The sequence below is a fragment of the Lutra lutra genome, chromosome 5 (assembly GCF_902655055.1).
Source record: "Lutra lutra chromosome 5, mLutLut1.2, whole genome shotgun sequence".
Classification (NCBI taxonomy): domain Eukaryota; kingdom Metazoa; phylum Chordata; class Mammalia; order Carnivora; family Mustelidae; genus Lutra; species Lutra lutra.
In genome coordinates, this window is record NC_062282.1 from 13,932,606 (window position 1) to 14,004,694 (window position 72,089).

The window sequence follows — 72,089 nt, forward strand, 5'->3', positions numbered from 1 at the left end:
CTGTTTCACTCATGTTGGTTCCTATCTTTTATTTGGGGTCTTAATCCTTTTTACTATTTAGGAGAAGAGGAAGGGGAAGTGAGGAAGATGCCAGGCCTGGGTGGCTGATGTGAGAGGTCCAGCGACAGGAGCCATGGGCGAGGTCTGGAGGTGAGATGAGGTCTACCTCCTACTCTCTTGCACATTGGATAACAATTTGGAAAGCTGAAGACACACTGAAATTCTTGGAAACTGACTAGTAATTTAGGTGACAATGTATCCATTATATTGCAAGCAATTCTTAGGCAAATCTTTCAGGAAAAATCAGTAGTCACTGGATACCTCCTCTTTCGGATGAGTAGTTTCATGATGCACCTTATCTTTCACCGAAGCAAATCATTCAGGCAATTGAAAATGACAACAGAATTCATTTTACAACCCAGAAAGTACAGATTTGTTTATTAAAAATATATTCATTCCATTGGGAGAGTAAAGCCGTTTTTATTTTCATGAGTGTCATGTCAAACAGGTAATTAAATTTGTCATAAATTGCACCTTGAACGTATCCATCCAAGTCGTTAGTTTAGGATCTAAGCAGCTAGTGATGTCCACAATGGTTAATGTTAACTTCTTTTAAACTCCAGAGCTTCAAATGCTTATTTATGAATTCTCTAAGTGTGTGTTTATAAAATTTTTCAAGGGCATGCACCTTAATAATGTAAGACGTTAGAAAAATGACCAAAAATCAGACTAAAAACATCACCATATTGGATTTTATGTAGTAATGGATTGAGATGGAACATTTCGGTCACCATGTGATACATGTGTACAAATTCTGGGATTAATAGCACTATCAACCAATTACATCATTGTTTCATTAAAGAAGAATTCCTTAAAAAAATCCTTTAAAAGGACAACTAGATCTGATGGGAGATAAAATTGACAAGACACAGTCTCACTGGTATAAGCTTCTGCCTCCCATTTCTATAGTAACCTGTGATCTGTTTTCCGATCACACCTTTGAAAGGCTTGTTTTCTCCATCAGGAATATCTGACCAGAAGCACTGAAGGTAACAAACATTTCTTTCTGTATTGTCTTTTTTTTTTTTTTAAATTGGACTAAGGGAAAATAGAAGGTAACATTCAGAGGCCACTCACACAAACACAACAGGAACTTACATTTATTAATTTGTGGATGACTGTCATTACCTGAAAGATCACAGAACTAAAGACTGAATATTAATCAAATGACCATTCAGATATCCTAACAAATACATTCAGTATATGTCTTGAGCTTTAATAAAATCGCAACTGCTCATTTGATTTGGTAAAGTAAGAACTTAGAGGCCTGCTTGGGATGACCTAAAATTTTACAGCCCAGCTGTTTTCAACCTGCAGTGATTTTTTGCCTCCCAGGGGACATGTGGCAATATCTGGAGACATTTTTAGCTGTCCCAGCTTGTGTCATGTTAGTGGTGGTGGTGGTGATGGTAGTGTGTCTCTGTGTGTGTGTGTGTGTGTGTGCGTGCATGTGCGCCCATGCACGCATGTATACTCACTACTGGTAACTAGTGGTTAGAGGCCAGCAGTGAGGCAAGCATCCAATAGAGCCATGACAGTCTCCCCTCCTCCCCTCTCCCATCCAAAATAAAAAATTACTGGCCCCAAACAGGAGGTTGAGAAAACTGACACATAGCCTCACAGATGCTGTTCTAGAATGAGAGACATATATTAAACATATGAAATTATTGAGCGTAAATGTTCAAATATATAAAATGCTTTGGAGGCAACCCTAGTTGAAATTTTCTTCCCTGCTCTTGTACTATATTTACTTCTTTGCTATTTCATTTAAGTGGCAAAAAAAAAAAAAAAAAAAAAAAGAAAGAAAGGAAAGGAAAAAATTTGGGGTTAGAAACCTATATAGAAACAAAATCACCATTTTTTAAAATCCACTTTTGGTTAAGAAGTGAACATTTCCAGCTTGCACGTGTTTAATTTGCTGTGGTCATATATGAACTGTAAATATCCATTCAGTCCCGTAATCTAGTGTTCCCCTGCATAACTTCTAGCAAAGTTGAAGTATTGGGTTCACACTGGCACTCTGCTTAATTTAAAATTTAGTAAAGTTCTGTTAAGTTTTTTTCCCGTTAATTGAAAATGGACTTACCTTTCCTAAGTGGAATGCGGACGCACTTGCCTTTGCAAGTGCCAAATTCGCCTTTTAAATATGGTGGCATTTTGTCTTCTTGATTCTGGAGGACAACCTTACCCCCAAATCCACGCGCGACCCATCTTGAAGGAGGACTTGCAACTCCACCGCTTTCTTTGCTGGGGTGCTGGCAAACAGGAAAGCAATCCAAGCACAGCCAGAGGGCGCCAAAATGCCGCAAATAAAAGTTCCAAAGGTTCAGATGGTTGCGGGAAGGTAAATTTGGCTTTTGTCTAATGAAACAACTGCGGTTGTAAGCGTTGTCATGTTATTTTTCGCATTTGCTTCTTGCCAACAATAAGCTAGGTGGGCATACGACGCCACCCTGACGGTTATTTTATGTCCCGGTGTTAAAGTGGCAGTGCCTGAAGCCACCCGGCACGTCGTAGTTGGTTGGCCACGGCTTTAACCTGAGCGCTTCTAGGCGGCCCTGGAAGGGTTGCCTCCACTAACCCAGTCTTCCCGGGGATTGGTTGCCCCTTTTAAAAGCACAGACAGAGAACACCGACGGTTCCTTTCCTTGGGCTCTTGTCCTTTCTCCTTCCTCGCCAAGTCCCGAGAGCATTCTTGCAGGGGGACGCCGCCCGCCCCACTAGGGTGGACCTCGGCGGTCGCGCTAGTCCCCAGCCGCAGACCTCCAGCCTCAGCCCAGCGTGCGAAGGAGCCGCCTGCCCCGCTCGTCTGGTCCGCCGGGGCGCCGCCCGGACTTGCCCGCCATTAACCGCCACCCTCAACCCCGAGGACGTCTGCCTTGATGGGCTGAGGGGAGCCACCAGGTCACCCTCACCCTCACCGCCCGTCCAGGTATCGCAATCTCAGGTGGACGTCGCGCGCGAGCGGGATTGGGGTGCTGCGAAGGGTAGCAGGTGGCAGGGGGCGTCATTCATCACCTCGAGGCAGCCCCTTAAGACTGAGCGAGACGGAGCACTTCCTATCAAACCATTCCAAAGGGGGGGTTGAGAGGGAGAGAAAGAGAAGAGACAAGTGCCCACAGACAGCCCTGGCGCGGCGGGGGAGGGTAAACGGCGCAGGGCTGGTGGGGGGGGCGCGGGAAAGGACGGGACAGGACGGGAGGGAGGGGAGGGAGGTGGGGAGGGAGTGGGAAGCCCTTCTGGAGGGCAGAAGAACCGGCAGGAGAGACGGGGGACGGAGGGGAGGGGAAGGGGAAAGGGGGACCACCAGGACGCAAGGAGGGGAGCGGGATGGAGGGGAGTTGGAGGGAGGCGGGCGGGGCCCGGGATGGAGGGGAGAGGAGGGGAGGGGAGGGAGGCGGGCGGGGTACGCGGGAGGAGGGAGGCTGGGCGGGCGGACGCGCCGGGGGAGGGCGCTGGGCAGGAAGGGGAGGGGGAGCGCGAGCGCGAGAAATGCAGAGGCTGCAGCAGCGGCGGCGGCGGCAGTAGCGGCAGCGGCGACGGCGGCGGCGGCAGCGCTCCAACTCGCTCCTCGCTCCGGGCTCCGCCGTCGAGCCGGGGAGAGAGCCTCCGCCTGCGGCCAGGCACCGGCCGGACGACGCCTGCGACCCGGGCCCCTCGGCGGCACCGCGCTCACCCAGGGGCGGCACAGGCACCCAGAGCCGGTAAGGAGGCGCGCCCCGGCGGCCCCGCCACCTCCGCGGACCCGGGGCGCCGGGAGCCCGGGGGATCCGTGCGCCCCCGCCCCACCTCGAGGCCCTTTGTTCTCTCCGCGCCGCGGCCGGGGGCGTGGGGCGCTGCGGGCCGGATTAGACGGCGCCCAATGAGGGGACCCTCCGCGAGGTTCCTGCCGCACCTCGGGGATTCGGGGGGATGGGGGCCCCCCGAGGTGGGTGGTTTCAGCCTCTCGCAGGGTGGGAAGGGTGTGGGGGTGGCGAGTCTGCTAACGGAGTTGGGGGGTGGGTAGCGGGAGGGAAGCTGCTTGTTAAGGAGGAAATGGTCGAATGCGAAACCCTTTAAACGCACTGAGTCCCGAAGAGACGGTTTTGTGCGGCCGAAGGGAGCGTATCTGTCATCGGAACCATTCACAGCCCGGAAGAAAGCGCTTCGGTCCGCGGGGCGCAGCTGCCGAAGATGGAGGGTGGGGGTGGGGTGGGGCGGGAGTAAGGGGGAGAGAGAATACGGGGATCTGGTGTGATCCGGAGGAGGGAGGTGCCTCTTTGGTTTCACAAATGGGGTTCCTTGAGCCGGGGGACTCCTGCATCTCGGCCTGCGGTAGCCACGGAACGCGAGGTTCCCACGACGACCTGCCTCCCGAAGCCCATCAGAGCGGAGCAGAGCCGCAGCCTCGGACGTGGCCGCCTTGCTTTCCCACTAACCTGTGGGCTGTGTCTGAGGTTTATGGAGGTTTGGGTTCAGAGATGCGCTGGGCGTCTCCCCCCTCGCGGCCCCGGCGGGGAGGGTGTGAGCTTGAACCTGACAGCGCGCCGGCCCCCACGGCCCAGCCCCGCTGCGAGCGAAGGTTTGGGGTTTAGCAGGTTTTGCCGAAAGCGCTAACACTGAAACCCGACGCCCGGTGCCTGCCTCCCGCCCCACGCCCGCCCTCCGGCCTCCCGCCCCCGAAAAAGAAAAATTGCGAATCCCTGGATCCGTTCGCACACGCCGCGCGCGGCTACTAACCGCATTCTTTTCATGAATATTCATCGAACGCTCGGCCGGGTCCTTATCTGCTTCCCCAGAGACATTTCCGCCTTGAAACGAGCTCCGTGGACAGCCTGTGCCTGTGTAATTTTCACCCTCCCGAAATCAGCCCCGCGCTCGCGGGTGCATTTTTCTAGGACCTTGAACGGGGTTGACACACCTCGGTCTCCCGCGAGGCCGCGAGCACATGTCGGGGGCGGGGGGGGGGTTAAAACCGAACAGGTAGCGTCGAGGGGGTCGTTTTGCTGTAGGGGTGTGGATCCACCTCCCCGGGATTACAGCCAGGGATAACAGATCTCAGTACTGCGGGCAAAATGAATGAATCGGGACTGTAATTACCTATTCCTTTGTCTTGGCCTCGCGCATGCGCCGGAGAGCAGGGTGTGGAGGGCCCCTGGCAGCCCCGTCTGATCTCTCCATCACCCACCCACCCACTCCCTTCTGAAGCCGAGGAACAAAGGCGTTTGCCCTAAATGTTGCGTGAAATCCTTGGACACAAATGACAGTTTTTTCCCCCTCTGTGTGTGTGTCTTCTTTTCCAGGTCACCTTTCGTCTTTTGCTTTCTTAGTGATTTCAGTTGACGAAAAATAAGATGATCCTTGCTGATGAGAGCACACTGTGGCTTAAATACTTTTGTGACCGAACACTGTTAATTTCCCTTTCTGGTACTGTTCATTGTCCTTTTTTTTTTTTTTTTTTTTTCTGTAGCTTACTGCACTGCAGTGATGGTGGCCCTCGATTTGCATCAATTAACCATTTGACAGATTTTTGCTGCTGGTCTTTTGATCAAGGGACATTGGTTTCAAAACTGACAGTGGCTGTCTGCCCCTAGTGTCACTGCTTGGGAGAAATTAAGACATTTTGGCGTTTATAGGAACAAGATGGCCTACAAAACCCAGAACGGAGAAAATGGTTACCTTGTTAGAATCCTAACCCTGTTTTACCTCTTGATTCCTGCCTCATTGTTTCACTAGGGATCCCAAAAGGCCAGCCCCATGGAGGTGAAAATCATTGGTAGGGGAGGAAGAAGGCAACCAGGGCTGATGGGGTGAAGATGGTTGATGGAATTCATAAGCTTCCCTTTTCTTTTTTCCTTTCTTACCTTTTTTTTTTTTTTGTACCATCTAACAGAAGCCATGATACATATACCTTTGATGGTCAATTTTCTTAAAAAATGGTGTGTTATCCAGATTATGGCCATTTAGATTTTTTTTTGGTTTTGGGGGCTACTTTAGTCTACTATCCAGAAGGTGACTTATGGATATAAAATGGCTAAATACCGTATTTTTGCAATGGCCCGTTAAGAATTTTATGTTTAAGTATTCTCCATACATCCTGGTGGGACGACATGGAGCAGGCAGATGGAAGTCATCTCTTTTGTTCTTTTTAATAAGGGGATATTGATATTGATCACATTTAATATATCAGAGTATCAGAGCCTATATTTGGTAAGATAGCTGGCTGGTACCCTCTCTGTTCCTTAGTATTGGGCGGCTTATTACAGTTCAGGGGGCTATCTGCAGTTTTTTTCTTTTTTTTTCCCTTTAGATTATGTTTTTGAGGGAAAAGTGAGTTGGAATATAGATGGACTTGGATAGCAAATATATGCTAATATGTTCCAAATTCAGTGAGTCTTAGGTTTTTAAGCACGTTGATTTTTAAGCTGAATTTGAAACAAACATCAGTTACCTTATTCTTTTATCTTGTTAGTTTTTTGGCAGTCCTTAGCAGGTGGAGAAAGGGAGCTAGTGGGCCTTTTGACAAAACGTGCCAACAAGAAGCATATGGACAGTGGCATTTTTGTCTTTAACTGGTGCTCATGCTTTCATTATGGCGAACGGAAGAGAACCTTCTCTCCTGCTGGACCACCCTAATTTGAATGTCCGATGGAAGAGCTCTAAAAACTGTGGCTCTCTGTCATTGGAGGCATCTTTACAATTTCACTGGATTTACCAGAACACATCATATTCTACTCTAAGATGTGATGTCGTCTGCCTCTTTAGTATTGTGTGTGGTGGTTTTTTTTTTTTTTTAAACAAATTTCACATTAAGAACAATTTAAAAACCATTTTTATTCCAGGGTCAAATAAGCAAAGTGTTGGAAACTTGGGTTTGGATGAGATTTGATCACTGTGAAGTGCTGTACCAATGGATGTCTGCGTGTCATACACAGTAGTTTTGTAAAAACTTACAAAATCCAAACATTTTTTAAGGTGCCACATAAATGCACATGGGTGTATGAGTTATATACATGCTCATATATACACATGATGTATGCATACATATGTGGTAAAACAAAGTCTTATTAATGATAAGCTAAACCAGTTGGTGTAGAATTTTATGATTTTTGGTATTTTATAGTGCTTCATACTGGTCTTTGGAAAATAATAAATTTTTGGTCTCTCTAAACACGTATGTGAATGGGGGAGCCTAGGTAGCGAGTGTCCTAAGAAGCTCATTTCCAGTTTCTAGCAGTGTAAAACATATGGGTTGCCTCGAACATCTTAAATTAAGGTGTTCATTTACAGGCTTAAAAACTCAGGTGAAACGCCACTGAACTTGAAAAGCTGTAATAAACAATGCTTACAAAATAAAGGACTTATGAAATCGTTCTGTCTTATTTTTCTGACCTCTTTTAAAATTTTGTTTTGGAAAAAAAAAAAATCTGGAAAAGGCCTGCCAACTATCATGTCAGAAGCCATTGCTTTTGGTGTCTGATTCTGTTGAAAGAAATACTCTGATTTGCTTAGGCCTGTAGTCTACATGGAATTATACCTACTCATTTTACACCTTCTTTATCAAAGGTTGACATCTCAGTGACCATTTTAGCTGGTGGACTGGAAGCCAGGTGGTGGCTGAGGGAAAATGGAGGATGTAGGCAAGCTGTTCTCTGGGAAGTGGGTGCCACAGCATCCTTCCATCAAGTTTTCTCAGCCCACCCAGTCCTTTCCATTTATTCTAGAGTCTTAAGACTTCAGATAACCCAGCGCAACATGAACCTTACTCTTTGGCTTAATTATGGTAGATAAATAATCAGGAAACAGCTTTGAGTTGTGACGATCCCAGAATTTTTTTTATTTTTTTCCAAAGAGAAAGTACTCTGTGTTTTGAGAAGGTGCATCAGGGATTGGTTCCCTAAGGCACAGTGGAAAAGAGCTGGGTTTGAAAGCTCTTAAAGACAGTGACTAAACCACTGTGGGCAAATGACTTCAAGCCTCTCTGAATTTCACTTACTTTGGTTGTACGGTTGGGGTAATAATTCTTATTTTCTTACAGTAATAAGGACCACACACAGGGCTAAAATGTGCCTAAGCACAATGGCTAGCTCTCAGAGGCTTCTTGACTTCTTACTCTGCATTTTCAACGGTTGTGTGATTGCCATCACTACTAACTCTTTTCTGTATCTTGAGCTGTATGGAGTTTTGTCCCATGCTGATTAGTCAGGACCTGTGGGTTTCAGTGTGTTCAGTTGGAAATCAGATATTTCAGTTTCAGAGATGCTCAAATATCATAATTACTAGCTACTGTTCTCATACATGTACATATTTGAAATTTAATGAGACACTGTATGGGAATTCGCCCAAAAGTGGATTGAATGAAACCAGGGTAGCCATCCTCCTTGAATTTCTCATGGCTGCTTACGTAACTGGAGAGATGGCATTTACATTCTTTTGGGAAAATACGGGGGTAGTCCTAGAGCCACAGATGCTCCCAGCCTGCCAAAGGAAGATTTCTGTTGAATGCCATTCCCTCCATCACTATTAAGACAGACATCTAGGTAAGTGTCCAGTGAACCACATGGAAGGTAGAAGATGACCATATGGAATCCAGTTCTTACCAGGATATAGTTAAATTGCAGTTTTGCAAAGGCACAAGCCTTAGCAACACTGATTAAACCGCTTTCTCTTGTCCCCGCTGGAAGTCAAAAATCGGCTGACACGGATGCAGAAAGAGTCCTGTGGTGGATTTTCCTTCTTCCGCAACCTGAGGATTTACATAACCTAAAGAATTGGGCTTTCCAAAGGCAGTCGATTTTTTTGAACAAAAACAGGAAAGCAGAGAGTTTTTTGACTAGCTAAGGCTGTTGGTGAGAGGGGGTTGCCACGGAGCAGGTTTCAGAGTCTGGGAATAAATTCCTGAAAGCTTTGGAGATTTAGAAATAGAAACCATCTGCCGGCACACCAGGGGCCCAGGGCATAAGAAAACATTTCAAGATAATATAGAAAAGCGGCATTTAGTGGGAAGGCAAAGCATTTGCACTGTATTTCCTCCTTATCACTTAGACATTTTATGAACTTTTTTCGAATTACTTTTTCTTCATATTTTCGAAGGGACTGGGTTTCACTGGTTTGTTGCTTAAACTTCTCTTCGAAATCTATTTCAGCCATTGCTTGTACCTGGTGTGGGGAGTATGATATTCGGAAAAGCATGATTTGGAGGGTTGGGTGTGGTAGAGTTGGACTTCACTGGGTTGTTTACTAGCTGTGAGGCCTTGGGTAAATTGCTTAACTTCTCTGTGCCTCAACCCTCAAAAATCTGTAAAATGGGAGTTACTCTATTGGGTTGTTGTAGGGATCAAGCGAAATCATCAAACACCTAGGACACTGTCTCACATATTCCGCGTGTCTTTGTAAGGCACAGTCACCATAAAGTGGTGAGCAAACCAGCTTTTCTCTGTGTCTCTGGCTATTCACATACTTGTCAAAGAGGTCATCATCTGAAAACAGGTCTGTGGTGGTGCCTTGGACAGAAGTTGGTAGAATGTTGAAGTATGTGGTTTAGGAAAACCCGCCAGGTGTAGCCATGATACCTCAAATATGTTGCCTAGTTTCGAAAGTTCAGACTGGGTCGATTAAGACAACCCCACCCTCCATATTGAACTGCTATTAAAATGGGGCAGAAAATGAAAGAGCATCAGAGAAAGGTTTACTGTTTTGATAAGGTTGAGATCTGGGCAACACTGGATGACCTGGGCAGTAGACATAATGCATTCAGATTCCTTGAAGTAGGAAGTTTGTTGGGTCCTGAACAAGATGTACTTGTTTGCATTTGAAAGGAGTGTTTTAGTCATTAGTACAAAGATTGGCATAAACCAATCTTGATATTTAAAATTCGGAGGACACGTGGTTTACCCTTGGCCATATCCCTAACACCCCATGCCAAGAGTAAAATGTGTGTTATTCAGGAAGGTATAGGTATTGTCACCTACCTGGTCACAAAATTTTTGGAATTACCGTCATGGAGACCTGTCATCCTGGCTTCTTAAAAAAGCAAAAAGGAAGTTGGGTTTGGTGGATCCTGGAATCACTTTGACCCTTTCAGCCATTTAATTCAGGGATCTCTGCCCAAGTTGTTTGTATTTGTGCTCCTGGACACTGAGTTTTGCTGTTAGGTGAAGGTAAAGTCATTTTCATTTTGGTTAAATCATTTTCTTTCTTTCTTTCTTTCTTTTTTTCTTTCTTTCTTTCTTTCCTTTTTTTTAAGATTTTGAGAGGGAGAATGAGTAGTGGGGGGCAGAGGGAGAGGGAGAAGCAGGCTCCCTTCTGGGCAGACAATCCAATGTGGGGCTCAATCCCAGGACCCTGGATCATGATCTGAGCCAAAGGCAGGAACTTTAACCTACTGAGCCACCCAGGTGTCCTAGTTAAATCATTTTCTAAATAGTTTTTTTAAAAACAGCTTTTTGAATCTTAGGGATTTAGGAGGGAAATTATATTTTCTCATCTGTCAGGTGTTCACTGTTGGAAAGGTTTTAGATACGGATGTTGTATCTTTTAAAGTTTTCCTCAGTGAAAGCTTGTTTTGTTTTGCTGTTGTTAATCTGGAGAAGTTGAAGGATGAGGTAGGACATTTGTTCGTATTTCCTGTATATCATATTCTCTAATTGAATTTGATCCCCTGAAACAAACCGTAAAATGAATTTTACCCAGGAGTAAATAAAAAATGGAGGGCTCCATAATGTAGGTAAGACTGTAAAGCGAATAGAAAGTGCTAGAATTCAAATCCATGTCTGAGGGCCCTCCTCTTCTCTCCAGTGCTACACTGTACTTTCCATAAGTCTTGGACATTTTATCTTACATCAGATGGACATGGGATAAAGTGGGTGACTTTCTAACATCTTAGCATTTTCAGTATGGATTTAGAGAGAGTTGTCCTAAGTTCTTCAGTGAAAAATTACTTACCTAGGAGAGATACAATGCAGGATAAATAGTCACTAAATACATGAAGTGACCTGTAGATTAGAAATGCTTCTTGTCGGGACGCCTGGGTGGCTCAGTTGGTTAAGCAGGTGCCTTCGGCTCAGGTCGTGATCCCAGCGTCCTGGGATCGAGTCCCACATCGGGCTCCTTGCTCATCAGGGAGCCTGCTTCTCCCTCTGCCTCTGCCTGCCATTCTGTCTGCCTGTGCTTGCTCTCTCTCCCTCTCTCTCTCTGACAAATAAATAAATAAAATCTTAAAAAAAAAAAAAAAGAAATGCTTCTTGTCATAGTGAACATGAGCTAATATCCTTAAGTCATCCTTTTCTTGGATGGTGATGATGATGATGGTCATGGTGGTGGTGGTGAGGATGACGATGGTGGCGGCGGCTGCTCCTAATAAGGACTCGTAGATGGATGTGGCTTTGGTTGGCCCCTTCACTTTCCTTATTACCCTTCACTGAGTGAAATAAGTGCTCGAATGCCTTCCCTGTAATTCTGCCCTTGAGATACTAATCAAGATACTACTTGACCCCCTTCCTGCTAGATACCTAGCGTTGCCTGATGAGAGAAACAAACTGAATCCCAACTTTGTGAACCCATTTCATTCTGCCTCTGCAGGATTCAGTTAGGGGAATTTGGTGGCTGCTTTTAAATACTACTACCCTAGCTACAGCCTCAGCCTTTTGTAAATACTTGTGTCATCCTAACAGAATGTTTGAAAGCTCACGACCCAGACACTTATTTTGGAGCTCAAAAGGATCTTAGAAAAGTCGGTGGCTTACTCAAAGTCTCATGAGCTGGTTAGTGGCCGTGGAAAACCAGGTTATTTCCCAACAAAGCCTTCCTCCAGCTGCCCCTCCCTTCTGTGGAATTGAGTCAAACTCTTACTCAATTTCTGCAACTTAAATTCCTGCCATGCTTGTACCCTGGTACCATTTTTTGAAAATCCAGTCCTGATCCTGGGTGTCTGTCCCTGCCGTCCTCTTCTCCCCGCCTCTGCAGAAACCATCTCTTCTGCCTTTGATGGACCCACTGATGGGACTTGTCTGCAGATAGTCCCTGCTGTTCTGCTAGCTGCATGCCCTCTTTCCTCTTCAGCTTATCTCTTTTTTCTTCTTGCATCATAGGCACGTGACTTCCTTCATAGGCCAAAGCATTTATGGCATGCATTAAAATAACTTGGCTAATAAAACTAAATTTTGGTGTCAGTATCTTTGTTTCCCTCCTTAAATGAACCGTGGTGCTGGCTTGGGGGGCTGCAGAGGGAGGGTACACAGTTGAAAAGAAAGCCAGTTGGCTTTAGACTCATGGTTGGTTGGTTGGGCGGGGGGGCGCTGTAAAGTGAGTGGAACAATCCAGAATTGTACGCTGGGGATGCTGAGAGAGGCTCTTGGCAGATCCAGTGTACAGTGTTGTGGAGAAAGGATGGACACCAGCTTTTATTACTAGTGTTATCTGGCCTACTGGTTTGAGAGGTGCGTAAAACACGAGGTTTAATTGTTTTTCTTTAGAATTACCATTTATAGTATTTGGACCGACTAGAGGATTTGAAAGCGCTGCAGAGTTCTGAAGTAGCCATGAAAATATGGCACTTAAGTACTTAAGTTGTTACAAACATTTTGTAAAGCTTAATAACCAGGCATTTGAAACTTCTGTCAGCCTTGTGAATTGCGTGCATTGGCACTCGGAGAAATCATGGTAAGTTTACCTCTGATGAGAGACAGTTTTAATCTCCTGTTTTAAGTGATCTGTTTAGACGTTTCAATAAGTGGAGAATAAGCTTTGATGAATTTCTGTTCTTCCCAGGGAAACCTGCAATATGGAAGTGACTTCACAGTTTTAATAATGCTTTTAATTACTACAGTTTCCATAGGTCAGAAATACAGTCCTATCATAAATCTAAGTGAAAACCTCTTTTTTAAGTTCTCGAAGAAACAGATGTTAGAGACCAGCCTTTGCTGGTTGAGCTTCTGAATTACAAGTTTCCTGGATTGCTTGGCAAATCGATTTTGAACAGACCCACCTCGCTTACCTGTTGACCTCTGTTCAAAACACCATTACCACACAGACTAATGGAATAGCCAAGTTAAATAGTAATACCAGTTAATTGGGGAAACACTGTATCAAAAGAGAAAACAACAGCAACCATCTAGTAACTGTAAGAACATCAGCGTTACTTCCTTCATAGAAGGAAGGTGTTGGGTCTTCTAGAGTATTGTCTCAGCTTCTCTGGGCTTGTCGAAATCAGTAGGGGCTGGAGGAGTGTTTGCTGTCTTTGACCTTTACAGATGTTCTCAGCTGTTGAGTACAGAATAGCAGCATCTGTATTCACCTTGGGCATATTTGAGATGGTTGTGGAAAAGGCAGATGTAGAGAAATCAGTGATCTGTAGGCAGGAAGATGGGAGATACCTTTCTGCCTTTCGTTATCCTGCATTTCATCAAGGAGGTAGGGTAAGGAGACGTGACCACGTGGGCGTTTACTAAAGACATTCAGATGATTAAATAAGGTGGTCCGGAATCTTCTCTGGATGACTCATTTTCTTAAGGAAAAAAGAATCTCAACAGTTGGTGGTGACAATAGCTCCCGGGGCTTCTCATGGTCACCCAACCTCAGGGAGTAATGAGTAACGCCCTGTCGACAGGGAGGTTTGTTAGACTGCGCTCAGATTTCCTTGGTAGCCCTGGTAATCCTTTGTCCAGACCTTAAGCCTTGAATTCCCAGGGCTCACCCAACTGGACTTTGGAAACCCACCCGGTTCTAGAATTTCCAGTGCTTGGCTTTCAGACAAATAGTAATAGGTGTTTGTTCTTCACAAGGTGGTTAATACAAGATTAATAATGTTTTCTCAGATTAAGTGTTTCTTCATGTGACTACCATCTGAATGATTCTCTTCTCCCTCCTCCAGTGCAGGGGTTGACTAATGATCGAAAAGCCACCCTGAAGGTTTCTTTGGCGCAAGAGACAAAAAATTAATAGCTCACTCCATTCCCCTCTGCCTTTTCTGTTCTAACTGGTTTTGTTTCTGCCATCCAGAGAGTTTAGCTTTATTTCACCTGTACTACAGTCTCTTGGGTGGGAGGTCATCCTGGGAGACCCCAGCTGGCCCCAAGGCAGAGAGAAGTAACTGCACAATGGAATTATAACATAATTTCACTAAGGTAAGAGCGGTCGTTTTCAGTGGAATAAACACGGTGGGAAAGAAGATCTCCTGTTTAACTTTCTACCAACTCTGAGTGCAGGGAATGTTACAAAAAGTGAATTTTTGTAAAAGTGAATCTGAGTGTTCATAGTCTTCACTTTCCTCCCCCGCATCCAAACAAACCTGTCTGTTAGCCCTTCTGCTTTATAAAGTACCACTTTGTTAGACATTGAACTTGAGTGCTGTCCATACTAGCACAGTCGCTGACTGTATCCTTGCTTATGGCAACAAATCCTCGAACGCTCAGGAGAGCAGGTAGTGGTTACAGGGAGCAGTTGGTAAATTAGGACTGATGAACTCCTGTTCCCCTTTAACTTGCCTTCTCTAAGCCAAGGCCTCCTGTTTGCAGTTCTCCTTCCTGTATTGATCACCGTCGGCTAGGCATTCTATCAAAGGAGAATCTTTTGTTACTCCTTTCTATAGTGAGGTAGCCAGGAACCTCAGATAAAGGGCAGAGAAGTCCAGAATGGTGTAATACTGCAAAAAATGTGACTCTTGTCGCTAAGGGGAGTGGAAAAAAAAAAACCAAACCCAAAACTGAAGGCAGTTTGGAGTTGGACATGATTAGTATTGGAAGAGGGTGTAGCCTGGGGGAGATAGAGGTGGAAAATGCCACCAAACCCAACCCAACCTCTTTAGGGCATGTAGACAGTTGGTAGTCTTAGCAGCATGTGGCGAGGCTAACCCAGCAGACCCTGGCACGGAAGCACTTGTTTGCATAGTGTACCTGGTAGAGAAATCATCTAACTGCTTACAGGAAGGTGTTAGAATGTTGCAGTGCACTGTGGTTACAATACACTGTGCAAGGCTTCATTGTTCCATTTAAATCTGATTCTGAGAACATGTTGAAGGATCTCCCGACCCAAGGAAGCAGTCCGGTCTTGGGGGGAACACGGTGGGGGCACTTGTGCAGTGGCATTCCTTGTTAAATACTGAGGTTCATAAAATGTTCTGAAAAGGAGGAAGGGGCTGTACTTGGAAGTTTTTTTGTTAGGTCATTTTGCAGCCATGTTTATGGCCGGAGAGAGGGGAACACCCATTCTTTTTCTGCTTCTAGAAGTGTCTGGATTCCCCGTGTGTGGGCAGGATTTCTGGTAAGTACAAAAAGTAAGCAAAACTACATTGTTGCAGGTCAAGAGTCAGTGACACCTTGTCAGTGGAACCCTACTGCTCCCTCCGTCTGGGGTTCGTGTGACAGAGGAAGGGAAGGGACAGGAGAGGTGATAAGGGGAACTGTAGGAGACACCAGTGCTGTGTTCCTGTCTTGGTCTCCTCTGGCTGCCACTATGCAATACCACATGCTGCGTGGCTTAAACAACAGAAATTGCTTTTCTCACAGTTTATGGAGGCTGGGGGTACACGATCAAGGTGTCGGTGTATTTCGTTTCTTCCAGAGTCTCTCTCCTTGGCTTGCAGATGGCCACCCTCTTGCTGGGTCCTCCTGCATTCGGGTGCACACACCCATCCCTGTGTCTCTGCCAAGCCCAGCAGTCCCACTGGGTGAAGACCCACCCCAATGGACTCATTTTAGCTGCATCACCCGTTTAGAGACCCTGGCTCCAAATACATTCACATCTTAAGGTCCTGGAGGTTACGGCTTCAGTGGATGGATTGTGTGGAAACACAGCTCAACCTGTAACAACTCGTGCTTGGTATTAAGAAATAGTGAGGAACATTTGAAAGTCCTATGCAGAAAGCTGCTTCACCGGTTCCTACCCTCAAGGAGGAGAGTGGAGAGAACCATTAGTGCTTGAGCCCCTGGCTTGGTCCTCACCAACCCATGGGGGGCAAACATAAGAGCCTCCATTTGACATGAGATGCAGAGAAGTTAATCTCCCCAAGAGTCACATCACTAGAAAATGGCAAACCTGGTATAAGATTCGAAAGTCATGTTTCTGTGGCATCATTGTCCTGGGGACGGCAAAGGGTGTAGGCAGATCCTGTCCCCTCTGTTGTATGCATGATGGACTTGGGTCCATGCCAGAGGCCTTGGAATGAATCCTCAACACAGTGCCCTAAGCAGTTGCCACCAACCGGTCACCATTCACGTGTGGTGAGACCTGGTTTTCACTCTAGCCTTGTATCATGATTCTTTGCCTTTGCCCGAAGGCTTTCCCATTTGGATATCCACATACCCAAATGTGACAAGAGAGTGAACAAAGGGAGTGAGAAAAAGATTTCCTTAGAACAGTGTAAAGAACTAGCTAGTCTTGAGTAAATGAAGATGGAGTTATTTGGGGAAGGCTCTCTTTAGAAAGCTCCTACCAAGAGTGACAGTGGCAGAGAGACCTTACTGTAGACGAAAGAGTTGAACAGATGCATTGGCCAATTTAAAATCCTCTTCTAGCATCAAGGCTTATCGGTAGGGATTCACCTCACACAATCTTACCATGGAGCAGGTTTTAATAGATGGAGATGATGGGAGACGGGGGTTTTAACAAAGGCAGGTGTGGGAGGAGTGGGTAGAGATATAATGAAAGGTTTACCATACAGTGGGACTCTAGCAGGTGGAAAGTTAAGAAGTGTCAGGAATCATACAAAGTCTTGATGACTGCTGAAATCAAGGCTAATAAATTTTGGGTCTTTCCAAGCAGTAAAACAAGTAGTGATACTTAACAGGATTTTTTGGAGGGACATTCTCAACAAATGTGGATGTGGGTTTTTGGCTCCCTGTAACGTGACACTTCGGAGAGACTCTTTTTACAAAAGCAATGTGCCGTGTTTGAGGTGCCCTCTGGAATGATTCAACCATTGCCTTGGGCTGTTTCAAATTTCAGGTCCCATCATGTTGTGTTAACTACAGCAATAAAAATATTACTTCATTAATCCACCATGAAATTGAATATAATAATTCCGTTTTATCAGACTGGATAAACCACAGGCCCTAAAATAATTGAAAGTTGGTGCTATTTAGTTTCTTTTTAAAGGCTTAGAAGTGGTAGATTACTTTCTGCATAAAATGTGCCGTAAGTAGTAGAATTTTTAATTTTAACTCCTTAATTTACGCAGCATCTCTTTCCAAGCAGATGTCCGTGGTCCGCAGTGTAGCGCTCATTCTTGGCCGGTCCCTCTTCCTCTCATTCCTGAACACTGGGCTCTTCCTGGTAACAAAGCTCTGAAGTCCACCTTGTCATTGTCTCTCCGTCTGTTCAGTAGCCTCTACTCTTAAGCCGTGAACCTCGCAGAAGCTTCTCTTCCTCTCCCCTTGATTACTGCCCTGAGAACTCGTCTATATCTGAACATGGCATCCCTCTGCTGAAGACTTTATATCATGACTTTCTGGTCCACTTAGAATAAACTATAAAAATCCTTGCTGATCTACAAGTCCCCGCACATTTATCTTCTAGTTTCCTCTTCAGACTCCCTCATGGCTTCTCTCTCATCCACCCTCTGTTCTCAGCCATATGGCCCCCCATGTGGTTCCCCCTGTGCTGCATGCCGCCTCTTGCCTACACTCTTCTGCCTGGAATATTCTTTTCCCGCTGTCCAAGTATTCTTCAGTGAAATGCCGCTTTTTCAGAGATACCTTCCCTGCCTGTCCCCTCCTCTCTTGTAGCACTTGGTGTTTTTGTTCTTGCATTGATGGAAACCGATGTGATTATTGAATATCTCCACTCCTCTGGATGAAGAGACCAGAAGGCAGGAATGTGTTGGTTTTACTGACCCATAACAGTGTTCTGGGACAGTTCTGTTGCTAGGCACTCCATGTTTGTGCAGTGTACGAGGTTGCCTACCGTACATTATCTTTCTTCTGAAAATCACCTTTGGTAGCAGAAAGGGCTTCCATTTATGGACACTAAATGTCACCTCATCTGTTGTGCTTACTAGGAAGATGAATATCTGATGAACTCCAATTAGTGTAATTATCCTGTTTCCAGGCAGTAACTTCAGTAGTAATTGTTCTAAAGCCCTGAGACATTACGAATAATTGGTACTAATGGCTTATGCCATGTAAGCCTCCTCCCTAGGTGGGGTCTCCAAGGAAGAATGAAACTATTATTTGTGAGAAAAAAAGCACTGTTACACCGTGGAATCTTTTTGGAAATATAGCACTGCGAGTGAAAGCTGGGGCTGATTACAGGTGCATTCCTCATCCTTTCCTCCAAGTTCCTGGATGGAATCATGGTTTGCACTGGATCAGTCAGGACTGAACAGCTTAACCAATGCATTATTTAACAGCCTCTGTGAAGTTGGGCGTGTTAGGCCCCCCAGATGGCGTGTGGTTTTAAATCTTCACACCTTAATTGATCATAATAAAGTAAAAGTGAATTCAGCCCTGATCTGTGCTGTAACCACTTACTCTAACTTGCACATCCTCCAAGCTGGAAGCTTGCTTCATTCCTCCTTGGATGTCAGTTTCTGGCTCAGAACCTGTGGTCGAGGGAAGGGCTGAATGCACAGAAGGGCATGTTTCCTTTGGCCACTTGGCATCAATCATTCTATACAAATAAGGCGTATTTCATGTTATTTGTTTTGGCTTCAAGTCCAGGAACCAGCTGGTAATGAACCTTTAGCAAACATCATAGTGTTTCCTTTAGGGGGTGGGGAGTACACAATTAAAGCATTTGTGATTCCCCCTTCCCCTCCTCATTTTCATACTCTCCTTTATGGTCAGCATTTAACTGTCATTGCCTCCTCCCGGAGCGCTGTGCTTTAGTTGAAACTAAGATGATTAGAGCAGTAAGTACCGTCAACTCTGAGATCTCTCACAGATCTGTGCCTGGTTTCCTAAAGCTGAGTCTTGTATTGATGGGATTCTTATTAAATAAAAAAAAATGTTGGTAGTTTTTTACATCGATATAAAATGAATTTTCAAATCAATCTTTATTTAAGAAATAATAATGCAGGGTTTCAGTAAAGTTGTATCTGACAGTAACAATTTACTCATCCTAAAATGTTTCTGGATATTGATCTTCCATTTGCAAAATTCTTCCTGTAACAGGTTTCTTTTTACGTATTAAAGATTGTAGTTGAGATGATCACAGTCTTCACTGCCTACATTTGTGAGCTGAGAATGGGGTGTGAGACCCTCTGCGTGATTTATACCCTACACACTTGCTACTAATACTATTAAATCAATACTTCATCTTTAAGTGGTCTCATTTTAAATGAATTCAGTTTATGGATTAGCCAGTGGCATTATCTGCACCTGTAACCTCCTTCCCCTAATGCCCCTCAGCTCGGCATCCAGAAGGGCACTTCTGCCTCCATCAAGAGGAGCTAACCCATCAGGAAAAGGGAGAGCACAGCTGAAGGTGGTCTCATCCTTAAGGTCAAGCCAGTTAGATTTAAACTAGGTAGTGGAATAGAAAGGGCAGTGGTCACTCTCTGCAGTTAATTTTTTATCTTAGGCACAGTTTAGTCCCCCTGACTCCCACGTTCTGTTTGGAACCCTTGGTCCCATCGCTTCTCGGCCTTTTGGCTAAGATCAAGTGTGGAACCCTTGGTCCCATTGCTGGTTAGGTGCTCAGAAGATGTCATTAGCTGGAACGACGTGGTGTCCGTGGTTGGGCAGGAATTCCTGACACAAACTGGCTGATGTGTATTTCCAAGCAGTTTCCTAGATGGTATTTCCATCCTTTATTTTTCCTTGATCCTGGTGATGGGACTTGCATTAGGAAAGCCCAAGCAGTATTGCTGTGGATGTTTAGATTTGGTCATCTTTGAACTCCGGGGAATTCATGTGGGCCTCAGTCTTCGGCTATCGTGGGCACATACTTCCCCTCCCTCTGTTTCTGCTTTGTAAACATGTTTTTGGGGGTCGATGCACATGATGTACACTGACACATTTGCAGCCATAAGTAAAATATATGTACATATATATAATGTATATACACATACATATATATATATACATATATATATAGTTAAAAGATACAAATACTGTTTTTGTGATGAATGTATCCTTTATTTAAATATCAGTGTGGAGACCAAGCTCCTTAAAAGCCCTTCAAATGAGCAACCGATGTGGGATTCATCTGCTGTTAAAGGCAACGTGGGAAAATACAAACCACATTCAACTATTGCAGAATTACTGTTTGTTTATTGAATGAGCTGGGAGATGCAAAGACCGGTTTCCTTCCTTTAACACCAGTAATTACAGTGAGACAAGTGTTGGTCTCTAGATACATGGGACAGTCTTGATTCTACTTTTTCTCTTTTCTACCGTGTGTCCCTGGACCCACCTCTTTCACTAGACTGAGCCATGTGAGATATTCCAAGTTCAGTTGACAACTGTTGAGTTTTCTGTGAATATCACTTTGAGCGTGTGGAATTCAGGGTTGATTTTGTTTCATTTAAAGGTCTTAATTTTCTAAAGATAGAAAAGACATTTATGCATCCTACATTTCCATCCAAAACAAAGTACTCTAAGGATTAGAAATGGAAGGAAGAGCCTTCCAAAGAGTTAGTAATTAAAACACAGTAAGAATATACTTTGTGTCCTTACCCTGCAGTGCCTGAAGGACCTCTTGGGGCAATGTCCCCAGCAGGCACTCTGTCCTGTCAGTCTAACCGCACTGGCGGGGTACTCGGCTGGAGAGACTGAGGGAAGAATTACTGTTGCTCCCTCCAGAAGATTCTAGGGAAAGCTCACAGCGGTGTGCGGGATCCTTCAAATCGTTACTCCAGGGAAGCTGACTTACTGAACCTAAGGTGTAAGTGGTGTTTGTCCTTTATTCCGGAGAGCGATGTAACCCCTAGGAACACAAATTGGGGGTGCATGGAAACGACTCTGAAATTACACATAACCTATGATGCAAAGGGGTATCTCTGTACAGAGAAAACATGTAGAGCTTCTTCATGAATTGGGTAAGTTTGTAGTGCTAGGGAGGGCAACAGATCATTTTTCCCTAAATATTTTGTTACAGGAATTCTATTTCCCTCCATGTATAGTCCCTTTTGCCCAAAAGTGCTGGTTTCTCTGGACTCCTAAATTGCAAAAACTTCACAGAAGTAGCTGAGACTCTCGAATGTGATTTTTTTTTTTTTCTTTTTAATCTCAACAAAGTTAGGGCAGGGTTGGTAGCCAGTCTCTTACTTGCCTCTGGCCTTAAGCTTCCCATCTGGTTTGTACTACCTGCCATCATAATGGCTCCTTGACCAGTGATTACTTGTCACGGGAACTCTGTCTGCTTCAGTGCGGTTTTCCTAGAACTTCAGGCACTAGGTGGCCCAGAGTAATTCCTCAATGTGAATCAGTGTATTAATCCTTGAGGTTATTCCACCTTTCAGGGAGAAAAGCAAAAGTGACTTCTTACTACAGGATTAAACCAGTGTATACATTGGTGGGGATCTTGGGCACATCATTCAGAGAGCTAATTTCCTGGCTGGTAAATAAGAAATCAGTTGTTCTTTTGTGTTAACGTTCTGTCTTAAATCGTTAAGTGGCTGCTGAATATATTCTGAATGTGTGTCTCATGGGTTCAGTTTAAAAACCTGTTTAAGAAAAAACAAATATTTTAGTAAAAGGAATTGAAGATTTATATGAAGTCACAGATTCTGGTATCTAGAGGCTGAGTAGTTCAAATACGATTAACGCACACCTCCCATTAGGTTGATATTTTAAGAAAAAATTGCTAACAGGCAGTCTTGATATAAATACATCACAATTCTGTATATCCAAAAAGCTGGTGTGTTATTGTGTAATTCCCCTGAAAGTTTCAAAGGCTGGGATTTTTCTGTAGAACTTGAAAGCTTGTTCATGGAATCTCCCAGCCATACTTCAGAAATACTCAAGGATTCTTCATGAAAGTGTTGAAACAAAGACTGAAGGACTGATAGGGTTATCTGATTAGGGACATGAAGAACCTTCATTGGAGCTCATCTGGAATGCTTTTCTGAAGTAAAAGACAGACTACATAGTCCTTAACCTTAGTGACTTGGATAGTTTTCATTTTGGAGAAGGAAAACTGCTGAAGTCTGTGGTTCAACTTGCAGGCGTTACAGGTATGGACGCATGGGAATGAGGATTCTGTCACCTGACTCTTGCTAGGTGTTCCCTGATGCTGCTTTCTCAAGTCAGGGTACTCGTGTCCCCAAACCAGAGCGCAACACTCTGTGTGTGTGTGTGTGTGTGTGTGTGTGTGTGTGTGTGTGTGAGAGAGAGAGAGAGAAGGCTGTGTAGTTCCGTAAATGCTTATTTGGGGGGAATTATTGTCTTTTCAGCTTGGCACTTCGATTGCTACTTTATTTGGTTTTTGACTTGAAATATTTTGTGTGAATTTACTTACTCCGTTGTCTAGGAGCTTTTCTGTTTTCTATTTATTGAAATTGCCTTTTTTTTTTTTTTAATTAAAAAGAACAGCCCTGGACTTTTCCTTCTCCTTAAAATCTTAGCAGATTCATTTGGTTCTCGTCATTTCAACCTTCTTACACGGGAAGAGTGGTCGCTGTTTTCAACCAACCCAGTTTACATAGCTGGCTTTCCAAGTTTTTATTGAAACCAAAATAAAACTTCAAAGAAACTGCAGAAGCTTGAGCCTCCCGTCTCTCCCTTTCAACTAACACCTACCAGTGTTTATCTTGGGAATAATTTGATGTTTATTTGCTGAAACGTGTAGTTAAGTGTTAATGGAGATGAACGTCAAGCTTCAGAACGGTGTGCCAAAACCTTTAATATTCTGTGTGGAGCATTGGATGCTCTGTGGTCAGGGGTTTCTGCGGAGCCCATGAAAGCGAGAAGGAAAAATGGTTACCTGCCCCCGACGTGGGCTCGACTGGACGTGCTGGAGGGCGGCCACAGGCCTTTCTCATTGGACCTTGGCGCACCTTTTCCTTTTCCTCCTCCCGCCGTCTCTCTGACTGCCTCACGCCATCTCCCGTGTGTCACCGTGTTTTCTAGCACCAGGAACTGTTCGTAATTTCTGGTAAATACTGAAGTGTGACATAAGCGGTATTGCTATCGAAACATGACTCAGTATGAATTGCATTTAAATATTGTTGTGACAGTGACTTTTCAAAGAATACGTGGAAATTTCTGTTTGAGTGTAAACTGTTAATCACCTGCTTTCTGTTCAAGTTTAGTAATCTTTGGTAAGTCTCTTAAGTCTCTTTCCACCCCAGTGAGGAGTGTCCAGGTCTGATAAATGCCTAGGAAAGGAGGATTGCTTTAGTGCTTGCTCATTTTACCCATATAAGACGCCAGTGGAGTTGGCTTTATCCAACAGAATATGTAAACGAGTTGACAGATAGAACCACCCATCACCTTCTTACCTGGATAATCCATCAACATGTGACTAAATATTGCACATGGCCTTTAGCTCCTTCTAGAAGGAAATATGGCATATATGGAAAGGCCTCTCATTCCCTTTTTTTTAAATAATTTTTTTAAAAGATTTTTCATTTATTTATTTGACAGAGATCACAATTAGACGGAGAGGCAGGCAGAGAGAGATGAAGGGAGAGAGGAAAGGGAGCAGGCTCCCCGCTCAGCAGAGGACCCGATGTGGGGCTTGATCCCAGGATCTCGGGATCATGACCTGAGCTGAAGGCAGAGGCTTTAACCCACTGAGCCACCCAGGCGCCCCAGCTTTTTTTTTTTTTTTTTTTCCCCCTTGATAAACCGTTTTTGAAGCCACCAAATTCAGAGTCTGAATACATGGGTCAGTGTTGGTACATGTGACAGAAGGCTGTATGTTTGGTGTTGATGGTTGACCTCACACTCATCCTGGGGTGGAGGCCTCAGTGTCCCGAGGATGTGTTTGGATAGCCTGGGTTGTCGATGCAAATTACAGCTTCCTCTGTCTCTCTTCCAAGGCCTGGCAAAGCAAGGCTGTTTCTCATTAGGGCCCATCTAGGATTTCAGATATGTGCGGCATATGTGCATCTCATAATGTCCTCTCACGCTTGAAAATCCAAGCTTCAATTAGTGAGGCAAAGCTCTTCTAGTCTGGATTCCCCTCCCCCCGCCCCCAGTCTGTGAATTTGTACTTATTCGAAGTCCCTTTTACCGCTGACTATCATGGTGGTGGCGGAGTCTTCGGAAATGTCACTCCCGCGGTGTGGTGGTGGTTGCCTTTCTTCTCTCAGTCTGTAGTCTGTAGCTGGAACTGTTAATAGAGATGTAATTTCAAAGACTACTAAACAAAAAGCCTGGATTATTGTGATTTCGACTCTAAGCTGACAGCGTAAAACCATCATTACAGGGAAGACAAAAAACTGCAGAGATTGATTTTTTTTTTTTAAAGCTATTTTACAACATTTTATAATCTCTTCTAATTGCAATATAACAAAATAAAACCTTTTGGTCAACTGAACACAGGCTTGCCATGTGCCACACAGGCAGTGTTCCAAGCTTTACAAAGACTGACAGGCTAAGGTAAAGTCACCTGATGAGGTAGGTGCTGTTACCCATTGCACAGATGATGAAATTTTGACAGAGAAGTAAGTAAGAGTATACGTAGCCAGTGTGACTTAGCCCTTCGTGGCCCACTCTCCATGCTAGTAATTTGCGGGAGCACTCCCAATCAACAGGAAGACTGACTTCGTTGCTAATTTGGGTAACTTTTATTCTTTAAGTGCTGTTCGTGATCTGCGGTTGTTGGAAATGAACTAGATTCCTAAGCTCGCATCGATCTGCCCGGCAGCTGGTGCAGAGCCAGTGCCCATGTCCATCCTTCTGCATTGGATTCCCTGAGGGACCCCGGTGTCCCAGACAGCTTCTCCCCCTGTCCCTCCACCTGGGTGATGAAGGGGTGTGTCGTGGTCCATCCACCTGGACTTAAATCCTCAGGTCACACCTTATTTGTGTGAACAGTTGTTGGCTCAGGCCATTGCCTCCAACCTTCTTACCTTCGGTTACTTCTGTGTCTAATTTGACATGAAAGAGGTCTAATTGGGGTTGAATTCTTAGCAGAGAGATGCTTACACTGTACACCGTGAACAGGGTTCAAGATTTCTAATGGATATTTTAGGTTCTCAAACAGTAGAAGATAAGTTTCCGTGTTATGGAAATCTGCATATTAAATATTTCCAGTATATACCTCCCTGATAAGAATCTGTACATTACATATTCCCAGGGTCTGGAGGACAGAATGGTAAGAGGAAAGGTTAGTCCAGCACTGTGTGTGGGGGTGTGTTTGTCTTTAACATTTAACACATGCCAGTGTAATTGGATTTATGCTTAGGAGTGAGCTGCTTTAACTTCCCACTTAATTTTATATACTTGTCGCTATTGTTTGCTTTGCTCTGTGTGTACAGGTAAAAATTGTACTGAGCCTTAAACATGAATAGAATTTAAGAGTGTTCTCCAGTATCGGGAAGACACAGTCTGGCTTAGTAATTTGTTATCTGTGACTCTCTGGGGACCTGTGTTGTAGTTAGTAACTCCTGCCAAGCTGGGGTCCAACATTGAATTCTAGGGGGGTGTCGCTTCAACCCCCATTTTTAGGGAAGAGGGAACTCATGATAGAGGACTCTGAGTTAACCACACATGCACTGCTGTTGTATGTACTGTCAGATACTAAAGTGATGTTTTAACCAAAGTAGGACTTGATAGAGACATATTATTGAATATATATTTGCATTGATGTGCATTGAAGATACTATAATTACAGTTTTTTTAAAAGGTAGTTAAATGTCAGTGTTGAAGTAAGACATTTCCCCCTGTAGTGGCTATCAAATAAATTACATTAAATTGTTTTCTTATTTAACATTTATAGTATTACAATTATTTTTAAATTAAAATGGAATTTAAAAAAAATTTTTTTGCACTCTCATTTTGACGGTGGAGTGTATTTTATCATTGTTCCGTGGAGCTGTTCCATTAACACTGTTTGGTTTCACTATTATATTCAAACTGTTAATAGACATTGTATAAGTGATAAGTGTAAATACCGAATACGTATTTTGTATATAAATCTGTACAAGTCTATAAATACCACTTTGCCTCTATGACTGATTTTATTTCTTCTGTAAACATTCTCACCTCAGCCGATTTAATATATGAAATTCTGAGATGAATGAGAAATAAATTGTATAATTTTATAGGCTTTTAGAAATTATTAGGCTCTGCATAGAAAGCTACATAATTCTTTTCCCCCTTCTAGGCAGACTGTCTCCTTAAATTAGGAAAATACAGAGAAAACTTGGCTGGGGTGAGAAAAGACAAAAAATAAAGGGGTAAGGGAGGGAAGAAGAGACAAGGAGAGAAAGAAGGAATTGAGATCATAGGGAATAAATTCATTGTGTGGGACAACTCAGGATGGATCGTTCGGAAGCATCAGGATTCAGAACGATGTATGAGAGACACCTCAGCCTGTGTTTGCTTTCCTAGAGTCAGTACGTAAAACTGAGAAATGTGGTGAGTTACTGGTAAGTTGAATAGTATGGATGAAACGTGTGGATAGAGAAAAAAAATGTCAGGAAGGGTCTAGAAAGGGATTAGATGTTTTCTAGAATTTTTCTAGAATTCTCGGAGATAGCTTCATAGTAGAGCCCCATCATACTCAGAAGTGTTTGAAGGATGGGACCCCTGAGTGGCTCAGTGGGTTAAGGATCTGACTCTTGGTTTCGGCTCAGGTGGTGATCTCAGGGTCCTGGGATCCAGCCACGTATATTGGGCTCCACACTCAGTGGGGAGTCTGCTTGACATTCTCCCTCTCCCTCTCCTCCTGCCCCTCTGCCTGCTTGTGCTGTCTTTCTTTCTCTCTCAACTAAATATAATACGTCTTAGGGGGAAAAAAGTATTTGGAGGAGGTCTTGCAGCCAGATAATATTGCCCCAACTTGTCCCTGCTTTGAGGATGGGCTTAGCCTCTTCAGAGGATGGTCTGAGCTGAATCAACGAGAACAGAACCCTTCCCATAAAAGACCTTTGGGAAAGGTAGAAATTCTAGATCACAGTGGCCATGACAACCCTGGAAACGAGGTTGAAAACTGAACCCCGTGAGGGCAGTGGGGAGCCAGTGCACCCGTATTTCATTGAAGTGTGCATAGTAACAGAGCAGCATGGGTTGTGACAGCGCAGTGTTGTGACACGGCCAGGAGGAGAAAAACCCGAGCCAGGAGCTTAAACTGCATGCAAGCTGGTGAACGTGAGGCAGATTTTTAGATTCAGAATGTGATGGTGGTTATTTCAACTATTGCTATTTAATTTAATTTGAATTCCGTTAAGCACAACTTACTCGTAAAGAAACGGTACGATGCTTTGGGTCAACTCACATTTCTGTAACTAGACACGGGGGTGTGAGGCTGTTTGTAACTTCACAGGAATGTGAAAGAGGGGTTTCATTCCCTAATTCCCTTTTTCCACAATTTACTTTACCAACTCTTCCATACAAGACCTTTATCCAAATTGCGTTTTGCTCCCCACCCCTGAGTCTCCGGGGATCTGAACTCTGGCAGCAACCATTGCGGAGAAGGACTAAGCGTCTATCAGTCATCCTGTCTCAACTTATAAAAGTCATTTCAGTTCTGAGTGTTGGATTCTTACTTGGATTGAAGTTCTAAATATAGATCTGAGAAGGGTTCCACAGGTGCCCCAAAGGATGTGGATTCTGACTTCCTGCATAGAACTAAGTTCTAGTGATGTTTTCGTTGGTGCAGGGGATTGAAAAACCTAATGCTACTCTGTCATCATTCAACTGGAAGAAGTAGTTGAATACCAGACTGCCCACTGGATGGATGTTCCTTCCATATGCTCTGATCTCCAAGTTGTAACTCTTATCTGGAGTGCTCCTTCAAAAGGTGGGCATGGTTGGGAGTCAACTTTGATGTGGCCTATAAAGTTCCCCGCCCAGCACTTAAGCTGGCCTTTGATGGGAGAACTCCTCAGTTAATTTTAAGAAACTGTACCTCTTCCAGTGTAAGACAGTGGCTGGAATTAAGTATGTGAGAATGGCTCGCCCAATCCCTGGCCTGTCATATGTCCCAGACTTAACTTAAAAGAATTGGTGGACTTTGTGTTATGAGAATCAGGGGATAAGTGTACGGCAGAGGATTTGGAAAATATTTAGCATTTTTGTGGTCTCTTTAACAGTGGCCCACTGTTTTTTGGGGGAAAAGGCATTAGTGAACAGAGAAATCAGGAATCTCTGCATTTGGGCCACCACGGGGCTTTCTTGGCCATGGACTGGGCAGTACCCCAGGTCATGAGTCTTACTTTGTCTTGTTCCTCAGTTACTTAGGACTTTGTTTCAGTTCAAACAGGTCTGAGATATCCCAAACCTGGGATAGTGAACAGATGGTTTCATGCTAGTCAATATTCTGGTAAATATGGAGCACATGATTGGCTCAGTTGGTAGAGCACGTGATCTTGATCTTGGGGTCATGTGTTCAAGCACCACATTGGGTGTTGAGCTCACTAAAATAAACAGGTATATGTGTAAAAATAAAAAATATTCTGGTAAATAAATTTTAGATGGTTACCTGTAGTCATCTTGTTGGAATTCTCTTCACCTATAAATGGCAGTTGTCTCTTTCTGGCATACACTTCTATTTGGCCACTGTTTGTAAACTATTGTGATGGAAAGACCAAGTTCCTGTTTGATGTTTGTTACCTGGAGAAATTGACCAACAGGTGTGCCTATCAGCCTCTGTTGGGACCTTATTAATCTGCTGATCTGAAGTGAAAACAATCATGCCTTACTTTTTTTTTTTTTTTAAATGTTATTTTTTGGCTCCTGGGTGGCTCAATGGGTTAAAGCCTCTGCCTTCGGCTCAGATCATGATTTTAGGGTCCTGGGATCGAGCCCCACATTAGGCTCTCTGCTCCGTGGGGAGCCTGCTTGCTCCTTTCTCTCTCTGCCTACTTGTGATCTCTGTCAAAGAAATAAAATCTTTTAAAAAAGGTTATTTTTTATCATGTGCTGTTGCTCTGTGTGATGGATAAGGCAACAAAATTTTGAATTTCAGTGCATGTGTGGTGTTAATTCTAGGTTGACTTCGCTGTGTACGTTTCAGTGGTGGCAGGGTGAGGGGGTCATTTCACCAGAATCACTCAAAAAGTACCTCCAGCTCGAGTTGGACAGTACTCTGGGGAATGGTGGTGGTTCATAATCATTGCCAGAAGGACAGCGCAGTGTGTCTTCTATGACGGAATCTTCTCATTGCGTATACCTGAGGATTTGTAAAACCAGGTTCAGACGCTGACCAAGTTCAGTCACTGAGGTGTTCTTGCAAGCTCATGTTCACTGTAGATGTGAGTTGCTTTCCGCCGAGAGGATAGCAATGTTTGTGGTTGCCCACATTAAACAAGAGGACTCTGGAAGACTAACATCTGGATAAAAATACGTGCCACATCACAGCTGTACTTTCTAAAAGCTCTTAAAGTGCTTTTTCATATTGTTGTTCCTTGATTACCTTTTTTCTAGTCCCATACCACCATTCCACAAATCTGAACATCTCTTAATTATGGAGGCCTTCTACCACATCATATTAAACTTTAAAACATTCACATCTCAAATTAAATTTATTTTACAATAACGATAGATCTGTATGTGTTGATTTGTAGAAGCTCGATGGCATCACTATTACTGTAAACATTTGTCTTAGCCCTTCCAGACAGCTCTGGAGTCAGTGGCTTAAGCAGTAAATACTAATTTTACTCAGCTTTGAGGCTGGGATGTCGAGGATCAAGGCACCGACAGATTTGGGGTCTGGTAGGAGCTCTCTCCCTAGTTGATTGAGGACTCTGTTCTTGCTCTCAGCTCACGGGGTAGAGGGGGCAGGTCCTCTCTGGGGCCTGTCTGAGAAGATCAGTGATCTCATCCATCAGGGCCCCCCCCCCCCGCCGCCCGCCCCATGACCTAACACCCACCTCCCCAGAGGCCTCCCTCCAAATACTATCACACTGGGGATTAGGTTTCAACATACGAGCTTGGCGGGGGAGCATTCAGTCTGTGGCCACACGTAAAGTCTGGAGGTCTTCTCTTGGTAGTTTGGGCGCCCTGCTTTATTTCTTCGAGATCTCAAAACTCTCAGATTTTACAGGACCCTTGAGAGCTGACACCCTTGCCCCATGCCTGTGGGGCCCCACGATGCAGGAGACTTCCCTGTTGCTGGCCTGGTCCCACCTCACCTCTTGGGGGGGTGGGTTTGACCTTGAGAGCCAAGGTGTCAGATGTCAGACTCGCAGAGCCTTGTTTTTCAGTCAGAAGAGAATTCGAAGGTAAGAAACCATCTGCTCTTCCTGCATGTAGCTGCAGGTCCAGAGTTTATCTCCTTGGGTCGCAAAGTTCAGGGTCTTCTGTTCGCTCCCGGGCTATGCAGCGAGCAGAAGTCTAGATAGATGTGATTCACTGACGTGGAATTTGCAAAGCCAGATTCATTACCAGAGGCTTCTTCAGTCCTCTTCTGTCAGTGGTAAGGCAGTTCCATCATCTTTTTTTTCAAGCCCTACTTAAAATCACTGGTGACACACATTTTTAAGCCTTCGGTGTAGACTCTGTCATGTTTTGTGTAAATGGCTTTTTGTTTCACATACTAACATTTCTGTATCTTTGCCTGCTTTGCACCTTGCTCTTTCGTTAATTTTCTTAAAACTGACAATCCGATCTCTCTCTCTTTCTTTTTTTGGACCATCCCTAAGGCTTTTCATTTGAATGTGTTTTGAGGGTTCCATTTTGCTTTTATTTACTGCTAAGACTTTTGCTAGTGCTTTCTGCTCCATCTGTACAAAAATAGGCCAATGTCAATTTGATATTTGTTCCACCTGACTAAAATGTTTCCTTTATTCTTAACAACCGCATTTTATAGAAAATATATTCTTCGATGAATGTGTCTATTTTGTGAAATTAGCTGCATTGCCCTTACAGTAAGTATTAAAAATCAACCTAAATTTTGTTACTGTTTTGCATGGCGAGTAATCTTCTATGTGGTGAATTCATTCATTTTCAGGTGATACCATGTTCTGACCACTAATTGTTGAGAAGTGTATGTGTTGGAAAGATGGTCATGGTGGGGAAGGAGCCCTATGAATAATTTTATTGCCAAATGTGTTGAGAAATTCTAACCTGAATTTTTGGTGCTTAAAGAGTGGTTTTGAGAAATTTAACTCCGGTAGAATTAGATTTTTTTTTTTTTTTTTTTTTGCATAGAGTGGAAATTTTAAAATTATAATGGCTAAAATGACAGAGAAATTTAATTCTCTTTTACATAAAATTCCAAAGATGGGCAGCAGGGTTGATGTGGCAGTTCAGTGGTGTTTTCAGGGTACCGGGCTCCTGTCTGTCAGCTTTCACTCTCCATGTTGACTTCTGCCCTCATGGTTCAAAATGACTGCTGGAATGCTGAGCTCTTTTTTCTTCAGAAGTACCTGTTAGCACTTTAGATCGTATTTTGTTTGCCAGCACTTAGTAGTGGAGTCATGAACCTATTTTAAGTAAAAGAAAGACACAGTCCTTTGGAAACCTCGGTGGTGCAGGTTGGCCACAAAACCCCCATATTTTTGCCTGCACAGTGGGGCAGATGGTGGTTCTACTCTTGGATAGGGAACACAGGAAAAGGAGTAGGTTCAGGTATGTGGGAAAGGTGATGATAAGCTCACTTGGGGGAAATCTTGAGTTTGAGGTACCCAGGGATGTCCGGGTTGGGTCATTGGTATACCACAGCATGGCTGAGTTTGTGGCTCAGGAAGGGACAGTGGGTAAGCTATCAACGCAAGACCCCCCAGCATCCCTGAAGGCTCTTGAGACCGTGCAAGTGGGTGAATCTCTCAGGAAAAGCAAGATAGGTGATGTGTTGATCCGTGAATCTTTGAAGGATGTCATGGACAGAAGAGAGAAGAAGAAGGTTGAGGCCTGAAGATGAGAAGGACTGGTCTGTGGAAAACCAGAGGGAAGCTGTAGCTGTGTTTTTTCTTTTTTACTTTTTTTTAGAGGGGTGGGGAGGAGCAGAGGGAGAGGGATAGAAGGAATCTTAAGCAGACTCCACACACAGTGTGGAGCCCAACTTGGGGCTCATTCTCACAACCCGAGACCCTGTGCTGAAATCAAACGCTTGCTGAAATCAACTGAGCTACCCAGGTGTCCCAATGGCTGTGTTTTTTTTGTTTGTTTGTTTGTTTGTTTTTTTGCTTCACTTTCACCATTGGACTATTGTTTGATATTATGGAAGCATCAAAAGACAAGCATTTTAACTTCAGAGAAGGTTAGGTATGATATAATTTAAAGGGCTCCACCACAAGACCACGCTGTCTGCTCAAGAAGAGCACTGAAGTCTTTGTTGTCTCATTTAATTATTAATAGATCTTCTCTCAATAAATCTTCCCTCACAGAAAGGTATTATTATCCCCATTTTATGCATATGAAAACCAGGCATACACAGGTTAGGCAGCTGTCTCTTTGCCATGCACAAGAAAGGGATGGAACTGAGGGGTTGGAAACCAAGCGCGTTCATTGGTTCTGGTCAGGATTTTGTGCTTCTGTCCCATGCATGTCTCCTGAGGGGTTCAGTGACCTGTCAGGAGTTTTTGACCTGGAAAGTGCTGTGTTGATAACTACAACCTAAGTTTCTTTGTTCTCAGTGTTCAGAATACACAAAATGATGAGAATTAAAAAAAAAAAAAAAAAAGAAAAAATGAAAAAGAAGACGACCATGATGATGACGATGATGGTCTTGTTTCCCAATCTTGAAACATTCCCATGTGACCATCTTCTTTACTGATAATGTTGCTGCAAACCGAAAGGAGAGTGATTGACCTTTGCAGCATCTTTCAGACTTGAATCGCACCCTCATCTGATAGCAGAACTGAGTCACTGGTCACTTGTGTTTGTCTTAAACTAGACAGGGGGTGCCTGGGTGGCTCAATCCATTAACTGTCTGCCTTTGGCTCAGGTCATGATCTCGGGGTCCTGGGATCGAGCCCCGCATCTGGCTCCGTGCTCAGCAGGGATCTGCAAACTTTTCCTCAAAGGACCAGATAGCAAATGTTTTAGGCTCTGCCAGCCATGCAATTTCTGTCAGAACTACTCAGGCCCGTTTGTGCAGGATGAAAACAGCTCAGTGTATATATGAACGGGCATGGCTGTGTTCTGATTAACCCTTATTTTCAGCAACAGGCAGGCGACCTAGTTTGCTGACCCCTGCTCTAGAAGAATGCGAACTTCTACAATTTCTGCTGTTAACCTGCAACTAAAATCATTTGACAAAACTGTGGAAATAGTGAATTACTTTTTCTTATTTCTAGAACTCAAAAAACACTTAGCTAGGTTTGTTTTTAAAATTGACTTTATCTCTGTAGTGATCTTTTGTAAGTATAATGCCAGTAATTCTGATCTGGGAGAACAGATGCAAAGGAATTGTAGGAATTTGGAGTCCCTGTCATATTCTCTGTTTTATTTTCTCCTGTGTACTCTGGACAGAATGCTGAGTTACCAGGGTCCTTCTAAATCAAAGTAATCTACATCTCTCAAGTCAACCCCTCAGTCACGTAGACACTTGATCCCCCACCTGAGACTTGAGTCCCTCTGATCACCATCAGTCTGCACCCCAGCACCTGTGGTGTTAAAGACTGGAGAAGGAGGCTTGGATACTCACAGTATTAGCAAATTTTCATCCTTTTATTCCCCACCGGTCTTCAGGAGGCTTCAAAGAACAGAACAATTCTTCGACAGTAGTTCATCTGGTGTTTTTTGGTTTGTCTTATGCAGATGTCCACACCTATCTTGGAAAAGCATTGTAAAGTGAATTCGCATATTGGTAGTTTTACAATGTGTTCCAGTGTTGTGTTGCAGACCTTTGATTTGTACCGTCTTTGAGAGTTTTTAGTAATTTGAACTAGACTAGATTTTTAGGGGAAATAATCTTTTTTCATAAAAGAACAACTAAGAGGACATTAGCATTTTATATGCAGATTAGTGCTGATTATGAAGAAGGAGCATAATTAATTTGTAAAGAATCATAAGCAGATTCTCTCTTCTTTTCAGCTGTTAGTTCTCATTTGTTTGTAATAGAGAAAGCAAATTTTTGTTAAAATAATCATAGTTCACCTTTTGGGTTCCTTTAAAAGTGCCCTGTCCCTCCCAGGCAGGCTGTATGCATTGCAGTAATACAGGATGGCATCTTTTTTCTTTTTTTAAGACTTTATTTGTTTGTATTGGAAAGAGAGGACTCCGGTGAGGTGGGGGAAGAGCAGAGAGAGGGAATCTCAAGCAGACTCCCTGCTGAGCTGGGAACCTGACATGGGGCTCGATCCAAGACCCTGAAGTCATGACCTGAGTTGAAATCAAGAGTTAAGAGTTGGGCTCTTACCCGACTGAACCACCCAGGTGGCCCACAACAGGATGGCACCTTTAGCCCACATACCCTCTCATGGCCTTTGAGTGCTAGTAGCTGTGTGACCTTTGGCTTTCCTCCTGACTTAGTGGAAATAAAATATTTTCTCCTTGTGCAAAAAGGTCTCGAAGTTCGAGTGACTGGAGGAGCTGGGAGACTTGGGTTTGGGGAATCCTAAGAGTCTCTGATAATCACTCATGATGGTCAAGTCTTGCTAATGCTAAGTCAAAAGACTCCATTTTGCCTGGCTTAGAGAATGATTGGGATTTTAGCATCGTCTACTTTCAGAGCTACATTATGAGGGGAATAAACCTGTGAGTAAGTAGAATGAAGTCATTCCGATAAAAACTATTCAATTTGCAGTGAATCTGTACTCAGTCAAGATAGTCAAGGACTCACTGACAGTTTTGAAGAATTACACTTATTTCTCAGATTTTAATTTGTTGAAGAATTGCAAATCCCATACTTGGGTTGTCACAAAGTATGAGTCATGTGATCTAGGATAATGAATTTTTACTGTACGTCATGCTTGGCACTGATTCCTAAGACATTTTAGGCTTACAGTAGATAAGAGGTCCGGTGTAAAGGTGGAGAGAATAAATCTTACAGCACCAACTCTGCTGGATGTCTGTATTTCATATTTGCCAGCTTGGCCAGCCTGTTTCAGTTGATGCTAAAAAAAAGTAACAGTGTTCTGAGAACTGATGCTGGATGCTCCCTCTTTTATGGGCGGTCTGAGGTGACGTTAATTCACACTCCGCATCTTTTTTGGCCTTCCAGCTGACTAAAGGTATAGCTTTGATTTTCCTTTATTTTCCATGATAATTTATTCTCACCTTTTATTTATGTATTTAATATTTTGGACCCATTGTTCAAACATGTAAATAGTTTAGGACCTGTAAATTTTTTCCCTATTGGCATTTGTTGCATTGATGTCTTAGATGTCTCAGATTTTAAAGAAGAGTTAGCTCAGTCCCTTTGTTTTATAGAAGAACGTAGGTCCAGAGATGCGTGGGACAGGTGTCTAGTCACCAGGAGTAGAAGGGGCTGTCTTAATGAGTATTCTTTCCCTTTGATTCAACTTAATCTATTTTAGGTCTCATGTTCATGGCATTGTAAAATAATCTGCCCACTTAATACTACAGTAAGCATGCTACGATTTTCTCCATTAAAACCGACTCATGAGTCGCTTCCAAGAAAAGCTTCCAAGCTTTTCTTCTATATTCTCCTCACATCTAAGAGTCCTAGGGAACCTGTGGTACTGTGCGTATCTAAGGCTGCCTCGTGTTTTGAAATCTCTTACCCCAATCTCTTACCCCACACTGATGCCTAGTGTCAATCAGGAAATGTTGCAATTTGTAACCCACTACTCTGAATTGTGTTACAGGGTGGGAAGTTGTGGGAATGCAAGGTCGGTGGCAGGAATGAGTAGTGGAAGTCTCAGTCTTTTCTGAGGCCAAGTTTTGTTAGCTTGTATCAGTCAAATAGATTTTGTCATGTTAAATAACATCTCTGTCACTTCTGCCTTCTGTTTTAAATGGACTATATGTTTGCCTTTGACTTGTTTACTAAGACAGTACACCTCTCCTCAAACGCATCTGTCAAAACTTCAGGATTACTTAACACTCACTCTATCACCAGTGTATTCCATTTAGCAATGTCCTCCAGACAGGATTAGGTTTGTAGACAGGGAACTCGAGATAACCCCACATAGGAGACAAGGGTTGAGTGCATAGGATGGGATCCTTCATCTGTATCAGAAGGAATTCATACCTGTTTGAATGAATCCTCAGGTGTCCGGGATCAGCAAGATTTCCTGCCATTGCCTTTAGCACCCCATGTTAGCTGCTCCCACCTTGTTCCACATCTCAGTGCACAAAAAATTTGAAAGGCATCCCTAAAAGAGCCCAGAAAGCCTCCTTAGCAGATATGTGGGCTGCTGCCTATGCATTTTCTACTCTAACTCTGCAAAATAATTGACTTTATATTTTAGTGTACTTGTTAAAATTGTTTAAAACCATGCTGTCAGAATCCAGCCCTCAGGATAGCATTTTTAACCTTTGACCACTTTAAGAGGCATTTTTTCCTGCAATGTGGGTTAGCGAGAACTCTGGGAGCTCAGAGTCAACCTAGGACTGTGCCTGAATGTTTGTGGTGGTTCTGAAAGAAATGGGAAAGTGGATTTGAGTGCTCAATACGGTCTTATCCAATCCACACGTCATTATTGCACATTTGTACAAAGGTCTAAAATTACAGACCTAAGGGTAGCAATGATAGTCACTAATACCAAAAATGAAATAACCAAGCCTTGAGGAATTAAAAAAATGGCTTGATATAAGCAGCTTGTAGTGGCCATTGATGTGAGATTTTGGAGTCTGGGAGTGAACCATGAAGAGAGAATTCTTGAGACCTCTTCCGGTGCATAAAAGGTGATTTTAATTAAAGCACGGAGACAGGCCCTGTGGGCAGAAAAAGTTGCACTGGCATTGTAAGGAGGGACTGATTATATGCTTGCAATTTGGGAGGGGATTAGGGATAGCATAGGCCTCTAAGGAATTGGGAAGCAAGGTTTCTAGGACCTTGAGGGGTCATGTACTTATGTCTAGTAAAACCTGAATCATGAGACCTTAGATCTATGGAAGATGTGAGCTGTGTGTTTGGAGGGTGATTGCTAACATGGATCTTCTGCGTGTGGGGAAGGAGATAAAGGAATTTTCCAAAGGGATTTTCATATGTTAAAGGAGACTTAACAGGATCCTGGATATTGGGCTAATGTCAAGTTAAGGCTGCCTTTTGTCCTTTAGCAGAGTGCTGACACGGAGGCCATTGAGTTGCGGGAAGAAGGTCAGTCACTCTCTGCCTGTCCAAGCCTCGGCAAGGGGCTGTAAATGGAAGTTTCATTTTTTTCTGTATTTTACCTTGTCTTCACATCAGTCATCATGAGATTCAAACCCAAGTTGAACACATGTTGTTTAAAGATTCAAGTTCACAAAATCATGCAGTTAAATGGTGTTAGTTCCTTTTCCGAGGGGAGTGATTGGGGTGAGTTTGCTGTGGCTTGGACACCCCGGGAGGGGCTCTCCTGAGGCACTGAATAGGTGTTGGTTTTAGGATAGCGTGTTGGGCTGGTATTTAGCATTTGGTCAGCAGGCGAGTCCCGCCGTGCTCTTGACGTGGCTTGGAATGCAGTGCCTTGTTCCCTAGTGGCCCCCGAATTCCAAGGAAACCGCTCATGAATTTGGGCAGTCTGTTTCCTTGACTGGCTTTTTTCTAAGCCTGTGAGGGGCGAGGAGAAAAAACAAGAAATGGCTGACTTCTTGCTTGAATTTTATGCTAAGATTCGGGAAGGGTATCTGGTAATTCTTCTACTTTGTGTTTCAATAAATTACTTTGTAGCAGTGATGGAAAATAAAATATTCTAGGAGAAAGGTTTATTGATATTTCCATTTTAAAACTATGACTGAACTCCAAACAGGTGAAATGGGCAAAACAGAGTATTGTGCGTGGCCCTTTGCCACAACCTGTCAACCTACCTAAAGCAAGTAAGATGGAAATACACGTAGTTTGGAAAACACTCTTTCCCAAAGTTGCTGTAAAGCACCTCTTGAGACATTTTTGATTTTTTTTTCTGGAACGTGTTCCCGTATATACTGGGCTCACTTAGTCATTTGGTGTTCCTAGTTGGCCTTCATCTTTTCTCAACACGAGGCATCTGTTCTTATCATTATAAGTTTTTGCACTTTTAGTAACATTTACTTGCTCTTAAAATCTACAGATTATATAATGAGTATTTCAGGCTTTCACCTAGGATTTAAATGTTAAGGAAAGTGATTATTTGGGCCGTAACTGAATCCATTTCCATTCGTTTGCCTGTTCTGAATGCAGTACTTTGATCCACCTGTGTTTTACTTAATCTTGAAATTCAAAGTTACCTATTCACAAGACTGAGAAATGGTTTTAGGCACAAAAATGGAAAGATCTGATTAGGTTCCTCACGTATTCACTATTCACGTATTCACGAACCAGGGAGCTTCCCATCTGGCAAGTAGGGGGGAGTTCCAAGGAATTGCGCAAAATGAAGGCTTCCATAGGAAAGAGGGTGGGCAAGGACGTTATTAGCAAAAGAAAAGGATTGTTTCAGGCAAGGTCACCTTCCCTTAGCTGGGGGTGGGGAGGAGAGGCTCCTGTCCTGTGATTACTTCATCTTCCTTTGCAGCGTGGAGAGAGCCCATGTGACAGATTACCTCATTGGTGCTGATCAGAAAATTCCTGGCTGATTCCGTAAGCCCACACATTTCTAGGGGAGGTTGAAACCGCATTTAGCTTAGGTGTTCAGGCCTGTTTGGGGACTTGGCCTAGCATAAGTGACTCCCTTTGGGACCTGTGGTTTTCTTTTTAACAAGGTAAAAGAAGGTAAATGAAAATTTGCTGAACACCTACTGTGTGTCATGAACCAAACTTTTATTCTGTCTTGCAAAGACTCTGTTTAATGCTATGAACAACCTCCCCCCACCCCTTTTTTTAACCTTTCAAAGAGGAGGTTGAGTTTGCTGAGGCTAACTAACTTCCTTGTCCAAGTTCACATAGCCGGCCTTGGCCTGCTGACCCCGTTGCCCACTGGCTTTCTCTCACATAGTGTATGGGATCGGGGCTCAAGACTCCTGGGTGAGCCGTGAAAGTCCCATTTGAAGTAAAAGAGGAAAACCTGTTTTCTAAGGACATAAAATGGATGCTTTTGAAAACCGTAAGTACCCTCTCAGAGGGAGGGCTGCAAACTTGAACCACAGCTGAAGCCTGAGTTCTGTAAGGAGGGAGTTTACAGAGCCCTCTGGCTACTGGAGTGTGTTCTTCCCCAGCCTGTGGCAGAAGTTGCTGGAGCCACAAAGGACCCCCTGAAGCCTGGTGTAGGCCTAGGGGCTTCTCTGCAATGGATAAAACCCGCCCTTGGGGCAGGAGCCTTGCCCTTCTCTTCGGGCTGCCTCCTCTGTGGCTGAACAGCGGCACAGATGAGGGGGTTAGAGGAGGTGGGGGCAGTTGGCCGCCGGGAGTTTCTGGGTGGGACGCTAAGTCCTGATTATCGTGACATATTCATGATTCTGATAGCATAGAGAACTCAGATGGCTCAGGAGTCCCTAAGACTTCCTTGGGGCTGATACCACCCTGTTTTCTGCACCCTTACCTCTAGGCTAGACCCTGCTAGGTAGGAGTCCTTAATCATGCTGGTCTTCGGGATTTTCATGTTGCAGTTTATGCAGATGATGCAAAAGCCTTCAGTGACTCAGTGTCCGTGCAGACCCCGTCTGTCTGTGTTGCTCAGTGAGTGGCCCCTGAGCCACTGGCTTCAGGTTTCCCAGGTCAACTGTGAAAAAAGTTGATGCTTAGGATCCATAAAGGTCTGGAGATAAAACACCTAGGGGACACAGCTTGGGGTGTGTGTGTGGGGGGATATACTGCCATTTGTGGAGGGGGGGCTACATTACAAAGCACATTAAATGTCACACTATGTTGTTTAAACTCAACATTACAGGGATGCCTGGGTGGCTCAGTTGGTTAAGCATCAGCCTTTGCCTCAATTCATGATCCCAGGATTCTGGGATCGAGTCCTCCATCAGGCTCCTGCGTAGGGGAGCCTGCTTCTCCCTCTCCTTGTGCATGCTTTCTCTTTCTCTCTCTCCTTAACAAATAAATAAATCAAATCTTAAAAATAAAATAAATTAACTCAGCATTGCAGTAGCCTCTTGAAAAGAAACCCAGAGAATCCCGTTCATTTGTGCATTAATACGTACGTCCTTAATTCACCAAAGGTTTACTAAACCCTGATTTGTTTTGTGCTAAAGCCTAACATCAAGACAAAAAGTGAATTCTTTGTTGAAAAATCAAGGACGTGTATATAATATTTTAGAATGGTTTTCCTTGAAAATGATTAAAATATGAAATCGCTTCAGAATTAGAAATACTACATTCACTATTGGTGCCAGAACCAAAAGATACATTAAAATGTCAAAATGTGGCCATTTTAAGTGGCCATAAAAAGTGTGAACCAGCCCTTTATGACTGGAGATAGAAAATCCTGGAAATAGAACTGCAGTTACTCCCTGAGTGGGTGCACCTCCTCCTTCCCCTTAGCTACCAGTCAGTCTTTGTCCGGCGGACTCCATTGAGTGAGTCTCTTATGGCTCCAAGCCCAGGATGGTCTGTCTAGTTCACTGGTAGGCTGCAAAAAAATATCTCAACTTCTGGAAGGGTTTTTTGTTTGTTTGTTTTTTCCCTGCGCTTTATTTAATTCTCTCTTGAGAGTCTTAAATCAGTTGCAGCGATAGGACATATTAGTTTCCCAGGTCTGTGGATGGGAGGAGTGGCCCAGGAGTGATCTTAGTTTGCATTTCCTGAGTTGGTTGTGGGTTCACTTACCAGCTTTATTGATCGAAAGAACAGGTGATTCCTATAAAGTCCAGCGTTAGCATGCTGGAAATAGGGCTTTTGAAAGGACTGCTCGTTAAGTGCACATAAATAATGATACAAATGCGCAGACGCAGGAAGGTATTTAACTATTGACGAGAATGAATAATGCATGTTTTCTGATAGTGTCTGCTGCAAGTGGCAGGATGTTGTAAAGGGAGGAAAAAAACCCTCTGCCTAAGGTCTGCATTTGGTCAACGCTATATTTAAAGACAAGCTTAACCGTCATTGGTTATATTTATAGAGCCATCATCAGTTCGGTTTTATGGTTAAGCTTTGTAGAATCAATAGGAGGTATACTTTGAAAAAATGGTTTCTCCAGTATGCATATAGCAGCTTCAAAGATAATGTGGCCAATGTTTTTGCAGTGATTTGTGTATTCTCCTTGATGATGAGATGAGTGCTAGCTCCATAGAATTGGCCATCATGGACGATGTCTGGAACGTGGCCGTGTCTCATTTAATGGAACGGACATTTCAGTTACAATTCAGCGTACTTATATCTACCGCTAAGTGAAAGCTGAGTTTATAGAACTGAATTTATACTCGTGGTTCTTTCCTTTTATAAGTTTGTAACTTGAAAATTGCATGTTTCGGTGTATAGCAAGTTGGCAATACTTATCGGGCATCCATCGTGAATTAACCTTAACACAAAGTCTTTGTTCTGGGGTTTTCAGATATATGTTGAATAAATTTAAAGACAGCCTTTGAGGTCAATGCTGAAGTAAGGCTGGTTCTGTTCTACTGGTAAAACTCCCTACCCAATACAACAGAATAGAAATGAGGTAAGCAGGGATGTTACTGGTAAATACCACAGACGAATGGCTCCTTAAAGACCCAAGACCAGATTGCGTGATCAGGAAAACTAAGTGTGGGGAGGTGGTTCTGAAGAATTGATGTCCTTTTTACATCTCCGTGGAGAATCAGTGTCTAGAGACCCAACCATGCATTCCCTTATCCCATGCCCTTTGATAATGCAGCAAGCGTTGCTGCTTGACTTTTGCCCATCAAATCATTTCGCAGTAAGACCTCCCCAGATTTAGAGGTCACTGTGTTTGTCCTTTAGCATTTTAGTTGATGAAATGTCTGTCCTTTTCCTCCTTGCACTTGAGAAATCCTAAACGTTGTTAAATGAAAGAAGCTAACTGATAAGATAAATGACTAGACAAATTCAGACCTGAAATGCTAGAAAGATAAACAACTCTTTCAGATGCTCATGATTTAACATTTACTGTAGAGAGATCTTACTGAGACCTTAGCGAATCTTTTTTCTGGAATAAATCACACTGACCATATTCACTTGAAAGAAAGTGATGTGGATGCAGAGTCTGGGCGCACTGTGGGGCTTGGATTTGCCCTCACTCCTCTTTCTCTTTCTCCCCATCTTGTCTAGTAAATAAACTTGGTTTTTTTTGACTAACTTTCTGACTCTTCCAGAACCTTGAACTATCAGTGATTTCTCCTCCTTGTTGCTACTTGAGCTTCTTTCTTTATTCTTTTTCTTTTCCCATCTCCCCTTAGGTATTTGCAGTTCTTCCCAGTCCTTGTAAACTCCCATCTTGACAAAATTGCAAATTCTTGTCTTGACTTCTTCCTTCCTTGAGCAGCACTCTTTCATGTTGACCATTGTGGATGGTCTGAGGCTCCTCCTACACTATCTGAGCGCTTCCTCAGAGACATTTGTCCTCACCCCTCAACCTGGGTCACTCCAGAGTTAGCAGCTGACAAGTTGTCACCAGATCAAATTGCACAATTTCTGTCCTTAATCTCTCTTAACCTTTTTGCAGCGGCACAGAAAACCTCCAGGCTGCTTCTTAAAGTCCTCTGTCCCTTTGCTTTCTGAGCCGTAGACTTTTCCTTCTTTGCCAGCTACTTTTAAGAGCCCATGTTCTACTTTCTGCCACCTAAATACCAACATTCTGTTAGACAACCTTTATAGTTTTATATTCCACCCCCACCCCCCCAACCCCTAGGTAGATACATCCTCCCCATCTCTTAAATCTCCAGAGGGTTTTCTTAAAAATCTCAAGTGGACCTTCCTGGTTTTCACATACATGCTTTCTACGTTGCCATCTTCATCTACAGATAGCATAGCCATCTTTCAAAGCCATTTGTCGTGGTGGCTGACACTTCAGGTGAGGCAGTCTGCTTGGGTTCAATACCCATGTCCAGGCGGGTAATTATATAATTGTCCCAGGTGAGCTGTTCACCTGCACCCTGCCTTCATTTCCTCAGGGTAAAGTGGAGGTAGTAATAATTCCTTCCTCCTAGGATTGATGAGGCAGCTATAATGAGTTCATATACACAATTAAATAGTAAGAGTTCTAGGTAGAGTAAGTACTGTGTGTGTAAGTACTTTCCATATTTCTACCATCTCAGACCCCTTTTTCTCTATAAAATATTCCTGATGCCCTGACTGGGACGAAAGACTATCTTTTGGGGGAAAACTGTTGTTTTTCACTCTCTTAAAACACTTCACATCCTCTCATTTTGATTGTCTCTGTATGTCTTCTCTCTCCTGCAAGGCTAGCGGAGGCATTTTGTTGACTTGTCCCTGTGCATGGCTTCTTATACTTGTTTATACTTCAAAAAGCTTATTTTTTCCATTAAAGTCAAGTCTATTTTTCTAGAATAACTTCTGAACATCTGACGTTTTTGAGGCCACTCTGCATGGTGGATTTTTTTTTTTTTTAAGATTTTATTTTTAAGCAATCTCTGCACCCAACGTGGGGCTAGAACTCACAAACCTGAAATCAAGAGTTGCACGCTCCACCTACTGAGCCAGCCAGGTGCCCCTATCTGTTGGGTTTTTGGTGAGAGATTTCCAAAGATAACTTGAGGATGCTTCTAGTCTGTACTTCATGAAGGAGAATAATGGAGAGGTCACTTGTGGTTCATTTTCTTTTGTAGCTGACACCTTTCTGGTTTTGTAGGTCCAGCTCTTCTTAATCAACTCTTTGGTGGGAAAATTGGGTTGTAAAGCTATGATTGTTTCTGTCCTTTTTTCCAAATATTTCTTGCACATTTTTATAATAACACTTTTCAGTGCTTTTTATTATGACGGGAATAAATCATCTTAAATGTTGTAGAAACTTGGACATAGGTTGACAATTCTTACGGTTCCCTGTCCCCAAAGGACATTCCCATCACCTCCGTGGTGGTGATGTTACAGTTGCTGAATAGAGGCTTTGACTGAACCAGACACCAAGAACAATAATTTCAACAGTGGATATTATCACGAGGCATTGATAAAGCCTCAAAGCAAATCAGCTGTGACCAAGCCTACTCTGGTAGGAATACCAAAGACACACATAGGCTATAGGGTCTTTATTTCAGGTTTTCTCTTTTAGAATAAAAGTTGTGACTATTTAAAAGAAAATGAACAGTTTGTTGATACTCGAAATTGTTGGACATAACCAAATAAATGCTCTCATTCCTCTCTTCTTACTGAATAAAGCTTTTGAGTTTGTTATGTTTCTTCGTTCTTTGTAAATTCTTTCTTAAAAGGCCATTTCCCACCCTCTGCCTTCCTCTAATCCTAACATTTGCTTCAGCTGGATTTGGCCAATAATTTGGATTTTTTTGTGTGTCTGGAGTCATTATAAACCCAGTTGGTCTTGTGAAGAGTTCTTTTGCAAATGCAATTCACAAGTCAGCTCTGACTTTATAGGTTCCTTTAAGAAAAATCAATACTGGATTGTGTTGTTTATCAACCTGTTGAAGCTTTGCAGCCCTTAATTCACAATTGCTTGTTCAAGGATACAGTTTACCATATGCTCTGGCCATACATTTACCTTGTCAGGAAACATCAATCTTTTCTCAGCATCCTTGTGAAGCAGATATATTTTCTTCTGATTGTAAAATGGAAACAAAATTTAAAAAAGACTGGTTTAAAAAAAAAAAAAAAGACTGGTTTGTACCAGTCCCATCATGAAGCAGCAGTCAAACCAGGAATACCAGTCCCGTTTCTGACCTACTGTGGCATATTCATGTTGTTCTGCTGTATTGATAGAGTCATCTTCTTCATTGTAATCTGTTTGCAATCTTCCTTAAAAATCCTTTTCTCTTGGGGCACCTGGGTGGCTCAGTGGGTTAAAGCCTCTGCCTTCGGCTCAGGTCATGATCCCAGGGTCCTGGGATTGAGTCCCGCATCGGGCTCTCTGCTCAGCGGGGAGCCTGCTTCCCCCCTCTCTCTCTGCCTGCCTCTCTGCCTACTTGTTATCTCTCTTTCTCTGTGTCAAATAAGTAAATAAAATCTTTTTTAAAAAAATCCTTTTCTCTTGATTCTAGGTGAAATGGTAAGTTAATCTAGACTTGGATTTTCAAATCAAAACTTGGCAGTGGATGGGACCTTTGTGTGATTCAAACTGTCCTACATTAGGTATTAGAGAAGGAAGACATGAATAGAATAGCGTGTGAAGTTGTAAATATCGTAACTTCGGGGTCATATGGGAGAAAATTTGTATTAGCCATATTTTTTTATTTGGTTCTCTATACCAGTTAAGTATACCACTTATTTTCATTGTCCTAGAATTATGGTGGTGTTCACTGGCAGAGCAACAAAAGTGTGAAAATAATGCTAATAAGACATGGAATTGGGTGATATCATGGAGTATGTAGTAATTGTAGAAAGAATACAGTGCATGTAGGCTCCCGTGGTTTTGAGGTGGTTAATGCCTGGGAACTGTGTCATCATGCAAGGTTGCATTTTCTGAAGAGGGACAGTGTTATAATCGAGGTTTGCATTTTTGTTCCAAAGACTTGTGCAACACTAATGGATATAACCAACACCGTGCTACTGAAATAAAGATTCAAAGATCACAAGTGGTGACTCTCTGCATATCAAAACATCTAAAATTCAGTAAGTGGGCTAAGATAAATATTAACAGTTAACTACCAATAATTTTGCTTGCCACCAAGTTACAGACGGATTCTTGAAAGCTGTTTGGACATGGTGGGAAATGAGCAAAAATGGGTGAAGGGGCGCGGGGGATACAGGCTTCCAGTTACTGGATGGGTGAGTCTTGGGGATGAAAAGTATAGCATTGGGAATATAGTCAATGGTATTGTTAATCGTGTTGCGTGGCGGCAGATGGCAGCTACACAAGGGATGAGCACAGCTAATGTGTAGACTTGTCAAATCACTATGTTGTACACCAGAAACTAATGTACCGTTGTATTTCAGCTATCAACTACAATGAAAAAAGCATCTGGGAACTGTGAGGCATAAAAAAAAAATGTTTTTCAATTTAAAATAAAAAAAAATACAGCAAAATAGAGATGAAGTGTCCCCCACTATGTAGAGGAAGAAAGCAAAGCTTGGGAGAGAGGAATTCATCGGGTAACACAGCTACCCTGAAAACACGCAGCCTATTTCTTATCACCGAAGTCTGTTCTGATGGCAGCGGGACTGTAGGGTTGAGAAGAATGTTCTGGAAAAAATAAAAAAGCAAGCAAGCTATTAGGATGACCCAGGTGTCCAGAGGGACTCTCCTGGGGTGGCTGGTGGGCATTTACTTAGACTTGCCTCAAAGGACTGAAATGTCAAAGTCAGCCCTGACAATACTATGGTTTCAAGTCTGCTTAGAACTCCTTTTGATCTAACATTTCTCTTTTTCTCTTTCACCTGCACCCAACCAGACTAGGAAGTGTTTAATTTCAGGGACTAAAGACAGGAAAGCATAAATGATAGCTCCCAGAAACCTGACATTTCACTGGGAAGCCATAGGAATAGCTCAGCTCCATCAGGGCTAAAATAGTGATAGATGCTCTCCAGGTAAGGAGGGCTGTGCCTTCCTTTGTTTTAAAACACTGGCAGTTTTTCTTGACTGAAATGGAAGACGGTTGGGATGAAGCCATGTGTTTTTCCTTGGTAGCAGCCATATAGGATTTGGGAACCTCAATTCTGGTAGAGGGAGAGCTGTCTTCTGTCTATGGAGGCTGTTGAACACTAAGTCACATCAGGGGCTCCGCTCACCACAGCAACTGGTGTCTGCCAGATTGCGCTCCTTTCTGAGCAGCAGAGAACAGAGGAGCTATTTTAAGGGGCTTCCTGATTTAGAATGCCTTTGCTTTAGCTTCCGTGCATAATAGAGTCAAGGTATAAATCCTGTACAGCTGGGTGTTCTCATTCTTAGGTGCCCTGGAGGTGTCCTGCTAGGGAAGCTTGCAGGACAGAACATTTGGCTTTAGTTTCTGTAAGTTAAAAAATGCAGAAAGAGATTGGATCTGGTGGAGGAGTAGATTTTCAGAAAAAGCATTACATGGAAGCTGGAGAGAAACTTCATTCAAAATGAAAAATGTTCTGTCTTGCCTGTCTCATTCGCTGTCGCTCTTGCTCTTTCATGTGAAGGTAATGAACCTTGGCCCTTACTGTGTTTAAAATCACCATGACCTCATGCTGATATTCCCAAAGCAGAGTTGGCATTTAATATCTATACCTGGTCTGAACTCTTTCCCGACTTACAGACTCCAAAAAAAAAAAAAAAAATCTTCTAAAATGTTGCTTTCTGGTAGCTTTGTAAAAATGGTGGTATGTCCTGGTTTTATCTTGTGTGACTTTTCCATGACATTAAATATAGAAATGAATTATCCCCTGATTGAAAAAAAAAAAAAAGCTATTCATGAGAGATGTCATAGATAAAACTGTTTAATGAAGTTACGAACTTGTAAGAGAATCTAGAAGAGATCTGGACCTTTACAAACAAATTGAATTTTTTTTTTCCCTTGGAAGAAATGTCCCATATTTCTGTGCCCAACTAAAGATAAAACCAACAAAAATGGTTCTACCCAAAGTAAGTGGTATAATTGATTGGTGACGGTAGTGCTTATGTGTTAAGCTCTTCCGATTTCTCAAAGAAAAGAAAAGAGAAGGAGTCTTCAGAGAAAACCTTCAACTCTGGCAAAATGTAGACCATTTTTTTTTAGTACTAGACAATCTTAATATTTATTCTGTCTCAAAAATCTACGTTTTTCCATAAAATTCAAGATAGCTCCCCCCACACCCCCCATGAGATCAGCCTAGGTTTAAGCAGAATTGCCCTGTATATTTTAAATACTTCTTGCCAGCTCTTGGGTATGAAGGTGTTTGTGGTTAGGAGCTTGAGAATTTTAGCACTTACTGAAGAAGAAGTGAATCTAATCACTGCTTAGATCATTTTTCTCACCCGTAGCAAGTGGGTGAAAACTGGTTTCTGGCAGACAAAATAGATTTTGTCAGGAGGCCACACATGACTAAGCGCTTAGTGTTAGCGTCCTGTGAAACAGTATAATCTTGCTTTAGAAGGAAGGCAAGTCCTCCATTTACACTGAGCAGTGTTCCTGAAGGATCTGCAAACACTGTTGGTATTGGCTAATTCTGGATGAAGCCATGGGGATGATGGCAAGAAAATAATTTTATGTTTTACAAACACTTTTTTAAAAAGATTTATTTATTTCAAAATGAGAGCAAGAGCAGGGAAAGGGGCAGAGAGTCTTTTTTTTTTTTTAAAGATTTTTATTTATTTATTTGACAGAGAGAAATCACAAGTAAGCAGAGAGGCAGGCAGAGAGAGAGGAGGAAGCAGGCTCCCTGCTGAGCAGAAAGCCCGATGTGGGGCTTGAACCCAGGACCTGGGATCATGACCTGAGCCGAAGGCAGCAGCTTAACCCACTGAGCCACCCAGGTGCCCCGGGGCAGAGAGTCTTAAATAGACTCTGCACTGAGCATGGAGGGCCATCTTATCACCCTGGGGCGCCATCTTATCATCCTGAGATCATGACCTGAGCCGAAACCAAGAGTGTGACCCTTAACCGACTGTGCCACCCAGGAGCCCTATAAATACTTTTTAAATACAGGAAACAGGTTCTTTAATTAGACTTAGATAACTGCTGAATTTATATATATGTGATATATTTAAGTAAGCTCGTGCCCATCATGGGACTTGAACTCATGACTCTGAGATCAAAAGGCATAAGCTCTACTGACTGAGTCAGCCACATGCCCCTGGATTTATATATTTGAATGGTTTTCACATGATACAGGATGGGATTAGGAAATTGTTTTAATTTGGCTTCTCAGGCTTGGTAATCATTTTATGTCATTGTCTATTTAAGTCACTGACCCTTTTTTTTGAGGGTTACATACTGTTCTAGCAAATTGGACCCAAGAACTCTTCCCACATGGTTTTTCTCAATATTTCTACACAACACATGACTGAATGTCATGTTAGCTTGAGGAACTTGTGATGGATCCTCTGTAGACTGACTTAAATTCTGTTGAAAAGACAGTTTTCAGTTATCTTTAGCATTGCATAAAAGGGAAGATGGCTAGCATTTGATCATTTTTAGAAAATGCTCCTTCTTAGAGTGTGGCATAGGGCAAATTTTGCCAAGCAGGACCACCAGTGGTTGGTAGATGTCCCGTCAAAAGTAGGTCAATGGGAACAGCAGAGTATCTTCTGTAAATAAAACACTACAAAATAGTTCTGCATGAGCAAAGCCAAAGAAACATGATTTTTCTGACAGTTATGTCTTTGTGTGACATGTTTTCAGTGTTAAGTTCCATTCCCACTCAATACTTAAGAGGTAAAACATTTCCTAATGTAATTGAAGGGGCGCCTGGGTGGCTCAGTGAGTTAAGCCTCCAGCTCTTGATTTCGGCTCAGGTCATGACCTCCGTATTGTGGGGTTAACCCCTAAAATGGGCTCCTCGCCCAACAGGGAGTCCACTGGAGATTCTCTCTCTATCCCTCCCCCTGTTCTCTCTCTTTCCCAAAGAAATTAATCTTTAAAATAATGGAATTGAAGACATCAGAAAATACTTTTTTGATAAATATTTGGATTTATAAAAATAAAATTTTATTTCTAATTTTTAACAGGCTTCACATAATGTTGAAATTACTGTGTATTTATCATATAGATATGTACAAGGAAATCCAGTTATAGCAGTAAGCCAGCTGATTGTCGATTTAATCTTCAGAGTGCAAGATGGTGTAATTTTTTATGGTAATAATTAGCGGGCATTCGAACTTTATTGTCTTAGGATGTTCCCGCTGCTCTAAGAGAGTACCATAGACTGGTGGCTTCTAAACAACAGAAATTTATTTCTCCTATATTTCTCATAGTTCGGAGTGGGGAGTCCAAGATCAGGAAGTAGCATGATCAGGTTCTGGCGAAGACCCTTTTCTGAGTTGGAAAATGCCAACTTCTTGCTATGTCCTTACCATTATGGAAGGGGCTAGGGAGATCTGTGGGGTTTCTTATAAAAAAGGGCAGCACTCCCATTCATGAAGGTTCCACCCTCATGACTTGAGCACCTCCCAAAGGTCCCCCCTCCTAGTATCATCACCTTGGGCATTAGTTTTCAACTTAGCGAATTTTGGGAGGATACAAACATTCAGAATATTGATCATAACACATTTTTCACACACACTAGTATTTTGTTAGTGTCACAAGCATTCATAAAATACACACGTGCACACACACACATAACATCCCCCACCCCCAAGAATGAACTTTAAATATCTTCATTTTACTGAGTAGGAAATTTGAGACCCAGAGGGGAAGGTGATTTGCTCAGAGTCTTAAACAAATTACTTACAGCTGGGACTAGCACTCCGCATACTTGCATTTTTAGCAAACTTCATATTGAGTGTTAGGTGGTTTGTTTTTGACACGTCTTAAAAGTTTCATAATGTGTTTAATTTTTTTCTAAATGACATTTGTCCTTTGCCTTTCTGCCTTTATTTTCTCAAAATGAGAGACTGAATTTTAATTCAGAGGCTATGCTGAACATAGATTGGTTTGTTTTAAGGTAAGAAAATTGTAAGTGCGTATCAGGAAAGTTTTGGATGAGCTTATCGCGTTAGAGCAGACATTGCAAGAATTGTTTAATGAATTCTGGATTGGATTCAGCTTGTACAGAGGTGATTCCGACCTCCGTGTACCCTGGCGGTTGTGTCTACAAAATAAATATGATTTAGATGATTATCAGTGGCTAAGGAACATCTTCCATGCTCTTTGACAGGCTTCCTAGAGCGAAAGTAAAAAAGAATTAAAGAACTCTGTAGGGGAAATCATCTCTATTAGAGTATGTTGATTACAACGTAACCTTTCAGATGATTTCTTGCCCTTAATCCCCCAAAGAAATTTTTCATGTTAAATTTAAGTGCTCAAGAGTCATTCATTTTTTTTTTTAGGTTTGCTATAGTAGTGATGTATAGGATCCCATTATATATATATAATGTGAAAAGAAAATATGGTACCCAACTTAATAGTTGCACATTAGCTTGAAAACAGGATTTTGTTTTACGAGAAAAAAGATACTTGGGGCTCCTGGGCGGCTCAGTTGGTGAAGCATCTGCCTTCTGCTTAGGTCATGATCCTAAGGTCCTGGAATCTAGCCCCCTCTCTCTCGTTTCTCCCTTTCCCCCCTGCTCATGCTCTCGCTCTCTCCCTTGCTTGCTCTCTCCATAAATAAAACCTTAAACAAAAAGAGTGCTTGTCAGCTTTAAGGCTCAACAGAATATTTGCTTTGAGAAAGAATTAAAACCCGATTTTTAGTCCGTTTTGTTATTTAACTTTATGTACTTCTTTCTGAGGCCAAAACCTATCACCTTACCTTGTCTACCTAGCTAGGGAGTTGCTTTTTTGTGTGTCTTCCTCCACCTGAAGATGTTAGAGAAACACACCTTTGGAATTTTCATGGAAGTTCCTGGATACACACTGTCCTTTATTATTAGGAAAAGTCATTAGCTGCCAATAAACAAAGGCAAGTTGTGTCAGAAATGAGTGTGTAGGGGCGCCGGGGTGGCTTATTCATTAAGCGTCTGCCTTCTGCTCAGGTCATGATCCCAGGGTCCTGGGATTAAGCCTAGCATCAGAGGCTCCCTCCTCAGTGTGAAGTCTGCTTCTCCCTCTCCCGCTCCCCCTGCTTGTGTTCGCCCTCTCACTGTGTCTCTGTCAAATAAGTAAGTAAAATCCGTAGCACCACCACCACCACCACCACCCCCGCCCCCGCCCAAAAAAAGAAAAGAAAAGAAATGAGTGTGTAGGGGCGCCTGGGTGGCTCAGTGGGTTAAGCCGCTGCCTTCGGCTCAGGTCATGATCTCAGGGTCCTGGGATCGAGTCCCGCATTGGGCTCTCTGCTCGACAGGGAGCCTGCTTCCCTCTCTCTCTCTCTCTCTCTCTCTGCCTGCCTGTCTCTCTGTCTACTTGTGATCTCTCTCTGTCATAAATAATAAATAAAATCTTTAAAAAAAAAAAAGAAATGAGTGTGTAGTGTAAGCTAACAACAGGGCTGTGAGGTCAGTGTCAGGAGATGGTAGGTGTGGATACGGGTTCTGAGTTCCCCGACCCAGGAGAACCCTTAGAGAGAATTCAGCACCATTGGTCCCTCCTCTACTCTTTTATGGCCTCCCTTCTGGCCTCCCACTTCCTATGCTAGGTTTCTTTGATCAGTGCACAATGCCACAGTGACCCTTTCTCTCCTCCCTTCACCAAAAAGCAGGACTTCAGTTTTTCTGAATATCTGTTTATATCCTAATTGAATTAATTAACTAGAAAAAGGTCTGTTTTTCTAAGAGTGGGGGAATAAGTACAGGACAGCTGTGGGACCTAAGTTAGGACCTTCAAAATATTAAAGTATTGGTACTTTATAAAAGAAAAAACTCCTCTGCAGAAAGTAGGAAAAAAGGGGAGGGGGAGGCATTTGACGGTGTTCCCTTGCTCCTAAGAAACTGACGTTTAGCTTACTAGCTAAGATGTGGGTCAGGCTTGTTGCCTTGTGCATATTTAATAGGCAGTAAATGAGTTTCAACGGCAGAATTTGGGTTCTATCTTCATCCTCATGACTGAAATGGATTTTCCCTTGTTTTTCTGGAACAAATGAAGAGGTACTAGGAAGATGAAATACTTCTTCTGTGGTCGCTCTAGTATCAGCTCAAATTTGGAGGATGGAGATTTGCTGGCTAGTCTACAGTAGACTAATTTACTATTGGCAGCATATAAATGCACCAGCTTCCTTTCCACATGCACTCAGTCAGCAGGAGCAAGCTTGGGATACACATAGAAAAAATCTTCATGATGACACTTAAAAATATTTTTAAATATTCTTTTAATTACAGCCCTTCTCAGATCTGATCATAGAGCTTGTGTGTTTCGAGCCCATGTTCTACCATTCTCTTGGGATTTACGAGGATAGAACTACCTAAGAATTGCAAAATTAAATGATGGGGAAAGGAATTAACATTTATTGCAGGCCCATGAAATGTCAAACATTGTCCTGATGCCTCATGTTAAATTCTTGTAAGGTTGACATTTTGTGCTGTACAGGAAATGAGAGGAAAGAGTTTAAGTAGACTTGCCCAAAGATTCAGGGTAGGTACGCTGGGGAGATGGGATTCATAGCAACACGTTATAGGAGTCAACCATGAGGCAACATGCAAATACTCCATGAAATAATTCTTGTCCAGAATTTTCCAGATTACACACAGTGAAGTTCTCTCTCTCTGTTGTTGACTGTTAAGTTATTTTCTATGCCAACTTGAAGACCTAAGTCTATAGTTTTGGTCCTTGTGGCATCAAATTCTCTTGTAATTTTAAAGGACAGCTCTGGAGTTTGCTTTCTTTTGACATGTTTTAACTACGAGATCAACTTAAGTGTTGGGTTATTATATCATCAACACATGGAGCTTAGTTCAGTCCATCAGCGTGGGTCGTGTTTTAATGGCTAGTGAATGTCCCAGATGTGGAGAAATGCAAAAGGTAGTCTCAGCCTTCACTGTAGCTCAGATTGAGGTTTAAGTGACTTCCAAGGTGGGTTATTTGTTGCTGGGTTTTTGTTTTTTAACTGCCTTTTTTTTTTTTTTTTTAACTTAGATGTTTGAACTTAAAACTTTCTATACCAGCTAATTTCCTTCAAAATTAGAAATAATAGATATGAGAGAAATGGTTAAAATCTGTGCCCATTGCTCTCCTTATTTCTTATGGATACTGATACAAAGCTCCACTGACAAATGGGGCGATAACAAGGTTAGGGGCAGAGAGTACCTAAAGTTCCGTGTTCATCATTCACTCGGCGATGTCTTGAGTTCTGAGTCACCCCACATCTGTGTGCACCAACCTTGTGACCCAGGGTGGGTAACATTCCTGAGATGAGCTCTGTCCTGTTACCAGCTTGTTCATGATGTTCCCTTTGACCTCCTGGATGATGCCTTCTCACCTTAATTCTGTTGGATTTGACGACCTTTTCCTTATGATACTGCCCCATGAACTCCGCTAGTTAGAATTTCCATATGGGTAAAATGAGCACGCTAACGGTAAATTTACTACCTTATGGTACTGTAGAGAAGATTAAATAAAATAATTTAGTAATGTGTTTAGGATTAGGATTGTGCTTGACACTCAGAAAACCATTAATAGATGTTAAATTGTAATTTTAATTCACCCCTGCATATAGGCAAGGTTTTCACCCATATTATCTTGGGAAAAACCGGACTACCTTGCTTTTCCAGGGTTCTCGTGGATTCTATAAGCCTGCCTCTGATCCCCCACTGCACCTTATACAAGAAAATTAGCAAAAAGCAGGGGTGTTTATTAACTTTGTGTTTGAAAAACAAATAAGGATAGAGACTTTCTTACTTACAACTTTATGATATATATTCATTTCCAACCCAGAAATGAATCGCATCTGGGCCTAAAGGATAGAAAGTGTCCCTGACTGTATTTCCGAAAACCAATTTTAGTAACATAGATTTTAGGTTTGTAAACCAACATGACTTTAAGCCTCTGGGGATGGTCATATAGAATTTCTTGCTGTGCGTGTCAGAGAGAGGCACTCCTGTTATGTTCAGAATGTACACCACATTTACACTTTGTCTTCTATTCTGTAATTTGTAAGTTGGTGTATGGGTTTCTACTACAGGATGGGAGAATATATACAAAGAGCAGAGCTGTCAGGTTTTCTTGTTTCTCAGCTCTAACCTAATGTACCAGAATATATCTCAAAATGTCAGAGCTGAAATTACTTTTGACATTCGTGCACATTGGCTAATTAACTGAGTTACACTGATCCAATTTATTTCTTTGTATTTTCATTTTTGCTTTGTGATTGCTTACGAGATTAAAGTATATTTCATTGTATCTTACCATATGTATTTGCCCCCGCTTCCGAGGGAAAAATAACCCAAAATTAAGTCAAATAGAACCCATTGGGTGTCTGAAGTGGGTTATGACCAAAAACCATTCCTTTTTTTTTTTTTTAAAGAGATATGTAAGAGAAGTTCTTTCAGAACATAATAAAGGCCTTCCTTCAGACTTGGAACATTATTTTGGTCATCTTTCTGCTTACTGCTTTTTTCTTCCTCCAACGTTAAAGGCATTCCAGACAGGAAATTCACATATGGGGTGGAAATTAGCAGATAGAGACAAATTTTGACTGAAGAATAGTGCTCTCCTACCTAACACCCAGCTTTTAAATAAGGTAAATGTAGATTATTTCACTCTCATGAATCATGCATGGTTCCAAGAAGTGTAAAGAATAAAATTTTCTGTTCTAAATGGATGACTTAAAAAAAAAAAAAAAAAGGTTACTGGTCAATAAGAACTTCAGAACTCAACCCAGAGTCATCCTTCACCTAGGACAGAACCAGGTCAACTGTCACTTGTACTCCACTGGGCCCCAGGGCAAGGCTCTCTCTCTCCTGGTCTTTTCTTAATTGTGGGGACTAAAGAATATTGGCATCGGATCTTTTCCCTGCTTCATCAAGGAGAAGCAACAGATTTTCCTCTGAAGAGCAGTTGTTCCCGGGGGTTCCCACTGATACATGATGGTTAATGACCATTTTATTAGTTTGAATTCTAATCAGGTAATTGACCATGAGGGACATTTTTATATTGCTATAGAGTATCTTTTAAGCCAAAAACATCTAAAAAAAGCAATGAATACAATTCTGACACAACTAACCAACTAACTGTAGCTAGAGACACTATCTAGCCTTTTCTGTTTTGGGAGATAGTTTTCTTTTAACTGGTCCTGCTATACTAAGGAGATAAGCCAAATACTACTTGCCTTTGGTCTTTGAAGATATGTGCGCATATATGAGCAGGTATATGAATAACGGAGTTTCAGAGGAGTTTGTAGTTTGAGAGTATTTTCTGGAAATTTGTGATTGTGCGCTATCAACAGCTGTGCCATTTCTCGGGAAAGTATTTTAAGATTGTGAAGGCTTTTTCCAGCTCTGCCATAGATCTAAAATGGCTGCTTCTGCCATTTTGCACGTAAGTGCTCCATGCTTCCGATCTGAGCCGCCCGTCAGAAAGCTCCTCACAAACACACACTGCTCCCCTTCCCCTTACCGTGGACAAGCTTAGTATTTAATCACGGATTCTTTGATCTGCGTTTATTATGTCTTCACTTGCTGCAGCTAGACCCTGTGTAATCGAGCTCTTTACTTTTTATGATGCACTTTTTAAGAATTTTGGATTGTGGCAAAAGACAGTCAACACCAGCTTTGCCCTGGTCGCCATGTTTGAAGTGTCCCCTTCAGTAGCTTGCTGAGCTCTTCACTTCGTGAGCAGTGGCCGCCTTCAGTTTTCATGCACAGCAGCATCGCGGTCCATTCTGGCCTCTGAAACAAACTGCGGTAGACTTGAGGGCGTCTCAGGAGAAGTTTCTGTCTCGCAGTTGTGCGGGCGGGGAAGCCCCACGTGAAGGTGCAGGCTGATGAGGGCTCCGGGGCTGGTGGTGGGCAGTTCTCCGCCTGGCCTCCCCCGGGGACGAGGGCCTTCCGCGGGGCCATCCCTGACCGCGCCACCTTCGCGGCCCGGTCCCCTGAAGAAGGCCCCGCCCCCCAGGGCCGTCACCAGGGGGCGTCGGAGTTCGGCCTGGGAATGGGGGCGGGAGGCGGGAGGCGGGGGGCAGCGACACTCCCTCCGAGCCAGCAGTAACCCCTCTCCGTGTTGTGCCCTGTTGTGCTGTGTTGCAGAACCGCAAGATGGGAGGCAAACTCAGCAAGAAGAAGAAGGGATACAACGTGAACGATGAGAAGGCCAAGGACAAGGACAAGAAGGCCGAAGGAGCCGGGACCGAAGAGGAGGGAACCCCGAAGGAGAACGAGACCCAGGCGGCTGCCGAGACCGCGGAGGTGAAGGAGGCCAAGGAGGAGAAGCCCGACAAGGACGGCCCGGACGCGGCGGCCGGCAAGCCCGAAGACAAGGAAGGCGACAAAGACACGGCGGCGGCCGCCAAGGAAGACGCCCCGAAGGCGGAGCCCGAGCAGACGGAGGGGGCGGCCGAGGGCAAGGCCGAGCCCCCGAAGGCCGAGCCCGAGCCCGCGGCCGGCGACGCCCCCCAGGCTGCGGAGCCCGAGGCGCCCGCGGAGGCCAAGGCGGATGACAAGGGCCCGGAGGCCGGGGAACCCACAAAGACTGAGGCTCCCGCAGCTCCTGCCGCGCAGGAGACGAAAAGCGACGGGGCCCCGGCTTCAGACTCAAAACCCAGCAGCACCGAGGCTGCCCCGTCGTCCAAGGAGAGCCCGGCAGCCACGGAAGCGCCCAGTTCCACGGCCCCGGCCAAGGCCCCGGCCCCCGCAGCCCCCGCAGACGACGCCGCCGAGGCGCCCGCGGCCAGCGCCGAGCAAACCGTAGCGGTCAAAGAGTAACACGGACACCTCTGAGCCCGGTCCCGCTTCCAGCGCCTGTCTCTCTCTCTGTGTCCTCTCTCTGTCTCTCTCTCTCCTCTACTAACTCGTTTCAATTGGAAGTCATGATATGTATTGCCCAAGGAAATAAAAAAAATAATAATAACTAAAAAGGATGCTGTCCCATCAAGGGAGGGAGGGGGTGGGGAGAATCCAAATAGTATTTTTGTGGGGAAATATCTAATACACCTTCAGTCCACGTTCCCAGTCAGTCCTGGATTTTGAAGATCAATGTCTGAAAGTACACATCTTCCGTACCGACTGCTGCCACACGCCCTCCGCCGCCAAGATCCGAATGTTCTTGTCTTCTGCAAGGGGGTTGGGAGTGATGCGATTGATTCTGCCCGCGGGGCCTATGCCAAGGCAATCAGATCTTTATGAGAGCAGTATTTTCTGTGTTTTCTTTTTAATTTACAGCTTTTCTTATTTTGATATTTTTTTAATGTTGTGGATGAATGCCAACTTTCAGACAGCCCACTTAGCCTGTCCACGTGTGTATCTTGATGCCAATACTCCATTCTTCCTCCCCAGGTATTTTTGGGAGTAACAAACATTCTCTCATCCTACTTAGCCTCCCTAGATTTCTCATGACGAGTTAATGCATGTCCGTGGTTGGGTGCACCTGTAGTTCTGTTTATTGGTCAGTGGAAATGAAAAAAAAAAAAAAAAAAAAAAAAAGTCTGCGTTCATTGCAGTTCCGGTTTCTCTTCCATTCTGTGTCACAGACACCAACACACCACTCATTGGAAAATGGAAAAAAAAATAAAAATAAAAAAAAAAAAACAAAAAAATGTACAATGGATGCATTGAAATTATATGTAATTGTATAAATGGTGCAACAGTAATAAAGTCAAACAATTAAAAAGTAATGAAGACTATTGGTTTTCTTTCCCCACCCCATCCTTTCTCCGTAATTACCTCAGTAGGGAACAGAATGCTCTGTTGGACCTGTTCCTGGTGGTACTTGGGTAGAAAGCAGTGTGCTCATATTTTCTTGAACATTCTCTGTTTCAACAATTAGCCGCTGGATCAGTGTCCGTACACTACCTTGCAGAGGCCAAACTGAAAACTGACTATGGCTATGGATAGACACCCTCTAAAAATGGATGTTATTAATTTACTTAGAACAGATATTTTGAATAAAACAAGAGGCAGTAAGTGGAGTTGATCTTGAAGGTTGGAAAGAGAATTAGAAGATCTTATAGAAATACCCTGTGTACGTGCGTTGTGAGACCACTGATGATGGTGATATTTTATCCCATTACTTACCATATTCCTGCAAAGCCTGGAAAGAGGGGCCAAGGGCTCTGAGGAGGCAGAACAGCACTGTGAGAACAAGCATCGAACTGGACCTCATGGTGGTCCTGTCCTGGTTTTGTCACTAATGACTTACATGGCTTCTAAGTCACTAACCTCCAAGCCTCCCTGTTTTACCTACAAGAGGGTGAAGGCTTTATGATGGCTAAAGAAAGACTTCTTTAACTTTGGAAGTATTTAGTAGTTTGTGTGTATGCGTGGTGGCAATTTTATAGGATGGATAGATGTTACGTCACCTCCATTCCTTGGTTTCTCCCCGAGAGCTTGCTTGGATTCCATATATTCTGTAGTTGGGGAAGAGCATGGAGAACCTGGATAATTTTTACTGAGTGTGCACATCGATCTGGAACATAAAAGAAGAAATTGTCCCTTGGATCTTTTGGTAGTCATTGGGTCTTTTCCAGTTGGATTCTAGAAACTACATCTCAGATGTAAAGCTCTTAAAAATGAACTCAACCCTAACAATAAAAATTTTTTCGTGATTGAATCAGATAAATGACAGATTTTGCTGGGGAGTGGGATTGGGTGGTAATCTGTAATAAATACAGTTTCACACTCTAACATAGAAAATTTTCTGGAGAACTTGGGAAGGATAAGTACACTGGAATTAATTCCCAAAGAGACATTAGGGATATAGTGAATGCAAATGAACCTGGTCCTGTTCCTTTGGGTTTAAGAACTTGGCTCCAGTTAACCTGAGTGGTCTGTAGTGTATACCACACCTAAGATGTTGCCAGTGGGTTATGCTGGAAGAAGAGATGGTGAAATTGAATCCTGGGCAGATATGAGTGTTGGGGTCAATTCATATCTATTACCGCCTTTTGGCACTTCTGGTTCTTGTTTCTATAGTGAAATGAATTTGAATTCTTAATGCTTGAAAGCACAGCATACAAGAAATATGTAAACACCTTAACCACCAAGCACCTGTTTTAGGTAAGGAAAATGGCAGAGGAATGTCCAGGTTGTTCACGATGTGTCCTGGCAGATATAAAATAGCCTGGGGGCAGGTTGCTAGTGGTGGGGAGAAGAGAACAGGTTCAGTGAACCCTGGGGGACATTTATATGGTTACTAATATTAAATGCTGTGCATTTCTTACAGATAAATGTGATTGGTGGAAGTGATACGTTACACATTCACTGTGTTTTCATCCCTTCCTTTGAGTTAAAAATTTCACTGGGTTTTTTGGTGATTAGAACAGTCAAATCAGGGACATCTGGCTGACTCAGAAGAGCATGTGACTCTTGATCTCAGGGTTGTGAGTCCCATGTTGGATGTAGAGATTACTTAAAAATAAATCTTAAAATCAAATCAGCCTCCTGGGTTAAGAGTTATTACTATAAATCACTGTTTAGGGAGGGGTAAGTGAAACTAAAGAGATGTTTTCTCTGTTGATGTACACTTCGATGTGTTGGGTAGCATATGGGAGAATTAAAACCTGAGCCAAGTATGACTTTTTTTTTTCCCCTAACTCTATTTGAATTATGTTCAAACAATTAAAATCATAAATGTGGTCACCAAAATTAAGTTATACTTTTAACCTAACTGGTTCATGTTTCAATTCTACCATACTTAGGCAAACTTAAGATGTAGTCTGAAATCACGGGACGCCTGGGTGGCTCAGTTGGTTAAGCAGCTGCCTTCGGCTCAGGTCATGATCCCAGCGTCCTGGGATCGAGTCCCACATCGGGCTCCTTGCTCGGCAGGGAGCCTGCTTCTCCCTCTGCCTCTGCCTACCACTCTGTCTGCCTGTGCTCATGCTCTCTTTCTCTCTCTCTCTCTCTCTCTCGAACAAATAAATAAATAAAATCTTTAAAAAATAAAAAAAAAGATGTAGTCTGAAATCATATATTCAGCAGAAGACGTTGTATATATGGGAGTAATTGGCTCAGCCAGGAAGGGAACAATTGGGCAATCCATGTTAGTTTTGGATTAACCCAGATTATACCCACCCTGTGAATAATCCAAGCTGAAGAGGCACACAGGCAGTGCTTAACAGGCAAGTCAGCCCTGTTCGGAACTCACCACCTGTTTGGCCCATGAACTCACATGAGTACAACCACTATGAAGAACGGAGGGTTCCAGGGTCTAATACTCATTGGGGACCTAATGTGCATACTGTAAGGAGGAAATGAATTTGAAATGAACTTGTCCAAGGTTACCAGCTTTGTCTCTCCATCTTGAAGATCCTGTCTAGGGGCTGACACAGCCTCTGCCTGATGGAAATGGACCCAAATCCCAAGAGCTGGGGAGCACTAGGCATTCCAGGGTGGGCCTTCCTGGCCTCAACCAAGACCATCTTCAGCCTGGCCCTGTTGATTGAGGCAGAGGTCACACATGGCCATGATCCAAGAACAAAATTCACCATTCTTGGAGAATCTTCCAGTGGGGTCAAGACCCAAGGTCTAGCGTACAGTATGGAATTGGTGGCCAGTTCTGGTACTGACAAGATCTAGACATTCTTCAGCTCCCCAAGTTGGGTAAATTGGTAAGTGCCAGCAGCTACACAAAGTTCGTTTTCATTAGGCATTCTGAATCCACAACTTTCATTCAATGAAACATCATGGTGTATTGAAACATTCTATCTTCACTGAAACATATACACAACATACCATTTAATGTCTGCTGTCAAGTGTTGGTGCTGGGACACCCATCTTAGGTTGCTACTTTACAAATAGAAGGCTGTGATACACAGCCAATCTCAGTCAAGTTTCATCTTTGGGGACAAAACCTACTGTTCATAAAATGTACTATTTTGGTGATCAACTACTTGTCCCAAAATCGATGAGATTAATCTTCATTCTTTTGATCATTATTTTTAACTAATTTCCTCAATATTGAATGTTGGATGCTCAGAAGGTAATGTTAAGAACAGGCCAAATAACACTATCACTATAGTTGTGAGGTTAATTAAGTTTTTATATGCATCCTCATAAAGGAGGCAACATTTGCTTCATTTTAGCTTACCGTGCTTTTGGTCTGCCAAGTAGTTAATATTTTAAACACTTAGTTTAGAGACTGCAATTTTTTAATTTTTTAAATTGAATTTAATTTTAAATTTATATTTACTATTTTATTTTATTTTTATTATTATTTTTTTATTATCTCTGCTACTGGGAAAGTGAAAAGGGCAATGTGGGGAGTTTTTCATGAAGATACATGTCTTTGGTTTAAAAAAAAAAAGCTATACCTTATCCTGAGCCTATACATTTTATGCCTTTTTTTTTTTAAGGTTTTATTTATTTATTTGACACAGAAAGAGAGAGAGAGAGTGCACGAGAGAGCATAAGCAGGGGGAGCTGCAGAGGGAGAGGGAGAAGCAGGCTCTGTAATAAGAAGGGAGACCAAAGTTGGGCTCAATCCCAGGGCCCCAGGATCATGACCTGAGCCAAAGGCGAACGCTTAACTGACCAAGGCACCCAGGGCCAGCCCCCCCCCCCCCCCATTTAATGCCTTTTTAATGATAGAAATTTTACTAATGTATGAAATCTTAAAGTCCCAGAAACCACTGTTTTGGAACATTTCTCTGAGTCTTTCTCAGTCTTCATTTTATTGACAGCAATTTTCTTTATGAAACTGTATTCTTCTATCCACATACAGACTTAAGTAAAAAGAGTGAATATCTTCTTGGAAAAGAACTATGATCTTTAAAAAGAATACTCTTAGGGTAACTGTACACACCGAAATGAAAAATCAAATAACAATATCGTATATCTCTATCTCATGTACACTTGACCTTCATATTTTTTAAGGTCCAAATATAACATGTGTTCCTCATTTTTTTTCCTTTGAGAGTGGTTTTATGTTTCTCCTGAGTTTCTCTCTGAGTCCAGAAAGTTCACTTTTAATATCACTCATTTATAAATTAATTGGCCTCATATAATGTATCCATTTATTTTGTGTTAGCTCCCTCAGGCCAGTGTGTTAAATTGTCAAATGACAAAATGATGAAGCAATGTGCGCCGATTTGGAATCATTTAGAGAGTGCATATTTGTTTTCTTCACATCTGTTCTTGCTTAGAGAGCTTAAGAGGGTAGGAGTAAAGGGGGCCTCAAGAAAAATGCTGTTTTGGGGACTTCTCATCTTAAATATGATTTTACATCTATTTCCGGATTCTGAAGCCTGATAGGCTATAGGCTTTCCTGAAGCCGTGGGTGGAGAAACGTAAACTAAAACTTCAAAAAAGAAATCTATTTCTTAAAATTTACATTCTGATAAATTTTAAAAAAAGTATGTTGAAGACTGAGTTCCAGTCACTAGTAAGAAAGGCTTATTATTGGCAACCTCACCATCTTTTGGCTTTTTAAGCTATGAATGTACTGAAGTAGAAAATATCTTGGAAGAGGCACCGAAGACTTGCCTCATAATAGAATAAATTAATTCTTAATGTCGCCTGGATTGTAGTTAAGGGCCACACAACCAGAAAGCCAGGCCCATCATGTTGTTACTTAAAGGAAAAGCACACATCTTTTTTTTCTACCTTGAGGTAGATGCATTCCCTTGTAATAAAATTTTGTTAACAAAAAGAATGGGGGAGAAAAATGAAAAAAACAAAAACAAAATTAAAAAAAAAACAAAACCCAAAAAGCCCCCCAAAACAAACCTTCCAGCTCCTAAAAACGTGCAATTATTAATGCAAGGGAAAGACCACATTTCAGTACTTTCCTGACAGAAACAGCCCTGTTTTGAGATCGCCCACGACAAAAAGGGGGATGACGTGTCTGATGACAACGCTCAGGGTCGGGGCATTTGATCTGACACATTAACCCCGGTAAGGGAACTGACGGAAGGCCCTAGAGCAGTGGTGACCAGCTTTCACCCTCCTCTTTCAGCTCAGACATCTAAGAATAGAGCTGCCTCTCAGCCGGAACCACCCACTGCAGGGCATCAAAGTCTGACTAGTATGCAAATTCCCTGGAGGGTTCTTTTTCTCTCTTTCTTTCCTTTTTTTTTTTTAGCCGCGTATAATGGAGACTATATTTTGCTTGCTACCTATTCAGTTGCCTTCTCCGGCAGGAGCTCAAATTGCCTTGACATTCAGAGCGAATTCTGCCTTTTCAAAATAAAACACACACACACGCATGTAAAAGCAACAAAATCCAAAATATCACAATTTGGAGACCAGCTAATGAGAATACATCAAAAAGAGATGCTTACATTTCTGGTGCTAGTCAGCCCCTCATTATAACTTTTTGTCTTTTGTTTCCTCTCCTCCTTACTCTGTTTCCTCTGCATTTTGTCTTTCCCGTCAAGTTTTCTCCCTTTTTTCGGTCAGCTAATTGAATTCCAAAGTGATCAAGTCCGCCAGCTTGCCTCCCCTCTCCCGCTCCTGCCCTCCTACTTTCCCCCCTTACTTCCTTCCCTTGACACAAACGCTTGCACTGGGCCAGAACTCTAGAAATGACATACATCTTAAATGTGTAGTAGCTGTTGTTGTTATTGTTGAAGTGTAGTTGACACACATTGTTGCATTAGTTTCAGGTGTTTCACAAGGTGATTTAAGTCTGTATGCTCCGCTGGGCTTACCAAGAGTGTAGCCGCCATGTGTCACCGCACAGGGAGAGTATAATAAATACACTGATGGTATTCCCTTTGCTGTACCTTTTATTCTTGTGACTTTTTCATTCCCAAACCGGAAGCCTGTGTTTCTTACTCCCCTTTATAACCCCCTTCCACCTTCCTTTAAATGTGTAGTTCTTAAATACACTTCAAGTGTACTGTTCTTTTTGACTTCGCATAACCCTTATTCATTTGCTCAGAGGTTTATTTGGAACTTACCTGTCCTTTACTCATCTCTCTTCCCTTGCCCCCACTCCCCAGTTTGTCTATAGCAGGGAGATTAAGAGGATCTATTCAGGATACAAAGTAATTTGAAATACTTTTTGATGTAGGATGCTTATTAAAAGAGCATCTTTAGGGGCACCTGGGTGGCTCAGTGGGTTAAAGCCTCTGCCTTCAGCTCAGGTCATGTTCCCAGGGTCCTGGGATTGAGTCCTGCATCGGGCTTTCTGCTCAGCAGGGAGCCTGCTTCCTCCTCTCTCTCTGCCTGCTTCTCTGCCTACTTGTGATCTCTGTCTGTCAAATAAATAAAATCTTAAAAAAAAAAAAGAGCATCTTGAATGTTCCACCACAAGAGGCTCTGTTCCAGAAGGTAGGGCCGTGGTTTCTAGATGCCATACAAACTGGTTACATAAAGTCTTCTTGCATGTTGAAATAAAAACTTTCCAGGCTCCTAGGCATATCTTTGATTCAGGAGTTCTTATGGAAGGTGGAGGGATATAGGAAGAGTTTTGTGGAGCCCTTCTTTGGGGATTAACTTTTTTTTTTTTTTTAAGATTTTTAAAAAAATTTATTTATTTGATGGAGAGAGGGAGAGAGAGCACAAGCAAGGAGAACAGCATGCAGAGAGAGAGGAAGAAGCAGGCTTCCCATTGATCAGGGAGCCTAGTGCAGGCTCTATCCTAGGACCCTGGGATCAGAGCTAGAGCCCAAAGCAGACACTCAACTGACTGAGCCACCTAGGCACCCTGGGGATTCACTTTGATAGTGTAACTTGCATAAGATTTCAAAGACACGGGGTTAAAATCTGGGTTTTGTGGCTTTTACTCTCACCTTAAGTAAATTCCTTAACATCCTGAGGCTCACTGACCTCCTTAGAGAAAAAGGGAATAACAATAATAATAGAGTTACTGTGAAAGTTTTCAGTGGGACCTAGGAGTGACCTGCTCACGACATATACTCCATGAACCACAGCAGAGGTTTCAGTTCTTTAGAAAGGCTAGGATCATAAGCTCTGGCCTGATTGTATACTGAAATTATACAGGAAAATGTAATGGGAAGACATTTCTTCATGTTTCTTTAGAAATGCAAAGGCAATACCCATGGTTTGTAGGAAAACGATAAAACACATATATGATGTATGGAAACCATTTGGGAGGGACGTCAGGATTCAAGATGGTTTTCCTAAGAATATTCAAATTACATCACCAAGATAGCTAAGGTGTAAATCAAGGAGAGAGAACAAATTGCCTCGGTGTATGGCAGATGAAGTCACTGGAGTCCCAACTCTATACGCAGGTGGCTCTGTGACCTGGGAACAGATTTAACTTTTTGGAGCCTCACAATGCTCATCCAAGAAGTAGAGAATATTCCTGTCTCAGGGGCTGGTGGTGAGAAATGAAGGTCATGTTTAGTACAGTGCCTGGTACATAAATGCTCATTAAATGGATGTCCTACTGTGATGTGCATTTCCTTCTGGAATGAGTGACAGTGAAGATTGGGGCAATTTCATCCTTCCCCTCACCATGATTTTTGCGATCAATTTCTCTTTTAAAGCAATATAATATTTAATGGGTTAAGTCTGGCATGGACTTTACTCATTCTGTGTCTGTCACATGACATGTGCCCAGTGGCTTCAATTAAGACAGGGATGTGGAAGGGGGTGTTCCAAGTAGAGCACTGAGGGTAAAAAGGAGTTCGCTGGCTATGATGCTGTGGTTCCAGGGCATGTAGTGGCAGAGGTTGGGAGGTGGGGAGGAAAGCAAGCTAAGCTGGGGCAAGGAAGCAGAAGGCATTATGGGTGTGAGGGAATCACAGCAAGAGGGAGTTCATGATAGTGGACAGTTGGGTGTTGGCTGATGACTGGAGATGAGAGATGGACATTAGGTTCTATCATTCCCTTTGAGGACGGTGAGTTCCATCCCAAATGGCCATTGGTTTTGTTTAGTAAGACCTGGTGTGAGGTCTTTCCAAGCAGTGGGTAGGGAGGTGATTAATTCTGCTCCTGAACTGATCTGGGTGGTGACTTCTTGGAAGCAGATGCTGCCCAAATGAGTAGAAAGGAAGAAGCCCTTAATTTTCTTTCAGATATCCACTACTTTGCCTCAGGAGACCTTGCAGTCCGGGCCTCAAATAAAGCCCAGGTGGGTGAACCTGCTTTACACATGGGCCAAGCACACTCTTCTAATCACCTGACATCTCTCTGAAGACTTCCGGTGACTTTATGCTTCTTCACTCTCCCTCTCTCACAAAACTGCATTTAGAAGATGCTGGCTGATCCCCTGGTTTGCAGCCTATCTCTGAGACTTCATGATCTCAGGGACCTTGGGCAAGTTACTTAACCTCTTACTGTTTTGTCCTCCTTATCTGTAAATGGCAATAATAATATCACTTACCCAAGCTCAGATCACATAATGGATCTAAAGCACAGGACCTGGAAGCTAGTAAGGGACCAGAGAAAATATACTGTGTTGTCTCTTCCTGTTTCTTCAACTGTTCCCAGAACTCCAGGCTTACTGGACTTCTTCCAGTTCACCTGTTAGCACTGCTCTGTCCTTGAATCTGCCTGGACTTCTTTTCCTTCATACTTCCCATGTCTGTGTGTTTCTTGCCTTTACCACCCCCTACCACTGAGTGTCTGTAGGTTTCTCCTCATTCTGACTCAAGAAGACTGGACATAACAACTCATGAGGTCCCTTTGTCGCTGGCAGACAGCTCCCTACCAGCCGACATTAAATTCCATGAGATTGACTCACGGGCATGTGATTCTTCCCCCACTAGGCTGAGTGACTTGAGGGTGAGGGCATTACTTCTCATTTCCTTGTCTCTAGTACTTTGAACATTGCCTCACACTTAGTAAGTATTTTAAAAATATTTGATGAGATGTAAATGATTCATATAATATGACCTCTATGTCGTCTCCTGGACTTATTTTCGTTTTAAAATGAGATAAAAAAAAATTTAAGTAAAAATGATTCCCAATTGTTTAGTTTCAGATAAATGGTCAGGCAGAGGGGAAATAGTTATCTGGGGAAGAGTGGGGTGACGTTGGGTGGGCAGCGCAGTATTATTAGTGAAGATCATCCTAGAACCACTGGAACTGTGTCATGCCTGGCCATTTTTGACTCTCTCAATTAAGAGGGCCAATCCTGTATTTGGTAGCAACATAATCCGTTATCTTATTAATGAATTTCAAATGTAAATTGTATTTGGAAAAGAAGGAATGTGAGTGCTTGTCCTAATTCAAATATTATAAATGAAAAACATCTGTGACTCCCAGATTAAAGCCAAGCGGTATTATTTTACGGAGATGTTGAATGAAGTGGCATCAGTGAGCTTCAGATGTCTGAATAGATTCCAGTGGATCTCCAACAGTATTCACATGGAGTTGGGCAGTCATTGAATCGAGGTCCTTATAGCCATCTTGCTGAAAATACTGTTATTCAATTTAAATTTGGACAAAAGCAATAAGCAAGGTCTTTATTTTGCTTAATATTCTTTGGACAAAGTAACATTTACTGTTGGGTTCTTCATGAGTTCTTAGAAATTTGACAACTATTTCAGTGTCTGATTTTCAGTCTTTTTCTGAAGGTCCCAGAGGAGGTTCAATGGACTGCTCTAGCCTGATTAGAAGAGCTGGTATTTTCTTACCTAGTTCTCACAAAGTCTTCCAGATGACCAACTAATAATTATTTATTCAATAATTATCTTTAATTTTCTTTACCTTTTTTAAAACAAGGAAGTTGGGGTTTTCATACCAAGTCTAGAACCAATCCTTTAAAGTTCTTAGATATCTAGAGAGTAAGTTTATTCTGGGAAAGTCCCTATAGTAAAGTAACATAAATGTTATCCTTTCTCTCTATGTTATGCACAGTGATTTGGTCAACTTCCAGTGGAAATATACATGATTCTCTTATAGATTTTCTTTTCTGAATCATGGTATTTTTTTTCCTAATGGGAAAAAAATGTGTTCGTGATTTCCATCAATTGTAGCATCCACTAACACGCTAAACCTACACATGTGCCTATATCTTCATTATATTTCAATAATTAGAAAAAAGTCCTCACTATTCTTCATTTATACAAGTCATACAAAAGGATGTTTCACCTATATTGCACTTTAAAAAACTACTGTTAGTGTATTAAAGCTTGTTCAATGATCAAATTTTTGATACAATGCAAACAGTATGCATAAAATTGTAAAGTACATGGATTATTCTAATTAACAAAGTACTCACGTTGAGATTTCTCCATGTAAACTGGCCTCTGGTTTTAAGGAGAAACTCTGGCTAGTCATGCTACTTAGCTTGATCAATATTGTCTTATAATCTCTGTCTTCAACCAAACAGCTGGATCTGTCGGTGATCTATAACTTTGATGAAATCTTAGTTACCTTTTTTGAAGGCCACCATCTTGTTGGCTGCCCAACCCTCTATATTCCATAGTTCAGATTCACTCATATGAGGTCCTTCTGATGCTCAAATCAAATTTTTCCATTTTTTCCTATTTCCCTATTCTCTGAAGCAAGAGCAAATTCATAGTTATGAGAGATTTCATACCAGCAACAAGCCACCACAACTTTCCAAAGCAAGAGGAGGCCCCAAATACGGCTGATGATCCAGATGGTTCTGTTGAGTTGAGCCTAAAAGTATTTTAAATTTTGGCTTCATTTTTATTTCTTAAACTATGACTCTGCACTGTTCCTTGAGACTGGTTGGGTTTAGAGTTAGAAGACAGTGCTGTGTGATCTCTGAGGACTCGTGAAGCCCAAGGTCCTCAGGTCAGAGTTGTATATGGGACAGATGCCTGCCTGAAAATGGACAGGGCCCAGAAATGAGCATGCCAACTGGGAACTAATGAGAAAGGAACTGATAACCCACCTGACCATTCAGTGGTAGACAAAGTAAAAAATCAAAGATCTTTGTGATTTATGTAGTGAAACACCAAGCTATCTATGCATCTACCACAAATGCTTAAGCTTTTAACTTTCCCCCAGGCCTTCCAGGGCTTTTCCTGAACACGTGGGAACATGTGTACTCCGGCTGTGTGCACCATTCCTTATCCTACTTGTATTTCTGATAATAGGTGTGCTGAATGTAAGGGAATTTGCACCATTTTGAAATGGTAGAGGTGGAGGATAGAAACAAGAAGTTTTCTTACCATATTTACCTTTACCAGTTAACAAGTATATTTAAAGATAACTCATAGCAACTAAGATGAAGAGGTTTTCTGCCTAAGAAAACCATTCTAACTTGCCATATGTAGGAGCTACTGGAAGATGGTAGGCACTTGAATTCTAGACTGATAGTGTGGGCTGCTCCCGGCTTGGGGTGAGAGGTACACTGGCTCAATAAAGATCCGTAAGTGTTAGTTAGAATGGGACAAAGACCTAGCAACCAAGCTGAGACTCTAACCTGCCTTTAGTCTGGATTGAAGAACACCGAGGAGGCAACAACTATGAAATCCCCTTTTATTTCCTGTTGGGTCCCGGGAGCACCTAACACCATCTTGCCAGTCTCCAGGGCAGACATCATACTGCATGAGAAACAATGACCCAACTGTCAACAATGAACTGTGTCTGTGCTCAAGGGACACCATCTAGGGTTGTGCTATTTTGAACATCATTTCTGTTCATGAAGCGGCCAATGCCATCAGCTGAAAAGTGAAAGATGAATCCAATCACACACCGTTCTCTTTTAAATAACATCAAAGAACTCCTTTAACTGACTTTGTAATTAACTTACTGCTCCTCGACCCAGAAATAGTGATCAAGAAGAAAAAGAAGAAACACACCACTCACTTTGTCTCCATACAGACTCTGCCCTTGAGATGCCCTTGAGATGTCTTCTCTAGAGTTTACTAGGAACCACCTCCAGCCCACTCTTCAAATCATCTAGTCTTGCAGTTTCAAGACCATAACTTATTCATTTGACCTTATGTCTCTTCCATTTCCCTCTGTACTTGTCCATCTGTGCTGTAAGGGTTAAAATTAAGGACCAGTATTATGTGTTGCCTCCACATCTAGGGGAAACTGGGAGTGTCTTGCAGGGCCAAACAGTGTGTTTCCCCTCAGCTCTCTGCTCCCCTGGGCAGGGTGCTCTAGCCAGTCCTTATCATAGAGATGTGCACTGGTCCTGCTTATCTCTGAGTGGCAGGCGTCCATTCCCTGCAAGTCCCCGGAGTTATTCAAACAAGCTCATCACAACTTCTTGGTAGGGGAGAGCCACCTCACCCCCTTGTTACTACAGAGTCAGGCTCCCACAACCTCTGCCTGTTCACTCTGCTCCCAAGTGCCACCCCTGTGTACCCTGCAGGGGTGGTGTTTTCCTTTCCCAGGCTGTGCATATGTGCGATAAGAAACCGCTGTTGCTTTCATCTGGTCCGTGTTGAGCATCATGTGTTTGGCCCCCTGCATAACTCTTGGGTGGGGATTCCTTCCTTACCTGGGTGTGAGGAGGTGGGGATTGAAACATCACCTATGACCTGCCACTGCTACAACAGCAACCTATCATCCCCCCGACCAGGCCCTTGGGTGCAGAATAATTGGGATGGAAGAAATCAAGTTGAAGACACATTAAGCTGTCAGTATGTGGCCATTTCCACACATTTTCTGGGGATGCAATTTTACTCAGTGTAATCAGTGGGTGGGAGAGATATTTTTGGAAAGTGGACATCCTTAAATCCACTGAAAGGAGGACTGTCGTCTTTGCCTGATGGTAAGACCTGTCCTAAATACTCAGCTCATGTGTTATACAGCAGAGGAGGGAAGCTTGCCTGAGTGTAAAATATAAAGTCATGGACATAAGACCAGAAGTGTTTTTAAGAAAAGAACAACACATGTACCATATTTTAATACTCCAAAGTCCTTACTAAAAGCCATATCGCCAGATGGAAAGAAAAGATTTATTTCTCTTGCTCATGAAGTAGATGGTATGGGGGTAAATAACAGACTTAGGGGGTTCACTTGGTGATTTACAAGTGCAGTTCTGATTCTAAATGCTGATTATCTTGGCTGAGTTACTTACCCTTGACCTCATCTGTAAAATGGGAATGAGAATAGCATCTACCCTAGGAGGTTCCTGTGGGGATGAATGGAGTGAATAGTGCCAGGTCCTTGGTAAGTACTGCTTACATTTTTGTGCCTTTTTTTTTTTTTTAACTACATAAAAATCTCAATCTCAAATTGATGTTTGACGCTTCCACATGTTTTTATATTACTGACTTTCTGTGGATTTATGGCTAATATCTTAGTTTAAATCTGCCTTAAAGCCTCACTTGTTCTTGATTGAATTGCCTTTTTATTTGAAAGTAATGCTTTCTCCTGTCTGAATTACTGCAAGGGCGAAGACATGAGCACTGGGCATAAGCGTGGTTGGTACATTCTCTGCAAGCAGGTGACTCAATGAATACAAAGTCAGGAATACATTCTGACTTGGTAATCT

At 42.8% G+C, this 72,089-nt stretch overlaps 1 protein-coding gene across 2 annotated transcripts; it reads left to right on the forward strand.

The window, feature by feature from the left end:
• Positions 1–2,865: 2,865 nt before the first annotated feature.
• On the forward strand, positions 2,866–58,422 carry BASP1 (brain abundant membrane attached signal protein 1). Of its 2 annotated transcripts, none has more exons than XM_047730752.1 (2): positions 2,866–2,992; positions 56,840–58,422. In XM_047730752.1, the coding sequence occupies exon 2, from the start codon at positions 56,849–56,851 to the stop codon at positions 57,512–57,514; it is 666 nt and encodes a 221-aa protein (XP_047586708.1). In that variant the 5' UTR covers positions 2,866–2,992; positions 56,840–56,848; the 3' UTR covers positions 57,515–58,422. The 2 variants fall into 2 exon arrangements, with proteins under 2 accessions (XP_047586708.1, XP_047586707.1); XM_047730751.1 differs by lacking the exon at positions 2,866–2,992 and adding an exon at positions 3,557–3,764.
• Positions 58,423–72,089: the final 13,667 nt, after the last annotated feature.

What these genes read in the sequence shown, in the direction of transcription:
- BASP1 (XM_047730752.1), top strand. Translation starts at nt 56,849, where the DNA reads ATGGGAGGCAAACTCAGCAAGAAGAAGAAGGGATACAACGTGAACGAT.